At 43.3% G+C, this 71,191-nt stretch overlaps 4 protein-coding genes across 6 annotated transcripts in view; 2 read left to right on the plus strand and 2 right to left on the minus strand.

Annotated features, from left to right (window-relative positions):
• The window catches only part of LOC103054683 (cytochrome P450 2J4-like), a 16,995-nt gene extending 11,979 nt beyond the window's left edge, over positions 1–5,016 (minus strand). Inside the window, exons 1-3 of the mRNA XM_025173094.2 lie at positions 4,857–5,016; positions 4,557–4,717; positions 1,813–1,989 (exon numbers count right to left, since the gene is read on the minus strand). Coding sequence (XP_025028862.2) covers positions 1,813–1,989; positions 4,557–4,717; positions 4,857–5,016 — 498 coding nt within the window. The remainder of the gene's footprint in view (positions 1–1,812; positions 1,990–4,556; positions 4,718–4,856) is intronic.
• Positions 5,017–30,815: 25,799 nt separating this feature from the next.
• On the plus strand, positions 30,816–58,492 carry ABCF3 (ATP binding cassette subfamily F member 3). The gene is made up of 21 exons (XM_007438068.4): positions 30,816–30,945; positions 33,655–33,802; positions 34,112–34,191; positions 35,511–35,563; positions 36,005–36,102; positions 37,309–37,431; positions 37,956–38,222; positions 38,331–38,411; positions 39,125–39,184; positions 39,484–39,540; positions 40,593–40,615; positions 41,477–41,532; positions 41,663–41,863; positions 43,232–43,308; positions 44,228–44,272; positions 46,267–46,399; positions 47,748–47,836; positions 48,790–48,881; positions 49,782–49,914; positions 50,751–50,838; positions 52,131–58,492. Exons 1-21 carry the CDS (start codon positions 30,870–30,872, stop codon positions 52,287–52,289), a joined length of 2,139 nt encoding a protein of 712 aa, XP_007438130.1. The 5' UTR covers positions 30,816–30,869; the 3' UTR covers positions 52,290–58,492.
• Positions 58,493–62,045: 3,553 nt separating this feature from the next.
• On the plus strand, positions 62,046–69,322 carry LOC103054447 (PHD finger protein 13-like). The gene is made up of 6 exons (XM_088132055.1): positions 62,046–62,375; positions 62,522–62,565; positions 65,534–65,626; positions 65,761–66,286; positions 66,856–66,900; positions 67,304–69,322. The coding sequence occupies exons 1-6, from the start codon at positions 62,351–62,353 to the stop codon at positions 67,528–67,530; spliced, it is 960 nt and encodes a 319-aa protein (XP_087988181.1). The 5' UTR covers positions 62,046–62,350; the 3' UTR covers positions 67,531–69,322.
• A 330-nt stretch (positions 69,323–69,652) lies between these two features.
• LOC103053869 (uncharacterized) overlaps positions 69,653–71,191 on the minus strand; it is an 8,597-nt gene continuing 7,058 nt past the window's right edge. For all 3 annotated transcript variants that reach the window (XM_025173091.2, XM_025173093.2, XM_025173092.2), the window contains one exon: positions 69,653–71,191. This exon is cut by the window's right edge and continues 739 nt beyond it. In XM_025173091.2, the coding sequence (XP_025028859.1) occupies positions 70,792–71,191 (400 nt within the window). In that variant the 3' untranslated portion in view covers positions 69,653–70,791.

A 71,191-nucleotide genomic window follows, 5' to 3' on the forward strand; every position in this document is an offset into this window, starting at 1 on the left:
GCTGATACTATGACAGCTACAGATAAAAGGAAGTCCAAGTCTAAGAAGTTGATGCCAGAAAGGGTTTTTCCACTAAGCCTTATCATAAAGTAGTCACTGACTGCATATTTGTACAAGGTTGATATAATAATGATACTGTGTAATTAACCAATTAACCTAAGGTGGAAACATGTAAATGGGGACTGTGAAAGGAGAAGAGGGGAAAAACAACTAAACAAACATAATGACAGTACCACAATTTAGAATAACTTTGACATGGAATGATCTCTAACCCTCAGTATGGAAGCTTGGCACCATATGCATGATCAGTTCCCATACATATATTGTCCCATGCCATGGTTAGCTGTCGTTTCATATAGTCAAGGATAATGAAAAGACCATATTTTTTCCAGCCATCCCTGGCTGATCTTGAAGAAGGTCAACAGGGTGGGACCTGGTTATAATTCAGATGGGAATCCCAAGGTTATCAGTTAGACTGAGAAAGTTGGGAAAACAGCAGAGAAGAAAAAAATGTCAAACCACTTCTGCATTATTGCTGAAAGAGTTCATGGTTCTATTCCATGAATTCACCAGGAGTCAAACTTGACCTGAAGGAGACTTTGAAATCCTGAGGAGATGGAGTGAATTATGTAAGAGATAATTTTCTTAATTATACTTCCCTCCATGCTCACCAAGATAACCTGAACAGGTCCACCTGAATAGCTGTGAGTATAACTCATGGTTCCCTTCTCTATAGCTGTCCCAGATCTTTGCAATGCTCAGTTTATATATGTACTTATTAAAATGATTGTTATTCTGTCTTTTGCAGATAATACTCAATCCATACAATCAATATAAGCAACTAAATAAAAATACAATAAATATTATTTAAAAACAAAGAGCTTTCTAGGGCCCTTCCCATAGGGCAGATGATACCAATGGCCTGGGCTGATGGGAGCAGATGAAAGCTAACCTTTTCTAAAGGCCTTAAGATAGGCTTTAAGTGGGTGGTAATTTCATATCTTTTTAATTGCCTCAGTTTTGATTTAATTATATTTGACTCATAAAAGATTGAGAGCCATCTTGGTGTAGTGGTTAAGACAAAAAAACTACAGGGACTTGTGCAGGCAGTTGCCAGGAATCAAGATTGACTCGAAAGCACACTCACCTAAAAGGTTTAGTTTTTACTGTTTCATCTTTATATCGTGAATCAAGTACTCAGCCATCTACAAGGACAGATAGATCACAGACCATTAAAACCTGAGGCTTAGGAAATCTTATGGTGGCTCTGCCGATGTTATGCTTTAGTCATGGCAGGGAATGCAGTAGTATTTTGGACGCACATCCAAAGTGGCTATTTAACAAGGTTGGGAAGCAGTTTGGATTTGTAAGGAAAAAGGTGGTTCGGGCCCTGCAATTGCACCAACGCAGCATCTGTCTGCAGCTCCTTAAACCAAATGCGTCTTTTTCTGGGGTCAATCAAGAGTCACGTGATTCCAAGAAACAACACAATCTTTAGTTGCAGACAGGGACTTCATGAGCATCCCCTGCATGCTCTGAAGCATCTTTCTGCCTATAAAATATATATTATACATTATATATAATATATATTATACATTATATATAAAAATGTATGGGCTTCATAGCTCTGACAGTTACCTAAGAAGACTGCCACACAGAAGGGAAGCAGCCTTCATCAATACTATGCAGGCAATCTGGGCGGGGGGGGGGGGGAGAAATTAATCTGAATGATGCAGTCACAGTACACTGTTCAAATGTTGCTTAGGTTCCAAAATTAGCAAAGCAAGTATTCCATTGAGAGAAGATACTCACTTTGTTCAGCTGAAGAAGATAGTGATCAATGAAATCCCGGGGTTCGTGCAAGGACTGGTGTTCCTTGTGCTTCTCTATCTCCTCCTTTGCCAATCCATATATAAACTCAACGTAGGACAATGTCTTTTGATGAGGCCCAGGAATATGTCGCATCAGCCAGGGAAGTATTTCATACATCTAAAACAGAGTAGCAGCAGCATCATCTCACTGTTACAGTAACACAACCTATTATCCACTCCTTGGAATAAACAGTTTGGTAACATGGGCTGGATCATTGCTTGTGGACAGTGGCATCTATGAAGGGGGTCAAAACAAGCAAAATGGTGGACATGGCATCCAAGCCCTACCCCTTTTGTACATGCATCATGCACCTACAAAGGGGTAGATCTTGGATCACTCATTTGCCATCTTGCCTGTTTTGACCTTCTGTGGAAGCTGCTGCAGGCTCCTACTCCACGAGGGCAAGGGGTTCTTTATTACATTTGAGAGGTTCACCAGCTTCATCCTATAGTAGATATCCCAGACTCCTAAATTAGAATGATCCTCAGTGTACAAATACACTGTTAGGATCTCTTGCTATGTAGCATTGTAGAAAGAGAGTCATGATAGCCTATGGTGGTAAAAAATCAGGAGACCGGTAGTCCCTTTTCCAACTAACACATTTTCTTAAAAGGCATAGACTTTTGTGAACTAATGTGGGATTTAAATGGGGACAGGGAAGGGAGGGAAAAAGGGTAGTTATACAGATGTGGGTTACCTGTGAAACAGATCAAAAGTACCTTATCAATTAACAATTGCAATGTGCTAAAACCCACTGTCAACAAACACAGTAGATCTTTAACACATAACTGTTTATTAACTAGGTACTTGCAATATGTCTCACACCTAACCTACATCTGCATAACCAAAATGTCATCCCATCCCTCCCCCCTTTCTCTTCCCCCACCTCACGTGAATTGAAATCCTACATCACGCTAGCCACTCATTCAACTGATGAAAGCAGTGCAGCTCACAAAAGTTTATGCCTTGAAATAAAACGTGTTACTGTAAGACTTCTCCTGATTTGGGTCTTTATAGCACTACATTAGAAGGTAATCTAGAACACCTCACAGTGAGCTGCTGACTTTCAACATAGTTGGCCACACACAGGTACGTACACACACAATTCAAAACGCAGACATCTCACTCATACACTGCTATAAATCAAGATGAGGAATGTCTTCTTTCTCCAGTAAACAAAACTGATTAAAGTCTGCCCCAGACAGGATGAGCTTCTAGTCCTGCCACCCCTTAATCTGTCCAGTTGAGGAGTTCTTAGCTCTGCCACCTAGACTCCTCCCTTCGGCCTGGCTCTTAGAAAATAAAACGGAAGGCGCGTTCAATCTTCTATCCCAAAGCCTGAGATTATAGACCTTAAAAACCTTGGGTCAGTCCTGAAAAACAAGGAACAGCTGTCTTACACATGGGAATGTTTTAATAAAAAGTTTCCGATTAACCAATGAAATGAAACCTCTAGATATTAAAAAAGGATATTATTGGGAAAAAAGGAATACTGGAAAAACAAAATAAGGCAACAGTCACTCAGAGGGAATTCCAAATAAAGTCAGTATAGTCAGACTAGCTAAACTATTTGGTTATTACCTACTTAAATAAAATCTGAGTTTCAGAACATATTCAGGCTTCATTGCAGAGAAGATAGATAGATCACCTAGAGCTCCTGCTTGGATGTTGTTCGGCAGACCCTCCTTTCCTCCAGTTTATGTCTTCTTTTTTCCCTTTTTCCAAGGGTTAGGCTCACATTTATTGAATATAGGGATAAGTGAAAGTGAGCTTATCTGGGGTGACTGACTGTTGCTTTGCCCAATTATGAGCAAAAATGATCCATCTCAGATGTCCTGAGTCTAGCCAACAAATAAGACATTTTCTAATGGACAATGATCATAATAGGTTTTGATAAAATTGTTGACTAATGTCCAACAGTTATGCCATTGCATTAAAAAGATTATATGGGATAAGCTTTTTGGGGGAAAGAAAAGATCATTTATTGCTATTCAGGACTTCAATATGAGGTCAATTCTGGCATATCAAAAAGTAGAGTTTTGTCACATAGACATACTCAGTTACAGGTAGTCCTCACTTAACAATAGTTAATGGGACCAGCAACTCATAGCTAAGTGATATGGTCATAAATTGTGACATCACATGACCGTGCTGATTTACGCCAGAGTTCCAGCACTTCCAGCTGCCATCATTAAGTGAATCCTGTGCCGTTGTTAAGCGTGACGACACATGGCCGCCATTTGCAACCTCCTGCTGGTTTCCACATTGACTTTGCTTGTTGGAAGCCGGCAATGAAGGTCACAAATGGTGATCATGTGACCTTGGGACACTACGATCATCGTAATTGCAAGCCAGTCACCAAGTGCCGAAATTGCAATCACATGACCATGGGGGCACTGCAATGGCTGCAACTATGAGGACTGATCATAAGTCCCACTCGTTCAGCACCGTCGTAATTTTGAATGGTTACTGAACAAGTGGTCATTAAGTGAGAACTACCTGTAGTCTCTCTCCTTTCCTTCTGCTCTCCCCTGCACTGCACCATTTACTACATACATTCATTTACACTCTCTCTTGTTAAAATCCAGCACTCTTATTGCTATAATATAGGTTTTTAGATCACCATAACATAGGTTTTTAAAACAGTCTGAATCGATCTGGTAGGAAAACAAAACCTTACTCACAACATGAAAGAAGCTACCTACAAATCTTGAACCAAAATGTATGGCTTCTGTTAGTTTCTGGAAGTTTTCATCTTCAAGAGAGAATCGGTACCCAAACGCCAAGGTGGCTATCAAATTGAAGAAAGCATTAGTGATTGGCAATAAAGGATCCAGGGGCTGACCTGAAAATTAAGAAATTGATTGTCAAATTAATATAATACATGAGGATAGAATGCCTTCTATCCCAGAAATGCAGAAATTGAATTTAAAGATTTATGCAAACTAGCACTCATGCCAATGGCTTTAGCTGGTGTCACCTACCCTTTGAATGGGCAAAGATCTCCACTAGCCGATGGGCCTCTTCTTCTATTTGACTCTCGATGCCTTTCCTCCCCACTCCAAGTTTTCGCATAATAAGTAAACCAAATCTCCTTTGCTGCTTCCATGTGTGACCATTGGAAAGAATAATACCTGAATCCATCAGAAATAAGTGAGAAATTATTACTCACAAAGAGAGATGCTTCAAAGTTATTAAATCATCAGCTTAGAAGAGGCCATGTTCAACAGGTCATACCTGTATTTTTTCAGGAGTAAAGAATTTACAAGAATGATGCAGAATCAGATACAAGCTTAAAGAAATAGTCTTTAACACAAAATGCTAAAATTGGATTTGTTCACATCGGCTTGATTGTCTAAGGCAGGACCAAGTAACAAATGATGGCTTATTTTTTAAGCCATAAATTCTCCTTTAAAGCCACAGTTTGGAGTTGGTTTACATATCCAGGTTTGTTTTAAGCATGGCTCATCATTAGATCTGATCTGGAATCCTTGCTAATTCCTAGTTTGTTTCTATTGTTATTAATGTATTCTTAGCTGCTCAAACTCACATTTGGAAGATCGGCAGCCATATAAATCAGTGTTTTTCAAACTTGGCAACTTTATGATGTGTGGACTTCAATTCCCAGAATTCCCCAGCCAGCACATCTTAAAGTTGCCATATTTGAAAAACACTGATATATAGTACTGTGGAAAAGTTTTAGGCAGGTGTGAAAAAATGCTGTAAAATAAGGATGCTTTCAAAAATATATAGTGTAATTGTTTATGTTTATCAATTTACAAAATGCAAAGTGAGTGAACAGAAGAGAAATCCAAATCAAAATTTGGTGTGACCACCCTTTGCCTTCAAAATAACATCAATTCTTCTAGGTACACTTGCACACAGTTTTTGAAGGAACTCGGCAGGTAGGTTGTTCCAAATATCTTGGAGAACTAACCACAGATCTCCTGTGGATGTAGGCTGCCTCAAATCTTTCTGTCTCTTCATGTAATCCCAGACAGACGATGATGTTGAGATCACAGCTTTGTGGGGGCCAAACCATCACTTCCAGGACTCCTTGTTCCTCTTTACGCTGAAGATAGTTCTTAATGACCTTGGCTGTATGTTTGGGTTCATTGTCCTGCTGCAGAATAAATTTGGGGCCAATCACATGCCTCCCTGATGGTATGGCATGATGGATAAGTATCTGCCTGTATTTCTCAGCATTGAGGACACCATTGATCCTGACCAACTTCATTTGCAGAAGTGCAGCCCCAAACTTGCAAGGAACCTCCACCAAGCTTCACTGTTGCCTGCAGACACTCATTCTTGTACCACTCTCCATCCCTTCAGCAAACAAACTGCCTCCTGCTACAGCCAAATATTTCAAATTTTGACTCATCAGTCCAGAGCACCTGCTGCCATTTTTCTGCATCCCAGTTCCTATGTTTTCGTGCATAGTTGAGTCGCTTAGCCTTGTTTCCAAATCTGAGGTATGGCTTTTTGGCTGCAATTCTTCCATGAAAGCCACTTCTGGACAAACTTCTCCATACAGTAGATGGGTGTACCTGGGTCCCACTGGTTTCCACCAGTTCAGTGCTGATGGCACTGCTGGACATCCTCCAATGTCAAAGGAAGTAAGCATGATGTTCCTTCCATCTGCTGCATTAACTTTCCTTGGCCAACCACTGCATCTATGGTCCTCAACACTGCCCATTCCTTTGTGCTTTTTCAAAACAGCTTGAACAACACATCTTAAAACCCCAGTCTGCTTTGAAATTTTTGCCTGGGAGAGATCTTGTTGATGCAGTATAAGTACCTTGTGTCTTGTTGCTGTGCTCAGTCTTGCCATAGTGTACAGCCTGTTACATGAAACTGTCTTCCACAATCTCACCTTAGTAGCTTGGCTGTTCCTCACCCAGTTTTAAGCCTCCTACACAGCTGTTTCTATTTCAGTTAATGACTGTGTTTCAACCCACATATGAAATTGATGATCATTAGCACCTGCTTGGTATAATTGGTTAATCATACACCTGACTCTAATCCTACAAGATCCCTGACTTTGTGCAAGTGTACAAAGTGTGAAAGTGTAAGAATTGATGCAGGTTTGAAGCCAAAGGATAGTTACACCAAATATTGATTTGATTTGGGTTTTTCTTCTGTTTGCTCACTTTGCATTTTGTAAATTGATAAAAATAAACAATTACAATATATATTTTTGAAAGCATTCTTACTCTACAGCATTTTTTCACACCTGCCTAAAACTTTTGCACAGTACTATAAATCAATCAATGAAATAAATGAATAAACAACTCTCTCATTCTTTGCAAGGGTAAAGGGAGTATTATGGCTTTCTCCTTTCCTCCTAGTAAAGGAAGTGAACATTGATAAATAGTTGGGCATATATGCACTCCCATATACACAGGGCTCAGGAGTAGAAAAATTTGCCTATGTTCTATTAGCACAGTTATACAACTAGCCATTGTTGGCTGATCTTAAAAAGCTAAGCAGTGTTGCATCTGGTTAGTACTGGGATGGGAGACCACCAGAAAACCCCAGGGCTATAGACTAGATTGGAAAATTACAAAAGCACACACACACACCAGAAAGTGGCAAACCATTATTGAACAGCTGCTAAGAAAAAAATAGTGAGATATCCATGGGAATACTAGAAGCGGAGCTTAATTTGTAAGACACTTGATCAGAATTATACACAATCAGTGTAACCATTCAATTTTATACCTATTTAGCTACAACAGTTACACACGGCTTCTTTTTCCTGGCTCTACCCTCAAGATCAGTAACTTTAGCTCAGGGTTTCTCAACCTCAGCCACTTTAAGAAGGGTGGACTTCAACTTCCAGAATTCCCCAGCCAGCAAGGCTGGCTGAGGAATTCTGGGAGTTGAAATCCACCCATCTTAAAGTGGCTGAGGTTGAGAAACACTGCTTTATCCCTTAGAACTCCTAATTCCATTTGTTGACGTTGCATCATAATATGTAGTCTGACATCAGCATCAAGCCTTGGATCTCTACTATATACATCTATTCCGATGCTCAATAGTAGACTGCAATTGCTTGGGCTGCATCTTTTAGTTGTTATTTATTTAGTGAATTTACATCCCCACTGCAATCTCAAGACAGGCAAGGAAAACAATTAAACATCCACGGTGTAAAACAAAAATAAACTCAGTCATGATATGATCAACCACATATCACCTAGCAATGAAGAATAAAAGACTGTGAGCATCACTGGAGTGCTCTCCAGCAAGCTCAGTTTTTAACAGCCTTCTAAAGGCCATTAAGGAAGGGGTAGCTTGATCTCCACATGGAGGCTGTTCCACAGCACCAGTGCTGCCACTGAGAAGCAGAGCCTTCTAGCTTTCATTCCTCCCACCACCCAGAACTGTAGGACCATGAAAAGCTTCTCCCTCAATGCTCTAGTAAGGTCAGTCTGATGCAGGTTGGAGAAGATGGTCTTGCAGGTAAGCCAACTGTCAAGCTCTAAAGGACTTTGAAAGTTACAGGTAGTCCTTGCTATCGGACCACAATAGGGACCGGAATTTAGGTTGCTAAGCGATTTGGTCATTAAGCAAATCAGAGCTGATTTTACAGCCTTTTTATGATGGTCATTAAGCAAATCACTGCGGTTAAGCAAATCACATGGGTGTTAAGTGAATCCAGCTTCCCCAATGGACTTTTTTGCCAGAATTCGCTTAACAACCACATGAGTCGCTTAACGACCATTGTAAAAAAGATCACAAATCATGATCATATGACCATGGGGGTCATAAAACACTTCTCCAAAGGCCATCATAACTGGACTGTCATTGAGCAAATGGTTGTTAAGCGAGCATTACCTATAAATTGTTTAAATTGTACATGGGACTAAACTGGTAACCAGAGCAAGGTTTACAGTATTGGTGTCACATGCTCCTAGTGTCATTAGACTTATCAGATGGGCTGCTATGTTCTGGGCCAGCTGAAATTTCTGAGCAGTCTTTAAAGGCAACCTCTGCAAAGCGCATTGCAGTAGACTATCCAGCTGCATAAAGGCCCCTCTAGCTTTTTAGCATTGCATAGATAACACTTAGCTTAGAGACCCCATCATACTCTGCCATAATTTTGAGTAAACCTGGGGAAGACTCAGCTCCTCAGTTTTGACTGTCCTTCTGAGTACCATGGAAGTACAACTACCCCTCCAGGGGACAGTCAGAATAGTGAACATCTCTCTCTGGGGCTGCGCTGCTCAAGACTCGTACAGGTTTTATTCCAGATCTCACCCAAACTCCAAAATCCAGCCTTCCATTGGCACTTTCCTCAGATGCTTCCCAGAAGACCCAACCATCATAAATCACTTGTGAAAATCCATGGATGACTTTGAGGCCAAGTCCCCATTTGTACCTAACCATTCAGGGGTGTCCACAGAGTGGGTTCAAAAAAATCAAGATGGTGGTTGTGAGTGAAACTCCAGTTTTTATGTGTATCACATACAACTACGGCACAGACCCGCCGTGGCCAAATCTTTTTTTTTTTGCTATGTCCCCACAACGTGGCCTTCAGCAATTCCCCAGCCCATGAATGAGACAGACTTAAATTATCCATAGCTGTTAATGTAGCATTTATCAGAATGGATTGGAAATGAGATGGTATATTTTATGTCAGTATATTTTTTTGGCTCCTTAACAGAGTGCTGCATCTTGGTTACTCAGCTTGTCCAAATTCAAAGCCCTCTATCTGAGGACATCTTCCTCCTTTCACACAAAAGTATCACTTCTTGCTTTCAAGCCCACAAAGCTTTCTCCTTTCAGGACTTTCTAGAAGCTCATGTCTCTCATTTATAATTTCAGAAAGTTAAAATAAACAGCCAGCCTATTGTGGGTTTGAATGTTGGGGCTGTTCCTTAAGGCACTGCTGGGGGGCGGGGGTGGGTTGCACTACACCTTATTATGGTTTTTATTCTGAAGTTGTTGTTTTGAAAGCCACATTGAACCTTGCTGGACTGAACAGCATATATCCTGTAGTAAATAAATGAAAGGAAAATAAGAACATTTCACAACTTACCCTTTCCTTTGGAAAGAGTCTTTAAAAAGGGGGTCTCTACTCGCTCAGAGAAGTCTTCAGAATGGTTGATCAACCCATGTTTTACTACGTGGTATCCAGACAGTACTATTATGGGCAAATTCCAAACCAGTATCATGTAAATATTTCCATAACGTTTTGCGAGCTGCCATTTGGAAAAAGGAAATACTACATTCAGACGAAAAAGAGTATTTGGTTCCTTCTTTCAGAGCAAGTGGGGTGTAAAAATTATCATCATCATTGTCATCGCCATCACTATCATCAACAACACCATGATCATAATTCTGAAGATCTGCTCTTCAGCTTCCCCATCTGACTCATAACCTTCTCTTCTTAGCCTGTTCCCCCTCCTAGTTTTGCTTTTCAGCCAAGGTTCCTGCTTCTTGCTTTCTCGCCATTCCTGTCTTTCCCTGGTTTTCTCTGTCTATCTGTCTAGGCTGGTTTTCTCTGTCTAGACTAGGCTACCAAAGGAAAGAATTGCTTTGGACAAGTGCTATAGGAAAAGTCTCACCTTCTCTCCTAACCCAGGCTAAAAAGCTACCAGGTCAAGTGGCTTCAAGACTGCCCATTTGGAAGACCTTCAACATGAGCCAAGAGAGCTCCAAGCTGGATGCCTTCAGAGGAGGAACCTGAGACTCAGCTGTGGGTGATGATTGTTCTCAGTCTTCTTCTGCAGCATCCAGAAGCAAGAGTTTTGGGTCCTTTCCTGCTGCTGGCCTCTCTTATCACCTGGGGAGCAGTTTGGAGAGCCCGGCAGCCTGAAGGAAAATGTGGGAATAGCTTGGAAGAGGCTTCCCTGCAGCCCAATTTGAAGCCACCTAACCTGGGAGACTCCTTAACTTGTGCCAAGAGGTCTCCAAGCTGGCCTCTCTGGGATGCACACTGGATTCTTCACAGGCTGGGCTGGAGCTGCACAGCCTGGGAATACCTTTGTCACACAAGGGTAGCTCAGCCTCTCTGGCATGTGCTGGAGTCATCCTAATATCAGTTTTCATAATATAACAAATGCTTATTGCTGGAGCTGTAAATAAGGAGAAGAGACTTCTTTCCATATTTCTATATAAATATCATGAATGAATGAATGAATGAATGAATGAATGAATGAATGAATGAATGAATAGAAAACTGGCATTCTTTTGAACTCATAATTGTAGGGACAGCAAGACTTCTTTCCAGAGAGACAGAGAGAGAGACAAGTTTTCCTGATCATATATACAGGTAGTCCTCATTTAGCAACTGCCTCACTTAGCGACTGTTCACAGTTAAGACAGTGATGGAAAAGTAACTTTATGGCCAATCCTCACATTTATGACCTTCACAGGTCTGTATAACACAGTAAAGCTGAAGTAAGATCATGAGCACAGTTGCAGGTTCAATTAGCAACTGCTCTCAGTTGTGGTCGCTAAATGAGGACTACCTGTATAATTATCAATTTCTCCGCTAAACAAATTCTCAACTCCCCTAAATATTATCTATTCATTCTCCATATTTTACAGATATAACATCTTTCTCCATCACTACCACGGAAATCAAATGACTGCAGTGCTCTTCAATATGCTTCATAAGCAAGAAATAAAATATACAGTGAAAAGGTACCTGAATTAGAATATCAGGAGTAAGTCTAAAACCAGTCTGCCAGCTGACTCCAATTAAAGGAAGTGGAAAAGGTCCAGGAGGATATTTTCTGCGCAACCAGAATTGTTTCAGAAAGTACACAACTAAAAGACCCAGCAGCAGAAGCAGAACCATTGGAAATGTCCACAATTGCCCCATTGTTCCACTGTTCCTTTCCCTCTTTCAGTGTCTCCAGGACAGCTGGGTGGGTCAGATCAGTGTTCTCCAATATCTTCCACAGAGAAGCAACTAGCATTGTTGTTTTTCTTAAAGGGCCGTTTATATACTCCACTCAGAAAATGTTTGCAATGTAAATGCTTGTACGACATGTAATTTGTGTAGGAATGCGTTCCTCCTTACAAGAGATGAAATGACATTTGTGGTTAGTTAGAAGGATAGATCTGATAAGTGTTTTGGAAGGAGCTGAAAGCAAGGGCACGTGTCACAGCAGCCGGTGATCAACTGGATTGGGATGCAATGTGGGCTAGTACCATGCAGATCAAATTCTGTTTTCACGCCGCTCAGAAAGCAAAGAGTGGGGGAAACACTCTTCCAAGCAGCAGACAACAGGGGGGAAATGATACCCGGGTCCCCATGGTCATGGCAACATCACTGGTGCCTACCTATCGGGAGCCATTCTGGAAAAATCCCCCAGATCGACACAGCATTCTCTTTCTGCCACAGCAACATTAACTTCCCACCATCTGAGAGAAGAAAAAGTTGGAAGACCCAGTCAGACAGCTGGGTTCTACAAGGGGATGTAACTTAGTGAACCAGCTCTTTTTTCACATCCAGGAAGCTCCAGGAAAGATAAGGGTTCCTTCCATGTGACTGCAGTTGGAAGAGTTTCTCAAAACACAGTGGCATTCAATTACTGCATATTATTATTTATTAGTATTATTCTGGTTGGTTGGTCGCACAGTCAGCCAGATGTTTAGACTGGATTTGGCATGATGATGATGATGATGATGATGATGATGATGATGATGATGATAATGAAGAAGAAGAAGAAGAAGAAGAAGAAGATTATTATTATTATTATTATTATTATTATTATTATTATTATTATTTAAATGCTGTCCAACTCTCAGTGACTCTGGGCAGTTTACAAATGGTTAAAAATCTTTAAAAACAAGGAAACAAACAAGCCAAAAGAATATAGATGGCCAAACTGGATGGGAACAAAGTAAAAAGGAGCGTCATTTGTCCTTACCTAAAGCCTGGGCAAACAGCCAAATCTTCAAGACCCTTTGAAATACCAGTAGGATGGGGGTAGTTTGAATCTCAGAGGGGAGGGGAGGGGAGGGGAACTTTGCATTACCGTGGCCAGGGGGTGGGAAAGCAAAGGGAGCAGGCTTTATTCAGCCTGAGCAGTAACTGAAAGACTGCCTGCTGGGAGACATCCAGGTTGAATGGAGCCATGAGTTTATATACATAGAAACACTGGGCAAGGAAAGTTCATTATGTTCCCTGACTTAATTGGCCATTATTGACTCAACACAAGATAATTAAAAAATGAGAGCTGCCAACCAGCAGAGAACATAGCCGCCCATCACAACATGGCCATCCAGGGAGGGAGCAGTGGCTGGAGGGGAGGGGGCTGATGGAGGCTTTAGCCAATCTGCGCTGCATCCAGCTGTAAGGGTGTGAAAGGGATTAGCAAGGAAAATTGCAGTTGGGAAGTTGAGTGCCAGAACACAGACAGGGATGCATTTGCCACGGCTGGCAGCGGGAGGACAACGCCTCCCCTTCCGGCTCTCAAGGAGCAGCAGGTGGCCCCTACTGGCGAGGGAAAGCACAGAGTGCGGATCTGCCCCAAGTGACCCTAGGACTGCCTACACAGCTGAGCGTATTCAAAACCTTCTTAAAAAGAAAGAAAGGCCTCTGGCATATGCTGAGTGCTATGAAACCACAAGAGCAGTGTTGTCCAAACTTGGCCACTTTGGGAGTTGAAGTCCACTCATCTTAAAGTGGCCAAGTTTGGACAACACTGCACAAGAGGAAGCTCCAGGCTTCAATCGTACAACTAGTGGTTTGTACCAGTTACCTGGGGGGTCCGCCTCTCTCCCATTCTTTCTGCCTGCCTAGTACGTTTGGGCAGAGTGGGTGCGCGCCAGGTCCCTTCTATTAAATATTGCCATCTTGCGGGACCTAGGAAGTGTGTCTCCTCTGTCACGGCCCCCACCCTGTGGAGCAGCATCCCCCCGGAGATATGGGTGGCCCCCACTCTCCTGGAGTTCCTGACTTTGGTCCCAGGCTTGGAGTTAGTGTGTGGGGGGGTCTGTCATGCTTTGTTTTAATGGCTATTTAGTCTGGGCTGTCTTATTTCATTTTAGGTTTTTAATTGTTTTAATTTAGTATTGTATTTTTAAGAGTCCACTGGAGTGGCTGGCTATATTAAATCTAATAAATAACAATAAAAATAATAACTACAGTGGAACCTTGGGTTACGAACGCTTCTGTTCACGAACTTTTCGGGTGACGACCAGCTCCGGCCGCAAAATTTTGCTTCGGTTCGCGAACTCCGCCTCGGGTTACGAACAGGAACTGCAGCCATTTTCCCTCCTGTGACCCGGTCCGCGGCCATTTTCCCGCCCGTGACACGTGGTCCACGGCCATTTTCCGCCCCTGAAACGTGGTCCACGGCCATTTTTCCGCCCGACACGTGGTCCGTGGCCATTTTTCTGCCCCTGACACGTGATCCGCGGCCATTTTCCACCCGACACGTGGTCATAGGGAGGGGGACTCTCCCTCCAAGCAATAGCTGCCTCCCTGTCCTCCACGCCAGAACGGATTAACGGTAATTACATTGAACCTTATGGGAAAATTTGCTTCGGGTCGCGACCAATTTGGGTCGCGACCAGAGTCACGGAACGAATTAAGTTCATAAACCGAGGTTCCACTGTATTGACAAAGCTCCAAGAACTGTTGAACATGAGGCAATTAAGAAAGTTTCCATGGAGGATCTCGGCAGATCGTACAGCGGAAAATGTTATTCAGATAACGGAATCCCAAAGTGTAAGGGCCTCAAATTTTACCCACATTTTGTAAAAGGCCCAAGCATGGTAGGTATCTGTGGGGTAATGAAACATGCACCATGACAAAACTCTCACCTAATGCACTTGGGGGTGACGTTGTGAGGTCACTGTGATATCCTTATGCACTTTTCGTTATTGCACCACATCAGATACCTCTGGGCCCATGCCCCAATTAAATGCTAAGCAAGGAGTTATATGCTGAACAAGCAGCTCCAGCCAAAAGCTTTGCTTCTTCCTTCCATAGAAATTGGAGCTGTGTGATCCATTGCAAATGCTGCCCCACAGAGAGCCAGTTGTGTTCATCGAAATAGAACACATATCATTTAGCTAAGAAGTATCATCAGTTTCATATAACGATGCCATATCAATCTGAGCTGGGAAAAGACACATCCAGCCCCAGCTGTAGTCAAGCATTCTGGGACAATTAAGTTAATTAAGATCAACTCTAAGTATTGACTACGTGCTTGATATCACGTGAGATTTCTTAAGCAGTCTGGGAGAGTTGGGGGGTTGGTACAATTGGAAATAGGCTTTGATTATGTGTTCCTTTATATTTTGCAAGATCAGATATATAAAAGTATGCCTGTTCAGTTTCATAGCTTAACAAGTAGTGGGAAGTTAATTGTCCCAAGAGTCCCGCGTCCTGCTATCAGAGGACTGGTCTGATGACACAGATAATAAGAAAAAAAGATCAAATCTCAGAGGAGTCCTACTGGGCCAGCCTGATGCCCTCACTGGTTCAGCATTCTGTATCATGGAAGGCCCAGCAGATGCCTTCAAGGAGTTCACAAGGACAACCAGAGGGACAATCCCATTTTGCTCCTTGCTGCCTGGAATTCAAAACACGTTTCCTTTGATTTTAGCAATTACCAGTTGGAATTAATAGCCTAACAATCCCTTTCTTTCCTTCTTTTGATTTTTACACCATCCTCTACCAAAGTTTCTGTGTGGGGGGGTGCAAAAGCTGAAATCTCATCATAAAATTAAGTTAGGAATTGCTATGTCAGACATCAAGCATCTGAAGCTTTAAAAAGCTGGCAAGACACTGAATGTCAGCTGAAAAGGATGTGCTTTGAAAGCCTTCTTAAAATACAACATTGTGATGGAATGGAATTATGAAGGCCAGGCTCAGAGAGATAAACATTTTCTTAGCTCACCAGAACAGCGTGGGAGGAACAAGAGGATGAGACTGGCACCTCCCTGAAGAATTCACACTGTTGTGGCTGGAGGACTTTGGGAACTGGGGTTTTAGTCTGGGAAGATTCTTGCTAGAGGTTGTAGCTAATAAACATAGCTGGACTGAATTGGCATTGTCTCTTGGAGTTCTTTGGGCTAGGCCTGACAAACATGGATAAATATCTCTGTATCTCATTGGGGAGTGAGCTGTTGTCTTGGCTTCCTCCTGTTCCTCAAGGTTATCCCTTCTACCCATTACAATTACAGAGCTTTGCACAGAAATCTCAACAACTGAATACTCTCATTTTGGACCCATCACAACATTGCACCCACTTAACTGGTGTAGTGACAGAAACTGGGAAGTGATCCTTGGGATAGTTAGGGGTTGGTATAAGTGAGGATGCCTGATAATGGGGCAGCTTCCCTCATCCTGTAATGGGCTGTGAGAATAACCTCGAGCAACAGGAAAAAGAGCCGCGGCCAAGTCAATGGTCAAATAAGAGAAATCTGAGTCCAAAGCAGAAATGTAATTTGAGAAAGCATCTTAGACAAGACCCTCCCTAGTTCTCTTGAACATAAAGGCAGGGAAGGGGGAGGCGCATTCCAAGTTGCAAGATTCTGTTACTGTAACCCTATAATAAAAAATAGTTTTAGTATTTATGACTTTGATGTTCAAGTCTGGTCTATCTTGAAGAGCTGACCCATCCTCCCACACACACACGGACACCATGGATCAGGCACTGCAGGTGATCCATCAGATGGAAAGGGGATTCCCAGTATAGCAGAAGAGAATATTTACACACAGAGAGATCAGGTTCTGAAAGATGGCTAAACCCAACGCTTTAGCTGTCTGTCAAAATTTGCCTCATCCCCCAGTCCTAGACCCACCAAACATCAGGAAAAACAATGACCAGACATTTTTCCCACCAGGAGAGAAATCCAGCAATCACGGCACTTTTACAAAACTTGCAATAAACTCTTGGGCTAGGAGTACTCATTAACAAGGCAGATTAGCTATCTAAACAGAGCAGATTTATGCTGGCTACTTTATGCCACCTCAGGGACATTAAATTAGCTGGCAAAGTGCTTTCCAACTCAATAATGTGGAAACGTCCAGCTGCCCTTTTTAAAAAAAAATTAATAGTAATGTTATTAAAAATTACGATAAAAAAAACTAATACAGACTAAAAAGAAGAAAAAAATAGAAAAAATAGAAAAGAAAAAAATAAAAATATAGTAAAGAAAAAAAAAGAAATATATAAAGAGGTGACTTCCCCCTTCATCACAAGTATAAGCAATTTTAGTAACTTATCAACTTCTCTTAAAATACAACAAATAATCTTTCCATATCCCATCTCTTATCTATAGACAAATCCTTAAAACGTTGTCATTTGTCATTCTAATCAGCAAAAGTCCATTAAGGGTTACCAGAGATAACATATTTATTTTAACCTTGTTCAAATAAACCAAATTTATATTCCTTCCTTTTACCTTTAACAATCTTGATCTTTAATCTCTTCAAATAATGTCCTAAAACTTGATTTCATTTTTTCTTTGTCCTTCTCATAAAATTCTTTAAAGCTTTAACAAGCCTCTTTTGTAAATTCAGTATAGGAAGATTATCTAGGTCACTCTCTTGGTCTGTGATTTGTATATCCCTTTTCGTTACTAAGACATCAGCGGGTTTCTTTTGTATATCCAATATAGCATCTTTTTCCATATCATTCTTGTAGCTTGTCATTTTTAAATATACTTTCAGATCAGTCTCAGTCTTGTCCAGTAAAACTTGTTCCTCTTAGATAACATCTTTTAAACACAGTCTATCTATAGAGGCAGGCAGTCTTAAAATTAACTTCTGGGTGCATTGTTCAAAAATACCCTTCAATATGTTGAACATTAAAATATTTTGCTCCATTCTGTATTAGTAAATCAAATTGAAATGTTCTTCTCCTTCAATTGTAATCTTTAGTTCCTTTTAGTTCCCTCTAGTGTCCAAACTCCAAAGTCCCATCCTATCTTTTTTTTTTTAAGAATTCAAAATAAAAGCATTTTCTCATGGGAAGGATTCTTATAATTAATTCCAAAATCTTATTTCAAATTTATCTGGACCCTTAGTCCATTTGTAACTTTCTAAAATCAAAATTTTAATCAACCATTTGCTGTTTATTCCAAAACAGAATTTTTTTAAGTCCTTAAACTTGTATTTAAAACTTCTTTCACTAAGGATTGAAGGAAACTGATCCTTAGGCTCCTTATAGCTGAAAAGCAGTTAACAACCAATTTCGGAAAGTAATTAGAAAAGGAAGTAAGCAAGCCCAGTTTCCTTAAAAGCACTGACTGTGGTTTCAGCAAGAGGGCTATTCCCTCGTCTCCCAAGCTCTAAACCTGCCAGAGACCACTGTTTTGTGATCTCCTCACAAGGAGCAACTGTCTGGAGCACTTGTGGGCGATCCCCTTGTCCGAAGAGGAATCCTGAAAAGCCGGTCCACTCGCCGGCTCTTCATTCCATCATGGTAGTCCGCTTCACTATTAGCTGAGCTGTCTTCAGTTCACCATTTCTTCCCCACAAGTTCCCCAGCTGTCCTTAACCATGGCCAGATCCACCCTCACATGATCATGGTGCTCCTTATGTATGGAAGGGCCACATCCTTTCAAGCCCACAAGGTGTTGGGAAGTTTTTGAGAAAGACCCCCCCTGCTGAAGAAGAGGAGTGGCATGATTGTATAAAAGTCCAGGCACAGTGGTGATTCTGGAGCCTCCTTTTCTCCATAAAATCATCCCAGATACCTTTTTTAGATGATACTTTCCAGATTCGTAGGGCAAAGATTTTTAAAAAGGAAGTACATTCATGCAACATACCAAGCCAAAACTACACAAACCACACTGAGGCTTAATACAGGTGTAAAGCCAAGTTATGTAGTGTGTTTTGTGTGGATTCTTCACTTCATATATTCTGGGGTTGATTTATTGAATTGGATGTTCATTTCAGAGGAGAGCTGTTCTCATTCAAGCGTTAGTTTATCAATCATGTTTCATAAATAAAAATTGTTTTCAAAATGTCTACGTTTTCTTGGTTTGATGGTCACTGTATTCAAACATTTGGTGGAGGGAGAGAGAAATACTGAAGTCAGGAGCTAAACCTTTAAAAATTTCATAAATTTCCTTCAATTTGGAACATGGAACAGCAAAATGGAGGGGTCTTCCTAATCTATAAGCTTGTATTGGGACCAGATAAAATAAATCGTTTAAGAAAAACACAGGATAACGTCTTAGGACAGAAATAAGTATACAGAACTGGAATGGGAAAAGTTCCCCTTACGCAACATGTATTACACAGCTTTCCTTAAAGGTATCCGGGATAATATCCTGGCTTCAATCTGTTTTTCCAAAAACAAAAAAAACTCCTCCCAATTGTGTTGGAGAGGAGATCTTCAGTTTTTAAACTTCTTTGAAACTGTGTTTGTTCATGACACTTCCATGTGAGAAATGGCAAGCTAGCACATCTCCAAACGAGCTGAGACGATGTCACAGCCACAACTGAAGGACCAGTGAGTAGACCAGTTCCACGGAATCTCTCCAGATAAGAAGTTGGGAGATTGTCCACTTGTGCTCTGGATGGCTCTTCCTCGTGAAGAGAGTGCAAGATAGCAGTTTCCTGTGAGTTTGAGCACCAGGAGAAGAAGGAAAGCCATCACGCTCACAGCCACAGCAGAGCCTTTTAAAGGACACTGAGTTCACTAACCTCACTTTCTAATCACTTTTGGAAATTATCTATTTAATTAAGGCTATTAGGGATCTTCAAAATGACCAGTTTGCAAAGCCACCTGGTAAGTTTACCTTCATTCCAGGATAAAAGAAAAATTAACCGTAAGCGTAAGAATGTAAAGAATTTGAAATAAACAGCAAAAAGCTAAATAAGATTTCAATCCAAGAAAGTTGTAAACAAATTAAGGAGCAGACAAATTTGGAATACTAGGACTTTCGCTATATGGTTTTGGAAATAATTATATAAATAAACAGCACCTTCATGGAAACTAAATTGTTTAGTCTACCTTAAGTCATAACAGAAATTCGAGACTATGATTTCAGAAATCAGACCCTAAGGGTATTAATTCTAGGCATAAAAGAAAAAAAAGAGAGATAGCTTTGCTTTTTTTCTTTGGTCAGCATTGAAACAAAATGTCAGAAAATATGACATTTGAAATACTTCATGAGATATTTGAAGAATGGGGACTGAAACTAGCAGCTACGATGTCAGCAATGATGTCTGCTTCTATGGATAGACTATGTCCAAAAGATGTTAAAGAAGAAATGACAAATGTGAAAGGGAATACCTTGGAGGATCTACAGGATAAAGAGCTGAAACAAACTTCATCTGATGCAGAAATTGTTGTTGTTTAGTCGTTAAGTCGTGTCTGACTCTTCGTGACCCCATGAACCATATTGCGCCAGGCCTTCCTGTCCTTCACTGCCTCCCTGAGTTTGCTCAGAAATGCAGAAATATTAGAATATAAATATTAGAATATAAAGAAATTGTTGAAATACTAGAAAATTAAAAAAAAGATGGATTATAAGACAGAGATGAGAGTTAAAGTAGAAATACAAATGACAAACCAAGAGAATGACCTGCTTACTGGATTAGCAAAAGAGGTTTGCTAAAGCCTCAAAGAAACCTTTGAGATGGGAAAAAGAAAAACTGAAGAGAGATCAAATTCTGCTGACACTAGGACTGAAATGTTAATGATTTATGGATTTGCAAATGGATAAGGGATGGGCTAGGGGAAGAAGAGATACTTGCATGTAGCCTTATAGGGGATGAAGAATTATAGTCTGTTTGTACTTCCTGTGATGAAGATTGGAAGTCACCTCTTTAAATATTTTTTATTTTTCTTATTTCTTCCTCTTCCTCTTTTTTCCTTTTCGCTCGCACTTTCTATTCTCTTTTTATTTTTATTTTCCTTTCTGAGTTTAGTTTGTACTGTCTTCTAATTCTTTTTTTTTTCCAATAAAAATGATTGGAAAAAAAAGAAACTGGGTTTGTTCATCATGTTAAGCAACAATGTCACTTGGTACTGGCTTAGCCTACTGTCAATCCATCATTTCTGGTTTGCTTACTGAGTTCACAACATATGTGACTTTGCTTGGTTTTGATCTAACATGTCACAGAAACCTGATCTTTATGAATCTTAAGCCCCAGTTTATATATAGCTTACTGATACATAGGCACTACAGTGGGCTAATGAAACAGGAAATGAAATGCACACCCAAAGCAAGCCCACATTGCCATCTAGTGGCTTAATATAAACATGCCAGAACTTTTTCTCTGATTAAAAATTACACCATTATTTAGAGTTTATACTATACCTTTCTCTCGCATTCTTTGCTGAAATGTATCTTTTTATTGAATAAAGAAAATACCATGTACATGGAAAGTGAGACCCCTTGCTCACCATCCGATCTGTCATGTTTGCCATCTTTTATCTTTTATTGGTTTTAATGTAATTTGCTTGATTGTTGTAAGCCACCCAGAGTCACTGGGAGTCAGGTGACACAGAAGTTTAATAAATTATTATTATTGTTATTATTATTTATTATTGAAACATCTTTCTGATTTTCTAATAGCTACTTTCTTTTTTGTGAACAATTTTCATTAAAAGAAATTTTTGCAAAGATTTAAAAAAATACAGAAACATAGAAGAAGAAATGGAAACAGGAAAAGATTATAAAAGGGTAAAACAAGAAGTGAGTAACAAAAAAGCAAGAAAAGGAACGATATCTAAAGAAGCGACTTCCGGTCTTCTTTGCAGCAGTCACAAACATTAGCAGTTACCATCTCCACCCTCCCATATTGCATATCATAGTTCCCTTCTTCCCATAAACAAACCTTTTTAATCAATACATCCCAAAATCAGCAGTTCATTTTCATCCATTTTCAGCAAAAAAGTCTATAAAGGGTTTCCAGTCTTTTATAGAAGTAGTTGTAGTTCCCCCCTCAATCAAACAAGTCAGTTTAGCCATTTCTACAAACTCAGCCATCTTCACAATCCATTCCTCCATTATTGGTGTTTCTGTGGTCTTCCAACTTTGGGCATATAATAGCCTCACTGCAGTTACCATATATAAAACTGATCGTCCATGAGCCTTTTCTAGTTAGGTCCATAAATCCTAATAAGAAAAGTTCTGGTTTCAACTGAATGTTAATTTTTAAAATTCTCTGATCACATATATATTTGTGTTCACTATCTTTTCTCTTTTTCAGAAGTCCACCATGCATGATAAAATGTTCCTTTATGTTTTTCAGATTTCCAACAGTGATTAGAAGTCCCTTTATACATCTTCGACAATTTCTCTGGTGTCATATAATAATGGTACATCGTTTTTAAAGTTTTCTTTTAAATTGTAAGACAATGTGAATTTCACACCTTTTAACCACATTTTCTCCCATTGATCCATTTGAATATTATACCCAAAATTCTTGGACAATTTTACCATACATTATTTAACTTGCTCTTTCTCCACTTCAACTCTCAACAAAAGTTTATAGATTTTAGCGATCACATGTTCATCATTCATACATAATTCATTTATCAAATTCCATTTTATCACATTCTATTCCTGGTACTTTTTTTATCTATATTAATCTTTCTCTTAATTGTACATATAAGAACCATTGAAAACTAAATCCCTCTGCAGTCAATTATTCTGTTGATTTCATCTTCAGCTCACCATTTTCCTGTGCTAGCAAGTCTTTATATGTTAACCATTTGTTTTTACCCACTGTTTCTTTTCTATCAAACACTTCCTCAGCTGAGGCCAACAAAGGCATTTTCAGGCATAGTCTCAGTTTGTATCTATCCCATATTCGTAGTATGGCATTCCTAATATAATGATTTTTAAAAGCTATATTTACTTTAACTTTATCAAGTAACCATGTCACCCAAACCTCAGACCATGATCTTCTAAATCTAAAAGTATCTTATTTCTTAACAACAGCCACACCTTCATCCAAACCAGACAGCAGGCAGTAAAATACTATTTAAAATCAGGTAATCCCAGTCCACCTCTTTCCTTTGTATCTTGGAGGATCTTATTTTTAATTCTTGGGAACAACTGGGGAACAACTAGAGAAGACACATGAAACCATCAACAACATCTTCAAAGGAATAAAAGTCACCAGAGAGGAAGAAAACAGCAACACGCTACCCATCAACAGAGGAAACAACAGTAAATTAGAAACTGTGAACATTTTGCTCCTTGCTGCCTGGAATTCAAAACACGTTTCCTTTGATTTCAGCAATTACCAGTTGGAATTAATAGCCTAACAATCCCTTTCTTTCCTTCTTTCGATTTTCTCTACCAAAGTTGCCGCGGGGATGTGTGTGTGCAAAAGCTGAAATCTCATCATAAAATTAAGTTAGGAACTGCTATGTCAGACATCAACCATCTGAAGCTTTAAAAAGCTGGCAAGACACTGAATGTCAGCTGAAAAGGATGTACTTTGAAAGCCTTCTTAAAAGCCAACGTGATGGAATGGAATTATGAAGGCCAGGCTCAGAGAGATAAACATTTTCTTGGCTCGCCAGAACAGCGTGGGAGGAACAAGAGGATGAGACTGGCACCTCCCTGAGGAATTCACACTGTTGTGGCTGGAGGACTTTGGGAACTGGGGTTTTAGTCTGGGAAGATTCTTGCTAGAGGTTGTAGCTAATAAACATAGCTGGACTGAATCGGCATTGTCTCTTGGAGTTCCTTGGGCTAGGCCTGACAGAAACCCAAGTTTATCAGAAACACCAATCAAGTACTCCATTGCCAAAGTAACAACCCAACTGCCCACAGGAGGAGCTGTGTAAGAACATTATTCAAGCGAGCACAAACACATTGCAGCAGCCCAAAACAGCAGAAAAAAGAAAAATACCACCGGTACATCTTCCAACAAAATGGATATCCACGTAATTTTATCAAAAAGTGCCTGACCACTCAACCTACTACAACACAACCAACACAAGCCATGAAAAGGATCACACTGCTGTACATCAGAAACGTCTCAGACTATTACAACCATATGGCATCTCTGTAGCACATAAACCAACAAAATCACTCCACTATACCCTAACTAAACCAAAAGACCCAGTAGCCCAAGAAGAAAAAACAGGAGTCATCTACAACATACAGCGTAAGGACTGTAACAAACACTATGTAGGACAGACAGGCAGAAGACTGGCAGAGCGCATCCACGAGCACCAGCTAGCAGTCAGAAGACACGATGAGAACTCCTCGATCTCACAACACATGGACAGACTCAACCATAGCTTTAACTGAGAAACTGTCAGCATTTTAGACCAAGCTAAATCCCCAAATGCAAGAGAATTCTTGGAAGCCTGGTATTCAGACAAGGCAGCAGTTAACAGACACATAGAGATTAACAGCATCTACATACTATTCAGAAGAGACAAAAGACCAGAAGATCGCCTCACCAGCAATCATCACCCAGATAAGCAGAGATTACCACCAGGCACACAATCAAGCAGTAAACAATACTCTAATCAAGGAACTACCAGAGGAGCAAAACAAAACCCCCACCCCCAGCAACACTGGCAAGGCATGCCACAGTATATAAACAGAGAGCAAACCCCATCCCATTTTAGCATTGAAGATGTTACCTAGCCAGGTAATGAAACGTTTGCAAGAAAAGAACCAAGCTCAGAGAACCCCAAGGACTCCACGTTCAACCCTGAGCTACACATATTCACCTCTATTGGAATAAAATTAAGAAGGATAATAGCTACTTTCTGACTTCTGATCTTTCTGAAGATCTACTGTACTTCATTCTCATGACCCTAAAGATTTCCTTTGACGTTGCATTTGCAAACACACCCTGATTATCTGCAGGGGCAGCAAAGGGAACATGTATCGTGATTTTATCACACAAATGACATTATGAGGCATACAATGTCACTTATGTAGCCTGTTTTTATAGTATAATCTACCATCTTATCACTTCACTGCACATGGCCCTTTAACCAAATTCAGAGGTTTACCTGCAGCACCCTGTGTGAACTAAGCATAGCTGCCACTCCCCATTTTGTATTAACTGGTTGGTTTCAAATTCTGATTTCTGCAACCAACAAAAGCAGCCATTCCAAGGGCCGTCTAATGTCGTCATCGTCGTCATCATCCCCCAGTGAGGCACTACCTTGGTGTGGTTGTGGGGCTTGCATGCTCCAAGGAGGATGAGAGCTGTGCCAGAGGTTCAACCATACTGGACAGGTCTCTTCAGAGGAGCCAGACAAAGAGTGTCTCTCCCATAAACAACATGGTGAGATGTAATTTATAGAACACCATACCAGATCCGTCGCTGCCCAGGTCAACAAGGACCATGTTAGGTGTTCTAGTTCCTGGACATCTGGTGACAAGTGGCTACAGGACTCAGGACTGTTGGCTGAGCAACCAGGGCCAGCAGCTGCAGGACTACTGGAAGAAAAGTTGCTTACGCATTGCAAATATACAAAGACTGAAAACAAAGAAATAATGATCTGCTATTACAAATCAAGTCCAACAAGAAGAGGATATCTGAAAAGAATGCGTCACTTCTGGAAAGAACAACATCCAGAATCAGAGATAACAGTACAGAGGCTGGCAGATCAGTGTTGATTTATAACACAAAATAAAGTATTCACAGAAGTAGAATTGGAAGAACTGCAAAGGTCTACCCAGGGCAAAGAAATCGAAGGCTCGCCAGAAGTAGCTCAGACTGTAGAGGCAAACCAGGGGGAGTCGGCAGTAGAGGAAGCCAGCATCGCTATTGAATTGTTTTCATTCCCAAACCAGGCATCCTCTCCTCTGCCTTCTCCTCAGAAAGAACAAACCCCTCTAACCAAAAAACAAGAGGAATTGAAACAAAGAATAACTGAGCATCTAGAACAGCACAAAAACAACAGAATAAGGTTGCCTGCATTGAAACTTGTTACAAAGAAACAGCTAGCACAATGATTAAAAGATGCCAATACTGTAATATTAAATATAAGCACCAGCTCACTGCAAAAAACAAACCTATTAACGTACAACACGGCTGCAGTTATAACTGAATATCTTGGATGCAAAATCAACAAACAAGAAAAAAAGCCAAACAGTGCAACACCAAAACGGAAGATCAGGTTGGAGAATAAGATCAGCATGCTAAGATCAGATGCAAGCAAGCTAGAAGAGATGAATGAAAAGAAGCTGAAGAACAAGAAGACCAAAGAATACCTGATCAAGAAATATCACCTAAAAACAAAGAAGATCAAAGCAGCACTGGAAATAATAAAGCAGCAAATAACAGCCATAGCCAAAAAGATCAACAGATCTGAAGCTTAAATAGCACACTGTAGGCAGAATCTCCAAGTTCAGTTGAATCAGAAACATTTCTACCAATCCATCAATGGAGGGTCAGCACCTGACAAAGTAGAAACAGTGCAGTTCTGGGCGCAGCTATGGGACAACCCAAAGAAATACAACAAGAATGCAGCTTGAATAAAGGAGGTGGATTAGAATAAAAAAGAAGCTGAAATGAAAGAACTAGTGATAACAGCAGAAATGGTGGAGAAAAGGGCAAGGAAGATCAAGAATTGGTCAGCACCAGGTGAAGATGAACTGCATGGTTTTTGGTTGAAACATCTGACTGCTCTGCACCCAGTCATTGCCAAGCAGTTTAACAACATGCTGCCAGGAGGTGAAACTGAAGATTGGTTAGCATTTGGCAAAACCTACCTGATAATGAAAGATCCAACAAAAGGGGCAGCACCAGGCAACTACAGGCCAATTGCCTGCTTGCCAACAACTTTCAAATTGCTAACTGGTGTGATAGCTGATACAGTCCAACAGCATCTAGTTGAAAACGAGCTCTTTCCATCTGAGGAGAAAGGAAACCTCCCCAAACAGCAGAGGAATAAAAGATCAGCTCCTGATTGACAAGATGATTCTCTTGAAAACTACAAGAGAAGGAAGACCAACTTGAATGAAGCTTAGATTGATTACAAGAAGGCATTTGACTCCCTGCCACATGCCTGGATAATCAAGTGCCTAAAAATAACAGGAGTCAATAGAAACATCAGAAGTTTTGGGCAAAGATCAATGACACAATGGAAGACACAGTTGCTGGTCAATGGTGATAGACTGTGAGAGGTTAATAACAGATGGTGTTTTTCCATACAGCTTCAGATCATCCATGTAAAGAAGGTGGGATAACCTGGCAGATGTTTTTGATGTTTGATAGTTATGGCCTGACTTGTTCAGTATTGCTGACAGAGGAATCATTGCAACGACAAACAGTAGTGGTGATAGTGAGTCTCCTTGAAAGATTCTTCTTTCAAGAAGAAAGATTCTTCTTCACCCCCAGGATTGGTTATATCTCTTCTTGCCCCACGCGAGTCAGCAGAGCCAGGTCTTCAGTTCTTTCTGGAAGACCAGGAGGGTTTTTCTTCCAATGCCCTTTTTTCCATCTGAGATGGAATCGCCACTCAGCACTGTCGAAATATACAGCCAAGATATTGCAATGGAGTTTGGACTGGATAGATGTGCCACCCTTACCATCAACAGGGGAAAAATAGTGAAACCTGAAGGAATCAAGATGCCCAATGGAAATAACATCAAGAGTCTGGATGAAGAAGATCACTACAAATACCTGGGCATCCTTCAGGCTGACAACATCAAGCACACTGAAGTCAAGAAGATTAATGGCGAATACGCCACAAGAGTGAAGAAGATCTTAAAGTCCAAACTCAGTGGAGGAAATGCCATCAAGGCAATTAACACCTGGGCAATACCAGTCATTAGATAGACAGCTGGAAGAGTGGACTAGACTCAAGCTTAACTGAAAACCCTGGATAGGAAGACCAGAAAAATAATGACAGTGAATCATGCCCTTCATCCACACAGCGATGTTGATAAACTCTTTTTACCAAGGAGCACAGGTGGGCATGGACTGTTGCAAGTACACCAGGCAATTGAAGGAGAAAAAAAGGTATTGGAAGAAAAACCCTCCCAGTTTTCCAGAAAGAACTAAAGACCTGGCTCTGCTGATTCATGTGGGGCAAGAAGAGATATAACCAACCCTGGGGGTGGGTGGCATCTTGAAGATGCTCCCTGAGCCTAATAATGTTTAGTTCACCATCAATATCTTGGAAGATATTTATTATTTGTAGGAATACTATTATATTGTATTTTAATTAATATTTATTCTTTTACTGTAAATTGCCCAGAGTCGCTTCCAGTGAGAGAGAGAGAGAGAGAGAGAGATATTTCATCTTTGTCACCATCTATCTATCTATCTGAAGGACAGTGAAGAAGTTGCACTGAAGCTAGTACACCATGAAGGCTTACTGAATACCAAAGAAACCAAACAGACCTATAAGAAAGACCAAATGAAGAATAGAAAAGAGACATGGCAAGGCAAGGCAAAGTACTACATGGCCAATACACAAAAAACTAGCAGGCAAAGCAGATAAGAACAAGACCTGGCAATGACTAAGAGCAGGAAAGCTGAAGAAAGAGACAGAGGAGCGAATTCTGGCTGCACAAGACCGAGCCTTAAGAACCAATGCATTCAAAGCCAGAATGGAGAAGACAGCAACAGACAGCAAATGCCGCTTCTGCAAAGAACCTGAAGAAACAGTGGACCACCTAATTAGCTGTTGATAAGAAAGACAAAAAAGTCTGGATAGTGGACATTGCAATACCTGGAGACAGCGGAATAGAAGAGAAAGAACTGGAGAAAATTACAAAATACAAAGACCTGCAAATAGAAGTAGAATGACCGTGGCAGAAGAAAGCAAAGATAGTACCAATAGTTATAGGTGCCTTGGGTGCAATCCCAAAACATCTGGAGCAGCCCTTGAGGACCATCGGCATTGACAAAATCACCATCCGTCCATTGCAAAAGGCAGCTTTACTTGGAACAGCCAATTTCCTGCGATGATCCCTTTAACACCATCAAACAACAACATCTGCCTATCCCAGGTCCTGGGGAAGGACTCAATAAGTGGATAAAAATGCCAAATCTAGTCTGAACATCTGGCTGACTGTGCAACCAATCTTCTTCATCATCATCATCATCATCATCATCATATCATCTAAACATTGGAGTAATGCTGGGTAAGAGAGCCGGAGGTACAACCTGCCTCAACACCTGCTGAGGAAAGCTGGTTTCCTTTAGGCTTAGTGAACCCAGCCACTGTGGTTTGTAAACCATGGTTTATGGTTGAGCCATCCAGAGTCTCCCTCTGGGGGAGATGGGCAGCATATAATTGAAAGAAAGAAAGAAAGAAATACTGTTTGAACCCAGCCTGTTGGGATTAATCACTAAACCATGGCTTGTTTCACACTAATTTATCATGTTGTACAACAACAGCTGCAGCCAGAGCAAACTGCTTTGCAATCTGTTTCCTGCTTCCCACAAGAGTCAACCAGGCAACACCTGGTTGATCTTGCCAATCGCACATGTTCATCTCAATTAAGCCACGCATGTCTAAATACGCACCGGCATGACAGTAAAACTGCGGTTGGCTGGTTAAATCAATTACGGTCCCTTTGGTCACCAGAAGGAATATTTTACCATATGTAATGGTTATGCAAAAAGACTCAAAAGCACTGGGAAGAAATAAAGCAAAACACCCAGAAAATTCTGAAAACAAAATTCCAATATAACCACAAATATTTTTATTAGGTATGATCTCAGAGAATATAAATGAAAAGCACCATAATTTATTAAGATATAAGCTGATAGTGGCAAGAATCAATCTGCCGCGACACTAGAAAAGAGAAGCCTTGCCGACAGTATAAGATTGGGAGACTAAAATTGGAGAGTAGGCAGTAATGGGCTGTATATATTCACAGCAGAAGTCTAACCAAATTCAAACAAGAATGGTTCCTGTCTGTACAAGATACTACACAGCAAGGCAAGGCAAGGTAAGGTAGTTAAAATGTTTTTGAAGAGAAAGAAAAACTATTTAAAAAATAATCAGAATGATCCAGATAGGAATAAGCAATAATCACAGATGTCCAAAGCACAGTATAACAATATTTATACTATTTTTAATTTATACTTTAAAATTTTTAATTTTTAATGGTATAAATTCCCAACCGCTAATTTAATTTAACTGCTCGTTAGCAGTTGAGGAAAAAAGAGGGGGAAAGGAGGTCTAGTAGAATGCTTTTTCCTATATTTTTTCTTTTCCCTTTTTTAAATATTTGTATTGCCTTTTAAAATTTTGCTTTATACTCATATTTTCACTTCAACCTTCGCTGTGTAAGGCTTATGTAGGTATATACCCTTTTTTTGTTTTTGCTTTTTTGCTGCTTGTTTGGTAAAGTAATAAAAAATAGAACCAGAAGAAATAGTCCATCAGGTGTTTTTAGGCAAAGCTGAAAGGGCAAAATCTCCAAGTTGACATTAACTGCTGTTTTGGGGCAACAATGTGGAAATGGGTTGCCACTGCCTAATTCTGAGCAGCCTTTTGAATTTCCCAGTCTAGCATAAACCTATGAATTTCCTGGTGGTCTCCCATCCAAGCATTAAGCCTGACCTGGTTAGATAGTTGGAAATCAGCCAAGGTGTTGCCATCAGACAGATGGGCAGCATATAAATGTAATTTATTATTATCTACTATGCCAAAAGCTCTGAGTTACACTCAATTCCTGATGACTTCATGAGCATATTTATTTCATTCTCTTGCCAAGAGATTTCTCATTGTCTTATTCCAGGGTTAATTTCCCAGTTTAGCCAGTAGCCCTGGGCTTTCCTAGTGGTCTCCCATCCAGGCGCTACACCAATCTGACCTTATTTGGCTTTTGCAGATCAACTAGGAATTGCCACCAGCTGCGGCATGAGCAGAGGTCCACAGAGAGGCCTCGCCTCGCTATTAAGGTTGATGTCCACTTAAGCCACTTCTAAAGCAAGCCGTGACTAACGGCCGCCATTCCGCCACAGCTTGAGCCGGCCTCGGTTTCCCAGAAACCTCTGCGCCGGCCTACTGTTGATGTGGAGGACTACATTTCCCAGGAACCACCGCGGCAGCCAACGCTACAGCCGGCGGCTGGCGGCTGAGGGAAGAAGGCCCAGCGGCCGGGCTGCCATGGCGGCCTCCTGTGCGGAGATTTTGCGGAGGGAGTTCCCGGAACTCGACGGAGAGATGTTCGAATACGTGACCGGTGGGTAAGGCTGAGGTGGCGAAAGATTGGGCTCCTGGAGTCGACCTGGACCTCGGCTCCCCGTTCCCGGGGTGGCTGTTCCTGCTTCTGGGGAGGGTCGAAGGCTGCGAGGTCGGTGAAGCCTCCCAAGCGCTGCTGGAAGGGTCGCTTGGGCCCCTGGCGGGAAGGAGGGATCGCTTGAACATCGCACGATGGGCTCGGAGGATCAGGAGATTGCTGGATCCCCCCCCCCCCCGTGCATTGGTACCTCCTCTTAGAAGCATTGCCTCTATTCGAACCCTTGTGGTCAGCGCGTCCCTGGACTCGTCCATGTCTGGAAGGGGGGCGCCTTTTGCCAGGTGAAGCGCTTGCTTTTCAGATCAGCGAAGGTTTGCGCTTCCCAGCGTGTAAGGCTGCTTACAAGCAGAAGCCCTAAATTAGGCAAAGAGAAGAAGCAGCAGCTTTGTCTCCAGGCTCCAATTCTGGTAAAAGCCCTTTCCAGTTGAGTTTGACTGCACGCATCCCTGAGATTTCCTAGTGGTCTCTCATCTAAGGAGTCTTAACAAATTCATCTTCCTGGAACATTTTTCACATTTAGGACTATTGGGTGAAACTCAGGGCCTGAGGAAAAAGCATTGAATCTCAGAGCTGTTTAGATTTAGAGTTTTATCATGATGAGCCAACTTCCCTCTTATTTATAGACTTTCCATACCTATAAAGCAACATTCCCTGTTTCAAAAAGCAGTTCTGGAGTTTGGGCTGGATTCAAATACCCCAGAAGAAGGCAATATCAAACCATTTATCACTTACTTAAAGGAAATACATAGCCATGTCTAGGTAGTCCATGAGAAAGGTAAGCTCAGGTTTGTTTTATACAGGAGCTTGATTCCAGATGATTTCATGGATGTAGCTATGAAGTTTTCTTGTCAGCAGTACAGAAATAGTTTGCTACTGACTTGTTCTGAGATGCTTTTTCAACTTCCCTGTCTACGCTGCAGCTGTCATGTTCCTGCTAGTGTCCCATCCATGTCGGCCTGACCCTGTTTGTTTCCAAGGTCAGGCAGGTTCTGATGTCTGCAGTTTGCTCAACCCAAGAAAATCTGTATCTTAACCTCTGTCAGTTTCCCTCCCAGCATGTCCACAAGGTCCCATATTGGGAAATGCTGCTCAAAAGTGGACGATCTGGTTCAGATTAGAGGCTGCCCTCCTTTCAACAGGTGTATTGGAACTACAACTTCTGTAATCTACCATTCCAGCTATCTTGCTTGGAAATTGGTTTAAAAATATATTTGAGTAATTGCTGGAAGTGTTGTTTGTGGGCAAGGGTCATCTTATGGAAGAGTAAGTTCATTTCTTCTGTTAACTTTTATTTTGCCATCAGGTCTCACAGCTCTTAGCAGGTGCTCTCCAGCCTTCTGCGATATGGAAATAATAGTGCTATCTCATACTGTAGGTCATAAATGTGAAAAGCTTTGTATACTCAAAAGCACTGGATAAACGTAAGCAAATATTAGCTGGATGCTTATAAAGCAAGTCCAATATCTTATTCCAGAGTAGATGCTCTCATATATTTTTAGCCTGTCCCCTCTGTAAGAAAAATGCAAGCACCAATGTGAAAAGCTCATGTGTTTATAAAGGGAGGGAGTGCTATAAAAAACCATGTATCTGTTTTTAAATGAAATTGTTCCTTAATTATTGCTGAGTCTTTGTTTTCATCTGTCACTCTCAGCTAAATATCTGGCATATTGCTTTTCATATTTCATTTTCACCCGTAATTCAATATGTGTTTACATTGAAGTAAGTCTCCTTTATTTCAGTTAGGTTTCTGTTGAGATGAATTCAGCTGTGAGGTGTGCCATTTTGTATTATGGTAGAATACATCACACATAGCTAAACTGTGGCTGAAGTAACAGCATATGTATGGTTGGACTTGTTTAACTCTGGATTTAATAACTGTATTAGCTTCTATTTTATAATCAGTATTGTAGTTTAAATCTGCACTACAAGATGAGGAGAAGAGAAAAAACACTGTTGTTTAACTGTATGAGATATGAACCAGTTAAGCAAAGTGTTGAAAATAATTTCAGAGCCTATGGAAAGGCAAATATATCACTTGTCTGCTGCTCTAAAGCAGGCACATCTTTTCCAGAAGTGTGCAGATTCCTCTCCGCAAGTTTCCATGTGATCCTGGGAAATTTCCTTTTCTGTTCATAGAGCTATGAATGGCTGAGTATGAAATGTGGCAAACATTTCTTGAAAAATTTAAAACAGTACATTTATTGCTTGTGGGTGATGGTTCCCATATATTCATTGAAGCTTGCTTGCCATGCTTTATTGCATTAACTAAGATGATGGGAGTTGTAATCCACTACATCTGGAGGCAGCCGGTTCAGGAAGAGTGGGCTGAGCAGTTACTCCTGGATCTAACTCACCCTCTCTCTCCCTATCATCCCATCCCACTCCATTGCCATTATTCCCAATATCAGAAACAGGATGAACCTATAGATGAGCAGCGTCTGTGGCGGTGAGGACTGGCAAAATGTCATCTCTAGGGAGAATGGGACTCTTTCCCCCTTCCAACCATTTTGCTAGTGAAGCCTCTAAAACTGTGTTTCTCAACCTCAGCAACTTTAAGCTGTGTGGACTTCGACTCCCAGAATTCCCCAGCCAGCATGGGGAAATTGAATGATGTGGGACTCAGCCTTGCATAACAGTTGGTTTCCTTGGCAGGGGTCCTGCATAGTGGCAGCTCAGATTTTGAGTCAGTGGATGATCTATTTGAAGCTGTTGGTGAGCTCTTGCAAGATGTATCCCGAGACTCCAAAGACGATGTGGACATCCGTGCAATCTGTCAGCGTATGTTCAACACCCTTCATCTGTAAGTTGCCTCTGACTAAAATGGGGTGGATGAGAAGGAAAACAGATAAGATTGCATTTGTGGCCATGGTTTAATGCATAAAGCAGCCGCTAGAGATCCAGATTCCACCAAGACCCTTTGGGTACAATTTTAGAGCCCAAGCAACATTTATATGTTGTTTTAATTAAGTACCAGGGAAGTCAGGATACTTCTTGTTGTTGCACTGGCTGCACAGCCATCCCCAAATATGAGAGGGGTTCACAGTAATGGGATGAGGTGATGGGGGAAGAATCTGGAGCTTCTTAACTAACAACTCTTGTACCTGGACAGGGAGAATGAAAACTCTCCGAGCAGCAGGCAGGTGCTCCTGGATGCCCCAATTCAGCTTTCTAAGATCACTGACAATTATGGTGAGTAGTGCAGCAGTGAAGCCTCTTGCACTTATATGGCTCAGAATGTAAGAAGCCTGTGGGATCCACCCATTTCTTTACTGGTACCAACCAGAGGTCATTAAGGGGCATGGAGTTTCCTCCTCTTAGGATTCTGTGCTTTGAAAAGGATTCCCAAAAAAGTGCTTCATGAAAACAGCTCAACCCTTTTCAGACTATCAAATAAATCCGGGGGGGGGGGGGGGGAGATATAGCTGCTTTAAGGAATCCATTCATTGATGTTAATGGGACTCTTAAAGCAGCAGCCCTTTTTTTTTTCAGGTTTGTACAGAAGCCTTAAAGGAGCTTTAATGAATAGCACAGGGAAACTCTGCTCACATGAGATCCAGAGCATTTTTTTCACTATCATGTTCAAAATGTGCATGACTTCATTCCCTCCCAAGCACATCTAATGTTCAGTGGTAGATTGCCTCTGCATCTGGCAATTCTTGTGATAGAATCTTAACTTGCCTTATACTCTTTCAAAGCCGTCTGAACTTAGGACAACCTTTTCTTGTGGTTATGATTTTGTGAGCGTTGAGTTACAGCAACAGCCTGACAATTCTTTGTTCTAGCTCTATATTTCCACCCCTTTGTCCTGTCCTTTCAAACCCAGGGAAGAAAATTATAGCCGTTCAGACAGGGTGTGGAGATCTGGTTTCTTTCTGAAGAAACTTGGGCAACATTTGCTTGGGGAGGGATATTGAAGGAGGAGGGGGAGCCTTGCGCAATATGCAGCCAGGCCCCCTACTCCAAGCCTGGCTTAATTTACAGCCTGTGCACTACCATGTGTGGTACAAATTGGGGGATTTGGGGAGGAAAGATCTTCTACCATTAAAGCAATGGGAGATCTCTCTAGAGCAGATTTAGAGGGCTGCGTGTTAATTATTTTGAGGAAGAGAAAGCCTAGGGGTTACCTTGCACTGGGTGAAAACTTTGTTCCCATCTATACCAGGAGTGGAGCACTGTGGCTCCAGCAAGGCTGGGAAGAGCAAGCTCTGGAAGTGACAAAAATGATAAGTGGTGGGAGAAGTAGGGAAAATCTTTACACAGATTTCTAACACACAAACGCGCGCAGGGTGTTTCTGCCATGTTCCAGCATGCCAAAACTAGAAACATTGGGGTAAGATGGAGTTGGGTGACCAGTTAGCTTAATATCTGATATGCTAAGTGCACCAGTTAATGAATGTTTCCATATTTATTGCATATGCAGCCTGGCACTTCCTTAGAGAGGAAGTGGGAAAAGGGTCTGAATTCATGCTGGGATTCTTGATACAAGAGATTTCTTTTGTTGGTCGCAGATTCTAACTTGGACCTGTTGCCAGGACTCCTATTGAAGAGAGATCAGACCTCGGTAAGGGCACCAGAGCAGCAGTTTTTGTTACTATGGATCCCAAACAATTGAATCCATGTAGGTTTCAAAGCTGAGTCCCTCACGTTCTGGAGCAAAGTGCGAATACTCTTAGTTGAACCAGCTAGTGTGGCTCATACTATGGGACGCTGGGAGCTGTAGTCCAGAACCATTTGGAGCCCCACCAGCTCCCCACACTTGCTTTACAGCTCCGTTAAGCAGCAGCTTTTTGCTGTTGCGCCCTGGCCCTTTTATCCACAGATACAGAATTCAGTTCTGTTGACATTCTTGTCATCACAGTAGAGAGACCCAAAACCTCCCAAATCAAACTCCTTGTTATACGAGCAGACCAGGTACCTGCTCATCCTCTTCTTTTCCCTTCCTCTCACATCTTCTGGCTGGTGGCTATCTCTGAGACTTGCTTGTCCATCTCCTGCATTGCAGATGGTGAATGCCAAGAAGCTGGAGAAAGCAGAGGCCCGCCTTAAAGCAAAGCAATGCAAGAAGCAGGAGCGAGATTCCGTCAAATCTGGGAGCCCATTGTGAGTGAGGGGTGGTCATCTTTGAGTGGGAGACCTGCTTCTCAGCGTTTGGGAGGGTTTGCCAAGGACTAATTGTTAGAACCAGATTCAATTTCCTAATGACATACATAAGTCTTTCCACTGATTATGGGGAAGGAAGTGGAGGAGATCATGGGGTAGCTGACATAAAGTGGAATGGAATGGACCAGACCAGACCCTCTCCTTGTTCACCACCATGTTCCATTCAAATAGAATTGTACAGGACCTTGGCACCCATCTTATCCCAAGGCCTGGGGGAACAGCCAGGTTTTGAAAGACTTCTTGAACCATCACAGCATAAGCCATATGAATCTCTTGGGGGCAGGGGGATCCAAACAGCAGGTACCATATACAGGATAGGCAGAAACTATTGGAGATGAGCAATCCCTCAAATTAGCCAGTCCCTAACCCATAAAGGGCTTTATAGGTGGTAACCAGCACCTTGAATTGCACCTGGGAACCAACTGACAACCTGCGCAGTATACTTGTTTGTATAACAACAGAGCCAGGTCAGCGTACCAAGGCATGCCCATTACTATACGGGCATATAAATATAAATAAGTAAATGCCCACTCTGCCTCCTTCTGGATCATTTGTAACTTCCAAGTACTCTTCAAGGACAGCACCATTGCAATAGTCCACTCAAGAGGTAATCAAGGTATGAATGACCATCTGGAGGGGCTTCCAGTCCAGAAATGGGAGCAGTTGGTGCCCAAGATGAATCTCTGCAAAGGTCTTCTTGGCTACAGCTCCCACCTGCTCTTTGAGCAGGAGCTGCAAGTCCAAAAAAACCTCCAAATTACACACCTGTCTTGAGTGGGGAAGTGCTACCCCATCCAACACTAAAGATGGAAAGTTTCCAGAGATGAGGGGCCCAACTACCCACAACCACTTGTCAGGATTAAGCCAGCATCCAGACCCTCTCAGCTTCCAGATACTGAGACAAGACACTGATGACATCACTTGGGTGGCCCAGGTTCAAGATGTATAATTGAGTATCGTTAGCATACTGGTGATACCTGACCCCAAGCCAACAGATGACCTCACCCAGCAATTTCGTGTAAATGCTAAACAGGGGCGAGAACTACATTATTGCACATGGAAAAACTGACAGTTTCCATATCATGGGAAGAAGCAATTGCTCTCCATTGTCCTAATGGTTGTTCTTGATTTTGTATTGGGTGGCAGGGTTCTTGAAGAAGCATCTGCCAGCCAAGCTGCCAGTAAGAAAGAAAACCGCCTAGAAATGTCGGGCAAGAACAAGTCCTATGATGTACGCATTGAAAACTTTGATGTGTCCTTTGGTGAGCGGTGAGTCTTCACGTTATGGCTATGTAGCATCTTTGAACTGGTGATTTAGACTCGTTTGATATAACACTCTAAGCCAGAGTTTCTCAACCTCAGCAGCTTTAAGATCTGTGGACTTCAACTCCCAGAATTCCCCAGCCAGCATATGCTGGCTGGGGAATTCTGGGAGTTAAAGTCCACACATCTTAAAGTTGATGAGGTTGAGAAAGCCTGCTCTAAGCTAACTCATGGTTAGTCCTAGTGTGATGTCCAACCCAAACTTCATTATAGAAGAAAGATGTTAGTATTTTTGTTGAACGGAGGTGAACATAGAATAGGATTAATGCTGGACTGGTAAAAATTACGGTGAGCATCTAGGTGTCGGGGTGACTTTCTAGACAAATTGCTCCATCTTCCTGCAATTGTAGCTCCACCCACCAGGTCTGGTGAGGTTGTGATCTCACAAGTGAGGTTTCCAAACACCTGTCTCAAAAACTTCCCATCATTTTATGCACAGGTTAAAGTTGTCCTTTATTCTTCTCTTTCAGGGTCCTCCTCACAGGTGCTGATCTGAACTTAGCCTATGGCCGGCGGTATGGCTTGGTAGGCCGAAACGGGTTGGGCAAGACCACGTTGCTGAAGATGATCGCCAGCCGCAATTTGCGCATCCCCTCACATATCAGCATTCTTCACGTGGAGCAAGAAGTGGCCGGGGACGATACACCAGCCCTGCAGAGTGTGCTGGAATGTGACACGGTTCGTGAGGGCCTACTCAAGGAGGAAAAGGAGCTGACTGCCCGGGTTAATTCTGGAAGGTAACCTTGTTCCCAAGGAACGCTCTTAGATGCAGGCATCCTCTGGAACAGAGCCAGTTTTCCTTGGCCGTCTACAAACTACCACACTGCTTTTCTGTCTTCTTTCAGGGGAGTGGGCACAGAAGGTGCTCGACTGTCAGAAATCTATGCCAGGCTGGAAGAGATTGAGGCAGACAAGGCCCCTGCAAGGTAAGGTGAAACTTTTTGTAGGAGTAGATTCAGCTCTGTACTTACCCGCCTGTTACTCTGAGTTCACTCTCTGGTAAAAATGAAACTGAATTGCAAGATTCAGGTCCAAAATAGTGAATCCTGATGCATTTAAGTTTGTGGATAACATTTGCATGGGAAAAAGCAGCCTCTTCATCAACAGAGTAATAAAAGTTCCACTAAGAACTCAAGTCTCCTAAATTCTGACTGAAAATTACCTGCTTCTCTGGTTTGCTAAAGGAAAAAACATTCATCCAGAATCAGCAGAATGGACTTTTGATCTTCCTGAAGTCAGAGGTTTAGAATGCTGTAGAAGGACAACCTGCCTGCCAAAAAACCCCTTTAGTTGCTTTGGTTTTTCCATTTATAGAAACACCAGGATGAGAAAGAAAGAGAGGGACTTAGTGAGGGATCACAAGGCTGTCCAGTCATAGTGCCTTAAGGGGTCATGTTGAGCTGTTCTTTCTACTGTTCGTTAGTTTTTCCTTATCTATTTGAAGGGCTTTGATGAAGGAAGAATTTGTGGCTAGTGCCCCTAGCTGAATACTTATACTTCCAATCGATTCTTACTCCAAGTTCTTATTCCACTGCTTTCCCTAAAGCCTTTCATATTCTCTTTTAGTCATATCCAGAGCTAGCTTCTAGCCCACATTCTGGAATCTAGAAATTACATTTCCTCTCCTTTCCTCCTACAGAGCGTCTGTTATTCTGGCTGGGTTGGGTTTCAGTGCAAAGATGCAGCAACAAACAACCAAGTAAGTGGGCTTTACCCAAGACTGAATTTTTCCCTTCTGTGACTTGAACTGTGGGATCCTAGATTTTTTTTTTCTTTTTGATCTTGCCTACTGCTAGGTGCTGGGACAGAGGGGCGCTTCCAGAGATAGGAAGCCTGGTAGCTGTCCCTTCACATTACAATTGTGATAGAGGGGGAAGTGAACTTGGCCATCTCTGACACCAACCCTTGAGAAATGTAAGGCGACCTTCTGTATCTACAGGCAAACTGGGGTCCACCTGGCCCTGAGAAACTGATCTCTGCTTTATTCCTTCTCCCCAGAGAGTTTTCAGGAGGTTGGAGAATGAGACTGGCTTTAGCTCGTGCCCTTTTTGCCCGGTAAGTCTCGAGGATCTCGGTTCTACCCCAAATCTTTTCCAGAAAATGGGTTGATAATGATGATGATGGAGTGAAACTAAACTTGAATTCTTAATCCTGGCTAGTTGTGTTGAGGAAGGATATAGAACAGTGTTTCTCAATCTTAGCAAGTTTAAGATGAGCGGACTTCAACTCCCAGAATTCCCCACCCAGCCATGCTGGCTGGGGAATTCTGGGAGTTGAAGTCCACTCATCTTAAAGTGGCCAAGTTTGGACAACACTGGCCTAAGGAAATGAAAAGTTGGTCTATAGTCTAGGTCTCAACTGTCAGCCCCGAAAGAATGCTTAAATGCCACACTTTGGGTGGGGGGGCTTTTGCCCAGCTTCATCCCATAGAAACGTTTGATGGAAACAGGCCCTTTGAAAAAAGCCCTCTGATAATGATGCGAAGGAGAAAAATTGGTTAAGTGTTTTTGCACACTAAAAGTACATATCAGTTGGTGATAATTACAGTTTTTAAGTTTTTCCAGAATTTAGAGGAAAAAGGAAAACAATGCTTAAATCATGGACCCCTTTCTCCCGCAAAATTGGAAACTTAAAAAGTCAGCATAATACCAACCCAATGTCTCTTTCTTACCTACCTTTCCAAATTACCCCATTTTAGTTGAATTACAATTCAGTTTTTTATAATGCTTTTGTCATGATGTTTTTCGATTTATAAGTTGGACAGGGTTCTTTTTTTCAACTGTGAAATTTCAGGTTTTCACCTACAGAATTTGGGACTAACTGAGCAGTGAAATCTCTTGGCGAGTCTTGTGCAATGGTATAAAAGTCCAACTTGTATAAAAATTGCCGGCATGAGCAATTTTAAGAATGTTCCCATCAGAAATAACTGAAGTTGAATGGATTAATTATGATTGGCTTTCGGAGGCGATGAAAATATTGATTGTTGCATAGAAAACTTTGTGACAAATATACTATTAAAGCAATGCCAAAGTAGAATTTATGATTGCTGTACTAATAATGTTCACATCTGTCTTCCTTTCCTTTTCTCTTGATTTTAATGTCCTCAGACCTGACCTTCTACTGCTTGATGGTAAGTTTTTTCTGGAAATACGTGGGAGGAAGGGAAGGGGTGGAGCAGAGTACCCCAGCCCACTTCAAAAGATCCTCCAGGGAATGCTTATGTAGTCTTTTTCCCACCCCCTGGTGGACTGCTGATTTCCAGGTTGCTCTGACCCAGTGTTTCCACATGGCCATTACTTAGAATTCTGGGAGGTGAAGTCCACACACTTCCAACATCTGGAAGTTGCTTAGATCAGGAAACATTGCTACAACCATTCCTGCCATATTTATTAATATGACCCACTAGGATGGTGTGGCCAATTTTCTTGCAGCTGAGAGTTGTCTATATGACATCTCTGGCACAAGCAGGCCAGAATTTTAAGCCTATATTGTAAGGGATAACTTTGAAGGCTTAAGCCTTAGGGACAGTTAAGGCACTCATTTAACCCAGTAACCCGCCATCCCAAAATGGGGAAAATCAGCCAAATTTGGAAAAAAGTTTAAGGAGGGGAAATGGATTCCTTTGCAGCATTTTAGGCACCCATTTCATCATGTAAAACCTTACTAATCTCCACCAAAAAAATTTGGCTCTTCCCACTCCTTAAAGTGTTTTGCAAGTGTTGTGAAGGAGCTGGCCATCTCTGTGTTAAATTCACTCATTTCCTTTGTTTGATCATTTTCTTGGGGTATTAGAACTGTTGAGGCATTGTTTCTTCAAGCTGTTTAATTCAAAATTTGGCCATTGCATCATGAGCACTGGGCAGACCCAATAGACATTCTTTCGTTTTAATTTTCCCCTGTGAATTTTGTCCAAAGGGGCTATGTGCTTAACAGTCACCTTTCTATAGAAGTGCCTCTCATGGAAAAACAACCTTTTTCCATTCACTTCCAGAGCCAACCAACATGCTGGACGTGAGAGCGATCATCTGGCTGGAAAACTATTTGCAGGTCTGTCCAAAATTTGAAAGCCAAAGACGTGCCATCCACAATTGGGAGTTAGTTAAAGGGAATTAGCCTGGAACCTTTGGATCTGGCTGAGTCCTTAATCTTGCCACCTTTTGATTCTGGGCCCTTCTAGACTTGGCAGTCCACCATCCTTGTGGTGTCGCACGATCGGAACTTCTTAAATGCCGTGGCCACAGATGTCATCCACCTGCACTCGCAGCGGCTTGACAGTTACCGCGGGGACTTTGAGAACTTTGTCAAGATCAAAGAAGAGCGGCTGAAGAACCAGCAGCGTGAATACGAGGCTCAGCAGCAATATCGGGAGCATATCCAGGTCAGAGAGTGGCGTTGTTAGGGGTGGAGCTGATGCTGATCCAACAGTGCCATATGAGTAGCTCAAGAAACAGATCTTTAAGATAAGGCTTTTTATCCTGGGCACCAGACAATAGAGGGACCACCTTTTCTCAAATGCTTCTCTCTGCATATTATGTAACCATTGTCTGAAGACAAACAAGGATTTTTTTCCTTAAGCATGCAGAGGAATGAAGTCTTGACTGATTTTACTTTGTGCCTGAGTTTACACAATGTGCTTAATGTGGTGCTCAAACCCAAATGCTCCATTTAACCTCAGTTAGATTTCTGAGGTAGGGTGGATGGGTAGTTTAGCATGTTGACTCTTAAAGACTCTTTAGCATGTCAGAGTCTTCATTGACTCTGCTGTTCCAACGAGAGCATCTTGGGAGGGTCTTTTAAAAGTCCCGCTTTATCTGAAGTGGGGGAGACATGGACAAGAAGGTAGACCTTCTCTATGACAGCCCCTGCGCTCCCCTTGGAACTCTGTCATTAGAACTCCATAAAGCTTCCCTCCTCGTGTTTTTTGTAAGATCTTCTAGTTTTACTGGCATCCATCTTGACGGAGGGTTGATTGATTAGTTATTCTTTATCATTTGGATTGCTGTTGTTGCTTTTATCGTTTTAATGTGTCGTAATCTGCCCAGAGTCTTTTGAGTTGGACAGGCTACAAGAGTGTACAATAAATAATAAATGAATTGTGCAGTGCCTCCCCCCACCCCCAATGGGATAATTTGGTGACCAGATTAAATGTGCTATGCCAAAGTAGTCTGCCAGAATCCTGTGTTCAGAATAAGCCATTGAGATAGTACGTGTGTGCATGTGGAGAGAGTGCAACGCATCTTCAATGAACAATTCTTCACCTTGGAAATTTAAGCCTTTATTTATTTATGGTGAGAGCTGATACTGTCACAAATTAAGCTCTAAGTCTCCATAAGATGGGAAAGAGGCTTCTGTAACTCTTTTCCATTCTGTTTCAGCTATATTCCTGTGCCTTCATTAGTATAGACCAAAAGCTTAGAATTTTTTGTGCACCCAGCAATAAGAACGTTATAAATAATGCTTTGCATATTACACCTACATGTATACAGAACATACTTTCTTCAGCCTCCACTATATATCATCCTAAGGCTCTGGTTGGCTATCAGAGAGGGAGGGGAGATCTGACTCATTTCTTATTGTGTTCAGTTCACGTCAGGGTGTGCAGTTTTGAAAATCCTTCTATTCCAACCCCCTGTGGCACATTCACATAAATCGTTTGGATCATTGACTCAGGCTTTATTTGCCAGATTGTGTCTCTGCAGCAGCAGCTGCTTCCTTCTGCATAAGGGAATCAATTCTTCTCCCACAGGTCTTTATTGATCGATTTCGCTATAATGCAAACAGAGCATCTCAAGTTCAGAGCAAACTCAAGCTGTTGGAGAAGCTGTGAGTATCCAAAAAAAAAAAGGAACATCTAGGTAGACTGTCTAATTCTATCTAAGGACTGATAATTGCAGGATCTATAGACCAAGGAGCTGATTTAGAACAATTTCTCAAATGGAGGTACATGCCCTGCTCATGGCATGCAGCATTAGTCTCAAAATTTAGAAACTAAAATAATATTTTACACTAATTAGCTCTCATTATTTGGAGGTATTTCTTGGTTAGGGGAAGGCTGCTCCTGTGACAAATTTCAGCCCCGGTTATGTCTCAATCATTATTTTGCAGTTATAGCAATAAACAAACCTTATCAACAGTATTATTTCAGATGTTTATATCTTTAAACCTTATTGTAACTGACTAATATATTAACAGGATGCTGGTAAACATAGGAGAACACAGGCTTCTTGTTTCTGTTTGAGGAGATCCTGATTTTAAGTTCCACCAGCCACTGTCAAAGAATGCAAAAAGTTGAGAATCTCTGATCCAGAAAGCTAGAAATAGCCAAATGGTTATTTAGCTTGGGTTATTACTGGGTTTAGCCCAGTAATTTCTCTTCATCTCTCTTTCTCTTCTCCCCACAGTTATGCATTGTGAATTTTTTAGAAAATTCTACCCTCCCATAAAAAAAGAACGGCTCAGGTGATAGTCTTAAGCGATTTCCATACTGAGCCAAGGGAAATTGGTGAACTCTTTTTTCTGTCTTTCAGATCTTTTACACTTATAAGACAGAATTAGGGGCAAAAAAACTTGCAGAGGAGAATAAGCTCTTTTCTGTAACAAAATCCACTGAATCTGGGAGTAGTTATGGTGGTTCCCAAGGGCTCAGTCTTGAGAATTTACCTGCTTCTAAATGGCTGCAGTTGGATATTTGATGCCTGTTCTTTATTGCAATAAGGCCGATTGGTCTCTTTCTTTCTATCAGGCCAAAACTGAAGCCAGTGGACAAAGAATCTGAGGTGATAATGAAGTAAGTGGATCTTAATGGGCACGAGGAAGCCCAACATTCTAGTCTCATATAGAAAAGGAATGACAGAAGTCTTCTTACCCACAAGTAAACCTATTCTCCTGTCTACCTTCTCAGACTCAGTACGGGTAGTCCTCACTTAGCGACCACTCATTCAGTGACTGAAGTTGCGACGGCACTGAACGAGTGGTACTTATGACTGGTCCTCAAAGTTCTGGCTGTTGCAGCACCCCCGCAGTCACATGATTGCAATCCAGGCACCTGGCAACCAGCTTGCACTTGCGACAATTGCAGCATCCTGCAGTCACATAGTTGCCATTTGCAACCTTCCTTGCCAGCTTCTCAGAAGCAAAGTCAATGGGGAAGCTGGCAGGGAAGGTTGCAAGTTGCTCCAGTAAGTCTTCCCTGCCCAGCAGCAGCCACCGCTGGGCCCAAAATCACTCACGTGCACTGACACAGCCACCCACGCATCCTCTGTCACCCAGCAGCAGCCACTTACCTGCCTTCCAGTCTGCTTGCGAACTGCCTGTGACTTGCAACTTCCTGCCAGCTTCCCCACCAACTTTGGTTGTTGGAAGCCAGCAGGAAGTTGTGAGGAGGTCCTCGCTTAACAACCCGCGGTCCTCGCTTAATGACGGCAACGGGGACTGCCAGGATTGCCATAACTAGCTAAGCGATGCAGTCATGTGATATCATGTTTTATGACCACATCACTTAGTGATCAAAATTCTGGTTCCAATTACTATCGTTAACCAAGGACTATGTGTAACACTATTTGCTTCCTGAATACCCATTCTCTTGGTCTTGCAAACCCTATATGATCGATAACTTCCAGTTACAGCCAATCAGTCAGTCTATAAATGCACAGTGTGTTGTCAGTAGCCAATGAGTGCATAGACACCTGCATGTTCAGGAGTATTTTGTCAAAGTACCTGCTTCCTGGTTCAGACTGCTGACCCTGGTATCTTCAAGTTAACAGCAAAACTATTTGTACCAGATGCGTCTTTTCTTCTTGGCTATTTCCCTGATCTTATAGGCCTCTGAAGGCTTCACGGCCCAGTAAAATACTTATGGAAAGTTTTGTCAAAGGGCTTTTTTGAATGCAGGATATTTAAATATCTTCTGGATGCATGGAAAGAAAGTAAATTGTCCACATGTTCTTCACTTTGACATTTTCATAGTTACATCTTCCTGGGCCAGTGCTACCAAAAGCTGAAAAGCTCTGCAACTTCTTGTCTTGTGGAGCAGTAATAACTCTTCAGCAGACTGCAACAATGGTCCCTTGCAGTTCTACCACTATCGTGGTGATCTAGTAATGTACTGTAATGTCTAACAAGATGGCGCTAGGAACTGGAAAATCTCTCATTGGAATCTGGCCTCTGCTATGAACTCACCCAGTTCATAGGCAAATCACCCAGCCTCTGAACCTAATTTCCAAGACAGAAATGATAATAGTGTATTGGCCTGCCCTACGTGGGTTTTATAAGGATTGAATCAAGTTAATTCATTATTTGATAAGTTAATATCAAAGCTTTTTTTTCCTGTGGCAATGTCTAGAATTCCCATCCAGTCCCCTCTCTAGGCATTGTCCAGTTGTAGGACTGTTTAGCTTCAACAAAATGGCAGTATTGGGCACCTTAGACCAGTGTTTCTCAACCTTGGCAGCTTTCAGATGCGTGGACTCCAACTCCCAGAATTCCCCAGCCAGCCATGCTGGCTGGGGAATTCTGGGAGTTGGAGTCCACGCATCTGAAAGCTGCCAAGGTTGAGAAACACTGCCTTAGACCATGCCTCTAAATGATTTCTGCCGTGCATACACATATTACATGAAATACAACATTCTCTAAATGCGCTTGCTATGTATTCCTACCACAATATCTTCTGCATAAGGCAAAATTAGTGCAAAGGAGATTCTCCCAATCCAGTAGAGGGGATGAGGAGCCTTTAGATCACTTCCATTTTCGCTCATTTACCCAGCCTTTTTTTTTTCCCTATAGGTTCCCAGATGGCTTTGAGAAGTTTTCTCCTCCCATCTTGCAGCTTGATGAAGTAGACTTTTACTATGAGCCCAATAACTATATCTTCTGCTCCCTCTCTGTCTCTGCTGACCTGGACTCCCGCATTTGTGTGGTAAGATGAAATGTTCAGCAAAAGGTTAATCACGTGGGAGAAATAAAGCATTCACTGGTACAAACAAAAATCCAGCCATTCAGAAATTGTTTTGTATCAGCGGATAGACCAAGAAAAATTAAATGCTGCAAGTGTTTTTAACAGAACAGCCTAATAAGAACTATTGCTATGTTCTCATCAACTCAGTAGAAATATTTATGGTCTGGATTCATACAACATGCTTAACCTGGTTACTGGACTAACCCATTTCTGGAGTAGCACAGTGCTCCATTCAGTGAGCATAAATAAACCAACAGGCAGGTTTACATAATACACTAAGCCGCAAAAAAGTGACCAAGATGGATGCTAACCAAGCTTTGCAGGGTGTGCAAATGCAGCCCTTAGCTCTTTAATGGACTCATGTAAAGACAGCCCTCCTGTTTGAGCTGTGGCACACCCAGATTAAGACATACTAATATAGTGAGAATTCCATTTACAGAACAATATTTCTCAAAAACCCGACAAGTCAGTCAGTCTCAGCATAATCTTAATATCTCAGATTTTAGACCCATTCTTTTTGAGTTGTGAAAGGGCATTGTCTCACATAAACCAAGGCACCAGAGATGACATCAGTGGAAAGACACACTGAGATTCTTGGCTTGTAAAAGCTGATGTTCAACAGATGCTAATTCAAAATTCCAAAAAGGGCTCCAAAATGATTTGAGTTACGTATTAAAAAACATTCTCACAATTAACTTGTAAGGAAGATTCATGCAAAACTAGTAATGTTTGACTTGGATGACAATAAACATCTCAAGAACTTGGCTGGTACGTGGCAGCTTGATCTCCATATTTTTCATAAAAACTGCAGGTCAGGTTGCTTAAAGCTTGGCAGTTCTGCTTGAATTTAACTACCTTATCCTAGATTTTTTAACTGGCAAGTACGTTTAGCTTTACTTCAGCCTACGTGTACCGTTTCTGGCATACTACCCGAAGTCTTGTATTTGGGGACCTTATTTAATTTTAGCTTTTGTTAACCAAAAAGCAAAAAGGAAGGTGTCAGATTGAATAGCACAGTTGCATGGCAGGGTTTACCCACAGCACCACTTCATTTGGCTACAACAAATTCTTTAATGTTAGGAATTAGTACCTGAATTTGCTACTGCTTCCCTCTTCCCTTCCCATCCTTTTCTTCCATTACTTGCAAGTAAGCTACTCTGGGCATTTCCTTGACTAAAAAACAGAGTAAGAAGGCTATAAGTAAATATGCACACATCAGAGTAAGTTTTCTCCCCTTCCTCCAAGTTCTAGAACCCTAAAATAGAGTTTGGGAAGACATTTCTGAAATTTACATATTCTTTACTCCTAGGTTGGAGAAAATGGAGCCGGCAAATCTACCATGCTGAAGATCCTGATGGGAGACCTGGCGCCTGTGCGAGGGATTAGACATGCTCACAGGTAGCTTTTCAATAAGGGAGCCTGGCAGAGATACGGTAGAATGGGAAAGAAAGAACACACTGTAGAAAATTGCTGACTTGTTGCTAAGTAATTCTGGCAGTATCCCAGGTTCCTGAGATGCCTGTGTTTTGTGTTGCATCTCTACTTTGGAGATATGTTTTTAATCTCTCTGCAAAGATAGGAAGTTTTTGCTAAAATCTCAGAACGTTGGACTAGAACAGGGGTCTTGAATTCACAGGCTAAAGGCCACGCACGGCCCATTTGGTGCAACGTATGCTCCGCTTTGAAGCACCATCACAGCTCAGGCCAGGGCCTATCAGCTCGCCACCAGTACAGCTGGACAAAGCTACACCAGGAGCGCATCCTTTTTCCTTCTGCTCCTTCCTTCACTGAGGGAGTTGCGCTACCCTTAATTTGCCAATGTTTGCTGGGAGATACAACACTGCTGCTGCTTCCTACCTCTGCCTTTCTTCACTGCCCTTCTGTCTCACTCTAAGGGCTGCAGGACACAAGGGCCTGAGCAATGCCAGCCTTGTCTCCTCCTATTCCCCCCCATACCTCTACCCCCTCAGCTGGAGTGGGCAGAGGGAAGCCACCAGAGGGCGGATTGACCTTGGAAAAGAGGCAGCCCTTTGCTGCTGTTAAGTGATCCTGGGAGAAAATGTAGCTTCTTCAAAGAGTTATAGATAGATATGATGTCAGCACCCCATGTGCACCAAAGGCCCTTTTTGGAATTGATCCTGAAATGGTCCACAGCCCTAACTGAACAGTAATAAGCAGTAAGTCTCCATAAGCCACAGAAGTGAGGTTCAGTTTGTACTTCTCATTCTCTCCTTGACAGCCAGGGGAACACATTTGACTAGCAAAAGTGTGAGTTATTCCTTCAGCTAGGCATTTTCAGTAATAGGCCATTTCAAACTCTGGTTGTAACAATGGTTTCTCCTACCTGGCAGAAATCTTAAAATTGGCTATTTCAGCCAGCACCACGTGGATCAGCTGGATTTGGACATTAGTGCCACAGAACTACTAGCAAAAAAGTTTCCAGGTAAGCTACCACATGCCCTTTCACAATTTGTTAGATTTCAGCTCCCACAGTCTCATAGTTTACATGGCCAAGTACCTGTTGTGTAATTTGCCAGGAGTTAGTTAACAATCAGAAAACCTTGAAAGCAATTTTCCCCACCCAGCTCTACTTACAGAACACTGGACACTGAAGATTAAAGACAGTGACTTGAGTTTATAACCTCATTCTAAGACATGGATTTTAGCCAGAGTTTATTAAGCTACAGTTGGCAGGGTTCCTGGAACATGTTAAGCCAGCAGCAACTTTTACTGATTCGTGGGCCACACTAGGTTTTGTCCAGCATGTCAGAGGCCATATGCCAAAAGCCACTGATGTTATGGCACTGATCTTAAGGCACTAAATGTTCCTCTTCACATCTCTAAGAAACAGAAAAGTGGGGTGGGGGGGAGGTATTACTCTGTTTTTGGCTCATCTATTCTGAAAAAGCTCTGAGAGGCAGAGAGAGGATGCTGGTGGGCCCAATAGGCCCCTTTGTCTCACTTTTTGCATCTCTCTGAATGAGCCACAAATTATGGTCTACAAACCACAGTGGCTGAATTCATACCATTGTGAATAAATTTGTCCATTTGAGTTTGTAAACCATGGGGTATGGTTTACTGTTAAGCCTTTATGTCTCAGCAAAACATGTTTCAAACAAAATGCATTTTAAGATGTTGTATGAATCCAGCCACAAATTAATGTTCAAAATACTGTTTACTTTAACCCCCGTATTCCCTTATCAGCATGGCCAGTAATGTTCCCCAATATGGCTTCTTCCCAGTCACAGCTGGTTATTGGGATAATGAGACTTGGTTTAGTTATCTTGCCTAATAACTTTTTAGGTGTGAATTTCACACTTCTCTTTCTGCCCACGTGATCCAGGGAAGACAGAGGAGGAGTACCGTCATCAGCTGGGGTGCTACGGAGTCTCTGGAGAGTTGGCCGTCCGCCCTGTCGCCAGCTTATCTGGGGGACAGAAGAGCAGAGTGGCTTTTGCCCAGATGACCATGCCTTGGTAATCCTGCTGGGATTGTTTTTGCATTACTCAGTCTGGGGGTGACTTTGTAGTCCTTAGCATGGAGTGGGAACATCCCTATGGCTTCCTTGTGCCACCAGGTAGGAGCATATTATAAACCTTCTTGTGAATAGGAATGACCGGGTTTTTGGACAAGACCCGCATTTTCCACGTCCAAGGCACTTGGACTCCCGCTCAGCTGTGCCCTATCTGCCCAAGATACAATCTTCCTCCAAACTTCCTTCAAGGAGACAGTCACGGTGTTTTGAGAAGCTCAGTTGATGGCCAGTGGGAGTCTTGCATTCATTGTGTTGGGCAGCCTCTAGGATGTCTTGTCTCCCTAAGGCTGAAGGCTCCAGACAGCAGGGCTGTTCACTGGATAGGGATGTGCAGACCCTACCATTCCAGGAACAGCATGTTCCAAACAATTCTGGAATGCTCCGCTTCTTTCCAGATCTCATGATCTGGCTGGTATCTTGCACTTGGTATCTGGCACTGGCTGGATGGTGATCTGGCACTTTTCTGTAAATTCACCTTCCTAATTTTAAGTAGTTTGTAGTCTTCTGAACATGGTCTGGCCCCAAAAACAGGCCTGTTCCACCCAGAACAACGTTATGTGGAACATTACAAACTGCTTCCAGTCCAGAATATTAATTCCTGAAAAATCACCAGCCCAGAATGAGCAGATCGATTAGGGCAGGAACTGAATATTCCAGATCTCTCTGGAATGTTACATGTCTGGAACAGTATTTTGCCCATGCCTGGTGTTGGATATTTTCTTTGGAACTCTTGCGGAAGAATCGGATTACAGTAATTGCAATTTCTTTTCCTCCCAGCCCCAACTTCTATATACTGGATGAGCCAACAAACCACCTGGACATGGAAACCATTGAAGCTCTAGCAAAAGCACTCAACAAATTCCGGGTAAAGCTTTGTACAGCATGTTAATAGCTGCACATTTAATCCATTCTTTTATTGTAAATGTTTGGCTTTTGGGGGGAGAGAGTTGTGGATTGATAATAGGTCTGTACTTGAGATTAGATCTCCAGAAGATACTTCAGATCGTGTAGCATATGTCTGCAATAGCTTAAAGTAGCCACATCATTTTCCACGACTGTACAACCTGTCACACAAACCCAAGGAAAAACACAGCTGCTTTAAGGTGTTGCACTTAGGTGCTAAGTTCACACTCCAAAGCAACTTTTGAAGGTTGAATACAAAACACTGCATAGCCCTATTTAATCAATTAAATCCCACCATAAATCCCATGCTGTAGTGTTTTTTCTGTAACAAACAGAAGGGCAAGTGGAAAAATGAAGTCATCAGAGCAGGCAGGGCCAAAGGCTACCTTGATTTTTTTGTGCGTTGTCTTGCACAACATTTCCCTTTAAAGCTTTCCCAAAATGGGACTATTAACTCAAGGTTTAACACACTGTAAGTTGTCCCTTAATACTTTGTAGTCCATTGTAGCTAGCGGAGCCTTCCCAGCCTTCCCCAAGATGATGTTCTCCGGACATGCTGGAATTGCAATTGCCGCATTTTCCGAGCAGACCAGAAAACACCAGGCTGGGGGTAGCTAGCTGAGCTTTTATCATTCTTTGCTTTATGTTGAAGATGAAGGTAAAGATCCCAAATCAAGTTCAACACCTGATGACTTCATGGATGCATCCATGTAATGTTCTTCTCAACCATCTGTAAGGGCAATTCAGAGATGATATGTAGCTCTGGGTTGGAGCATTGGACTGTATGAGTTTTCAGCTTGGGTTTTTATTTGCAGGGATGTCATTACAGATGCTGCCTAGGCAAGTGATGAAACATCTGCAAATGAAACACACAAGCTCAGAGAACTCCCACAACCCAACAGTCTGTAGGTGGTTTGCCCTTGCCAACTTCTGGGATGTTTGTCCAATTTACCAGTCCAATCTAGTCTGTAGCCTGGTATTCCTGGAGTTCTCTCATCCAAATCCTAATCCTGCCAAGCCCAGATTAGGTCAACCAGCTGTTGTCACCTGCATAAGAGTTTGGCGATCATAATGCAGAGCAGGCCTTCAAATAGAAATCCAGTTAACCACCAATGGCAGGGAGGATCTTAATTGTCTTAAAAACCAAACAGCAAGAAAGTTGTGATGAGGGAGCAGGAGAGCTTACTAGCTGACATTGGGGTCTAAACCCTTCCCAGTTGTGATGTGAGGCTTCCTTCCTCCCTCTTGTTCTAGGGTGGCTTGATCCTGGTTTCTCACGATGAAAGGTTCATCCGGTTGGTGTGCAAGGAGCTCTGGGTGTGCGGGAACGGCACTGTTCAGCGTATTGAGGGAGGTTTTGATGAGTACAGAGACATCTTGCAGGAGCAGTTCCGGAAGGAAGGTTTTCTATAAAGCCAGGAGTGCCCAGACTGTGTGCGTGAGCTGGTGGGGAGCAGAGCACGCCACGCAGCAGCCCTCCGCTTGCCTGATGGGGTCGCAGGGGATTCCACTGCCATTGGGTGAACGTTGGTTGCGCCATCTGCTGAGCTGACCCTCCCTTCCCCAAGAAACCAGCATCTGCTGGGGACTGCAGAAGAGAGGAAGAAAGTCACCAAGTCGCCAGTTCTGCTGCTGGATCTGTGCCAAGTCTCTGCTGGGCAGGGACCGAAGGACAGCAGAGGGAGAGGTGGGGGCATCCAGAGCTGCTTTAGTGGAGGGGGAGTTGGGGTGGGGAGGAGAAATCGCTGCTCCAAGTAGTCCCTTCTCTCCCCCTGCCCATTTGTAAAACTGAACCCACCGCCGAGGAATGTAAGAAGGCTTCTGGGTGTCAGACGCTGCTAAATGTTGCACGTTGAGTAGCTTCTCCCGGAAATGGGCTGGAGCTCCAAACCGTCCTTTTGAAACTGGCAGGGTGAGGATCGTTCCTTTCCTTCTCCCTGCCTTTTGGGAAGAGGTACGGCCCCTTCAAGCACCACTCAAACACACCAGCCAGGTTCTCTTGAAACAACTTCTCTTGTAATGGCATAGCCTTAAATTTCCCTTTCTTTCCCACTCAGAAGGTGATGCTTTTTGTATGCTGATAGGAGACCCTCTTCCCTTCTGCTCTCAGACGCGTTCTTGGAATGAGGTAGACACAGTACAAACAGTTACACTATGCAGGGTTCAGGGCGGTGGAAATGCAGCAGCTTCTCTTCGGCCAGAAGATGGTAGCCTCGGCTCTTCTGTTTGGGGGCTTATATCTAAAAATGGCCCACATGCCCACTTTAGTCTCCTGAGTCTCCAAAGGTCTAAAGTTCTTGTAGGACTAAGTTCTATCCCAGCTAACGCACCATGTCTTGATAATAAAATTAAGTGGTTTTACATTGCAACGTACACTTTCAGTCCCCTGTTCATCAGCACTGAGATCACTGTGTAAATAAAATGGGATCTCTCTGGTCTTGGATTTCATTTGTTTTCTTTTTAGCAGCATGAGTAGCTTTACACTGGGGGGAAAAAATGTCCCAGAGAGTTGATTGTAGACTCCATTCACAAAGGGCATTTGTATGGTAGACTAATCTGACTGCACAGAATCTGTGTGGTGTTTGCTAAACTCTTCTTGGAAGGAGTCATGAAAAACTTAAAAAAAGAATACTGCAGCACATACTCACTGAGCACAGGGTGGGCATTAAGAGTGTTGAGGTACAGGTCTGAACACCGACTTGAATGTCTGTATTCACACAACATATTGAGCCTGTTTATCAAGGTAAACCATCTTTTGCATGCACAATAATGAACTAATCAGCCTACTAAGCCACAAAAATTAACCATGATTCACTAAACAATCATGTTGAGCTTGGTCTTTACCTAACTTGGTTAAACATGTTGGGTAAAACAGCTATATACAAATGAAACCCAAACAATAAAACAAGCTGCCTTTGCATCAGTACCTATGAATGTCTACTTTCCAGGGGTGCCACTTTTCCCATTTGCCTGGACCAAAAGGCTTTGTGTAGCATGACAAGGGTTTCACTCCTGGACCTATTTTGGAAGAAGATTTCAGGAACTGAAATATATACCTTAAGGCATATATTTGGCCCCTTAAAACTTCCCCAACTACAAAAATAATAAAAGAGGTGCCCAGATGTATAGTCCCACATAACTTGAAAGACCACGAAAGGGTTGCAGGAGGTTCCCCTGCACCATTTTAGGGTTCTGTGTACTTTGTGCTGAGCTCTCATTTAATGTGTCTTGATGTTGCTGCATCATTTTTATAATATTTTGAATTTTCTTTTACAAAAAAATATTTTGTAGCTGCTCAGACTCCAAGATTATGCACTAGAACATTATAAAAACTATAGAAACAACACAATACTAATATGCTACATGTACATCCAAGTTGGTAAAATGCAGCAACAGTATGTTGGCTTGCAAGATAGCCTCTAAATAGAGATCCTAATATGTGGAGAATACAGGTAGTCCTCAGTTAACAAAAGCAATTGGGACCAGAATTGCCATCGCTAAGCAATGTGGTCATAAAATACGACGTCTTATGACTGTGCCACTTAACAATGGCAGTTCTGACACTCCCAGTTGCCTTTGTTAAGCAAATCACCACAGGCCATTAAGCAAGGTTATCTCATGGTCGCCATTTGCAACCTCCTACCAGCTTCCCCATTGGCTTTGTTTGTCAGAAGTCAGCAAAGGTCTCAAATGGCGACCATGGGGATGCTGCAAGGGCCAGAACTCTGAGGACTGGATATAAGTACTGCTCATTCAGTGCAGTCGCAAGTTTGGTCACTGAACAAGTGGGTGTTAACTGACGGCACCTGTAGTGTGAGCATACTTGAAGTAAAACTAGGCTTTTGTTGTGGTGTACTGGCCAAAATGTGTAAAACTGGTGCTGTCTTTGCCATTAGCTCGAATGCTGCATGTGGCATGAATACCACTAACGTCGTAACCTAGTCTGCACCCTTTCTATCTTCCTAAAAAGCATTATCTGAAAGCCTCAATTGACTAAAGCCATGAAGTGTAGCTGAGGTCAGTATCTATGGCTTTGTTTGGTGATTACCATGACGTGCAAGATTACCCCTTGGAATCTAGGAGAGTAAGGGTACAAATTTGTATTTCTCTCCTCTCAGATCATGTTGAGATTGGATGATGTACCATAAAACCATTAGTATAGCAAAGCATTGAAAAATAGCTCCCACAAAACCCACATTAAAATAAGCCATACATGAAAGGAAAAAAATGTGGCCAGATATTGTTATGAGTAGAGTGCTAAGTACCATCTATAATGCCTTCCAAAATGTCAGACGTGAAGGGCTGGTGCACCTCTGGGAGCTGTGCATTCCACCAGATGCATTGCTACCCCTGAGAAGGCCTACCTTCTGGCCCAAACCTACTACCACTTGAATAGACCCTTTCTATATGTCCATATGGGATAGACCAAATCATACTGGGTAATTAAGAATGAAATGAAAGAAAATTATACATACAGGATGTACCAAAAATCAGGCCTCATAGGTCAATCATAATGTTTTATTTTTTTTTCTAGAGAAAGTTATTGTACTTAGGAATGTTCAAAGGTCGTGCATCAAATGAGTAAGGAAGTGTTTAGAAGAAAATGGCAACCAATTTGAATTTAATGTAATTTATATCATTTGCTTATGGGGCCTGACTTTTGATAAACCCTCTGTGTGGGGGGGGGGGGACTTGTGAAGCTAATAGAAAGGGGAAGGGTGGCCTGATCTTACAGAGTTGATGAATACATGCAGGGAAGTAAAGTTCTAGATTTAATTATGAGTGAAAGGGCAAAAGAATAGGTCAGAAAATCTGAACTATTATCACAGATTCAGAGCTGGAAGAGACAGTAGAGACTGTATAGCCCGTCCCCTTTTGGGTGCAGGATCCACTATATATCTCTGATAGATCATTATTCAGACTCTCAAGTTCTCTAGCGAAGGAGAACTCTGGTTACCCTGGTTGACAGCTTGTATAATTAGGAAGGTCCTCTTGATGCCCATCCTGAACTGAACCTCCTTTGTAGGGTTAACTCACTGGTTCTGGCCCTGCTCTCTGGGGTAATAGAGAAGAAATCAACTTCCTCTTCTGTGTGATGACCTTCAGACTGCTATTATATTTCCGGTTACTCATATTTTCTATAAGCTAAACATAGATTCCAAGTGTTCTCATAGAACTTGATTTTGAGATCCTTCACCATATTGATAGCTGTCCTTTGAAGTTGCTCCAATTTGACATAATACTTTTGACTTTTGGTGTCCAGAATTGTACACAGAACTCCACATGAAGTCTGACCAGGACAGAATAGGGTAGAACAAATAATTCCCATGCTCTGGACACTGCTCCTGTTAATGTGCCCTAAGATAGCAGCTACCTTTTTAGCAGCTGCATCACACTACTAACTCATGCTCAACAATGATACCTGGACACCTTTCCCATGTACTGCTGCCAAGCCAAGTGTCTCCCGTTCTATGTTTGTGCCTTTCATTTTTCCTACCCAGATCTAGAACTTGACATTTCAGTTTAAATTCCATTCTACTCATTTCAGCTCACTCAAGCCTGCCTAAATCTTTCTTCCACTCAAAAGTATTAGCCACCCCTATCAGTTTTGTGTCTTCTGCAGATTTTACAAGTGATCCCTCAACTTCCTCATCTAAATCATTGATAAAAATTTCAATTCATTTAAATTAGCTCATTTCTCTCTTATCGTCTCCTTGTCTATCCTAAACTGAAACTCCCCCATTCTCCCGATGGCATAACAATGATCAGCTAGGGCTTCATTTCCCTTCTAAGAAGATAGATACAAAATAGGAGTTCAGAAGTTCTGCCTTACCAATTTACCACTTTCTATAAACAATGGATCTACATCCTCGTTGACTTTCATTTTTAACATATCTAAATCACTGATTGATGGTATCTCACACAAACTCAACTCATTTTGAGTTTTAGTTTTTCTGAAAGAATTCCTGGACTTTCTAGAGCCTCCTTGTATTCTTCTTTGGTGATGTTCTCCTTCCATTTCCTCTACATGTTCCTTTTTCTTTTTAGTATTTCAGAGCTCTCTGTATTCCCACTGGCCTTTTTTCCCCCCATTTCTCCTGCTGATGGGTATTTTTGGCAATCATGCCTTCAGGATCTCATTTTCCCATCTTTCCTGGACACTTCTCCTTCAGGATTTCAAGCCAGTGGATAGATCTGACCTACTTCCCTCAGAGTTCAACAAAATTTGCTCTTCTGAAGTTCTGTATGGTCTGGCTGTTCTCAGTTGCTCATCCTACGGATATCATAAATTTAAAGACAGTATGATCAATTTCCCCCAAAGTGCCAATACCTTTATTGCTTCAACCAATTTGTCCCTCTTGGGGAGGATAAAGTGCCGGATAAGCAGACCCCCCCTTCTTTCTTATGCCTTCTGAGAAATGAAATCAGTGAGACAGGACAAGGATTTGTTGGACCTCTGATCCTTGGCAAAGTTAGATTCTTAGCAGATGTCAGGATACAGGTAGTCCTCACTTAACAACCATTTGTTTAGCGACCGTTTGAAGTTACAACGGTGCTGAACAAAGGGACTTACAACCGGTCCTCGAACTTATAACCATCGCAGCACCCCTGCGGTCATGTGGTCATGATCTGGGTGCTTGCCAACCAGCTCGCACTTATGAGGGTTGCAGCATCCTGTGGTCACGTGATCGCCAATTGTGACCTTCCCAGCCAGTTTCTGGCAAGCAAAATCAATGGGGAACCACATGATTCACTTAACAACCGTGTGATTTGCTTAACAGCTGTGGTGATTTCCTTAATGACCACTGCAAAAAAGATCCTAAAATTGGGCCAGAATCCCTGAACAACCGCCCTGTTTAACAATGCGTTTTCCAGTCCCTATTGTGTTCGTTAAGTGAGGACTACCTGTAATTGAAAACCATCATTACCACTATTGAAATACTGCTCATCTGATGAAGAAAGGCCTCATCCATATCTTCTGCCTGCCCAGGTGGTCTATAATAGATCCCACAATGGTATTTGTTTCCCTCACTTTTTATTCTTATCCAAATATTTTACGTAGAATTTCCATTCTTTGATTCCTCAATTTATGTTATGTTTTTTCTTTATGTGCAATGCAACACCTCTCCTATTTTCTCTTGAGTCTGTTCCTTTTCAATAAATTGTAGCCTTACAGTGCTGTATGCCACAAAGTTTCAGGGATACCTATTACATTATATTATCTTCCTCTCTATTTCCCTAGCTTGTTTTGGGTATCCATGGGTGTAGGAATCCATAGGTTTCAGATATTGCACATTATGCTCCAGTGAATAGTGATAATTGAGACACAAGCTTGGGGAGAAATTATGCAACATCCTGAATGAGTGCAAGTCAAGGGAAGAAATTATTTAGCTGGGGGTCATGAGGACAAGAGAGAACAGAAAACTGGGCTGTTTGGAAACCCAAGAATAAATGAGCATAGTGATTGACGATCATCCACTTAGAATGTTTATTTATTTATTATATTTATAAGTCCACTCAACTCCATAGCAACTCTGGGAAGTGTATAATAATAAAATAATTACTAAACATATTAGTGAAAATACAGACATCCAGATTAAAAACAAATTCTAAAAACCATGCAATACTATAGAGCAGGGTTCCTCAACCTTGGCGACTTGAAGATGTGCGGACTTCAGCTCCCAGAATTCCCCAGCCAACATGGCTGGCTGGGGAATTCTGGGAATTGAAGTCCACACACCTTCAAGTCACCAAGGTTGAGGAACCCTGCTATAGAAAGTAAGGAAGATGACTGTGATGGAGATATGCAAGCTCCGTTATCAAAGCACTGAGGGAGAAAACATGTCTTAAATCCACAACAGGCAGATAGCATATGTAAGCCGCTCAGACAGGCACCTCCCTAATTCACAAGAGTATAAGAAAGGGGAGGAAGTACAGCATAGTCAGACTTGCAAGGTTCTAATAACCAATCTCAGTCCACGTAGTTTTAGCCTTCCTATGGAGTTGATTTCCTGGTCTGGTCTACCTGGTGGGGCTGACATATACACAGGACCTGCCACTCATAGCCTGGAGGACAAGCCAGGTTTTCAAGGCTCTTTTAAACTTAATAAAGGGGAGGCACAAACGGATCTCCAGGGGGGGTGGAATCCAGAGGAGAAGCTTTGTGGCAGAGAAGGCCTGCTTCCTAGATCCCATCAGGTGATGCAGCTTAATGGACGGGAACTGGAGCATGCCAAGTCTGCCTGATCAGACAGGATGCTCACAGGGCAATAGAACAAACACACGTCTAAAAGCATGACTGACTGTGTTATTTGTAATGAAAGACTCAGAGAATTAGTGAAGGAGGGTACAAGGATGAGGACAGGCTCTGAATACAGGACACATCACTTTTGGGAAAGGTCAAGCGTGCACCTTGGGGAAAATGACAGAAAGAAGCAAGAAAAAGTACAGCCTAAGTAGAATGACTATAGGAAGAGAAACGATGAGTCCTTATGAAAAAGTATTAGAAGACAGATCGTTCTCTGAAAAGAATGAATGGACAGTGGACAAGGAAGGAGGATGTGGAAGCTGCTTGGAAGCGAGTCAAAAGAACGTCAAGCCTCAGACGTGTGTGGAGTTAAGCTAATGGGCAGTATGAAAAAGAACGTTTGCTGGGAGGTAAGGGAAGGATGGCTGCACAAAAGATAACAGAAAGATGTGCAGCCTGCATAGAGAGAACCAGACAGTTGCAAATAATGCAGTTAAAGAAAACAGTTGATATTACAAAACGCAGAGCAATTTTGATAAAAACCACACATTGTCTTGGAAGTCAGTGAAAAAAACTAAACAGACAGCTTCTAGCACAGTGTGTGAAACTGAAAATAAAAATGAAGATTTGGATTGAAACTCAGGAAGGAATGGTGCAGAAAACATGTTAGTTTTGTATGAGAAAGATGGTGCAGCTGAAACAGTCACTCTAAACATTAATGTCCAAAAAACGAAACAGATGAAAAGGAAGTCCCAAATGCCACGAACATGCTGTAACATGCTTCAGGGATGGAGAGTGTAACTGAAGAAATGTTAAAATACAGATGTGCCTTGCATATAGAGTGGCTGTGTGAAGACTACATCTATGCCCGAAGAATGCTGTTTTTGTTCCCCTATGCAATGGAAAAGTCATCAGAGAGAGTCCATAAACTGCAGAGGGACTAGTTTAAGTGGGCCAGAGAAGCTGTTTGGCAGAATTCTGACCACAAGGGTACCACTTAAGCAAACTTTGGGAAGTATAATGTGGCTCGATGCTGAGGAGGAGATGTGAAAACCAGGTTTTGCCTTTCAGCACATCATTGGGAAATGTATGAAAGCAAGAGAGTTTACTGTCCATTTTCTGATTTAGACAAAGTGAACTTATTTATTTTATTTATCGGATTTATACGCCACCCATCTCACTATACAAGTGACTCTAGGCGGCTTACACATTAAAAATGATAAAAATAAAAAATCTTTACAATACACACACACACACACACACACAGAGGGTTAAAAGACAAGGAAGTGTAATCAAACTACCAACCACCCCCAGGGCTGCGAGGATAATAGGTTTGAATTATGACATGTTTCACACATTTGAAGGTTGGTTGATGAAAAAAAGATGCCTTTTCTTTCTCTTAGCGTTAGAACTTGAGGTCGTTGGCAAATTAAACACAAGGAGGTTCAGGACTGAGAAAAGGAAGCATTTTAGCAAGTAGTCGTTGATGGAAGTAAAGCCTATATGAGAATAAACTGAATGCTTACTGGATAGTTCAGTGCTGAACAAGAAGCAAAACAAAAATGGGTGATGTTTCTTTGTTTAATGTATTCATGCATTAATGAATAATGCATAAGGAAAATTTGTAACAAAAGGCAAGCTAAGTTTTGAGGGGGATGCAAACATGTGTCCATTTTTTATGCAGACAATAAGGCTGAGAACCTGAATAATTTGCTTGGTTGTTCAATAAACCATATGATGAGGAATTAATGAAAATTAATGTATCAGGCCCAAGGCAATTGTGTTAGACAGGGGAAGTGGAACAATTGCAAGTTACAGGTAAATGCTTAACTTTTTAAAAAACCACTTATTTATATCGATGCTCACCTACAGTCTGAAACAGGATAGCCCAGATTTATTATTCCAGCAAAACTAAGTTTTGGTATGCTCCTTCTTTGAGACCCTCAAGATCACCTGGTAACATCCTGTTTGCAAAATGATCTTGGGCACAGCTTACTCAGATGATCCTCTCAACATGCCTGAAAAAAGCAGCGGTTTTGCAGTTCCGTTGAGCATCAGACCCGTGGCCGGGGCAGTCCCACACAGCACTCGGTCAGATTCCTCTCTAAAGTTTGCAGGGCCGCAAAAGCAGCGCTGGTTCCCTCAGCTTTACCCAGCAGAAGAGTCTTTGTGACTCTAAAGACTGCGGAAAACTCCTTAAGCAGCTAACCAACAGGCTTTTTATCCATGCCCTTGGAAGACGATGCGAAAAGCCGCCTCGCTCCACCCGCGCAAACTAAGAGCGCAATTCAACAGCCAACAGCCAGTCAACAGCCAGTGCGCACCCGGAGTAGGACCCGGCAGGCTTTCTGCGACCTGCAGCCCCGCGAAGGTCCACGGCGGCTGCCACCCGTTTCTTTCACCGCTTCACCAACAGCTATACTGGCTGTGAAGGATGGCAGCTGGAGTCGGGCACATCTGGAAGGCCCCAATGATGACGTGGGAAGGCCTCGCGAGCCGATTCCGGACGCGCTTCGCTTCGGCAGAAGGAGAAGGGGGAAACGGCATCCCCCCGCGTCTCTGGCGGGATGGGGCTCCCCAGCTGGAAAATCCCGCGGTTGTCCCACCGGCAAGGAGGCAGGGAGGGAGGATCTCTGCCAGGCGGCCCTGGCGCAAAGCCGGGCACCTTCCCCTTCTAAAGCGACGCCGCCGCCCACCCCGGCGATGGTGCAGATGTCCGGGGAGGGGACAAGACGGCCAGACCCCCCGCAGCGCTTCAGCTGGCGGGCGAATCCAAGGGAGCGAGCGCGGGGGGGGCGGGAGGAGGCCCCCGCCGAAGCTCTCCCCGCGCCGGCTTCCCCGCGCGCGCCACCGCCCCTTCCCCTTCCTCCGCAGGTGGTACTGCCTCCCGCGCCAGTCCTGGCTGGGCGGAGCTGGGCCGGGGAGGCGGGGTTGGCGCTCAACAGCCGGCGCCGGTTACAGCAGGGGGCTGGGAAGGCGAGCGGCGAGTCCCGCCAGCCCTCGTTGCGTCGCCGCCGGAGAAGAAGGAAGCGCGCCCCGCCGCCGGCCCTCGCCCAGCCCCGCAGCCGCTCACCGCGCGGCGTCGGCGGTCCCGCTGCTCCGCCGCCTGGAGGTCCGCTGGCCTCGCTCCGCCCCGCGCCCCGTTCCTTGCTCGCGCCTGGATTTGGGGAGCCGCGGCCGAGCGGAGGGTCGGCGGGCGAGCGGGTCGGCTCGAGTCGCGGCGGGGATGAGCAGCCCCGAGGAGGACGCAGGTGGGTGAGCCGAGGGTCGGCGGGGGGGGGGCGCCCGGCCTCCGGGGCAGGGGGCGACGGTGCCCGGGCGCGCTGGGTGGGGCGGGCGGGGCGGCTGCTCCGCGGCGCGACCTGACCTGACCGCCCCTTCGCTTTCCCCCCTTCAGGTGCGAGCCCCGTGCCCAGTCCGGGCTTCCCCGCCTTCGACGAGGTGAGTCCGAGCGCGCGTCCGGGTCTCCTGCGGCTGCCCGGCGGCAGCAGCGCGCAGCCCGCGGGGAGGAGAGCGGCGCCGCAGGGAGAAAGGGAGCCGGGCGGCGCGCCGGAGGGAGCCGCTCCGCTGCGCCCACCTTGCCCACAGCGGCCGGCGGGGCGGGGGCCCGTGGAGAGGCCCCCTGCTTTGGAGCGGGGGCGGAGAGCGTGCTCCTCCGGGGGGGCGGGGGCGGCGCTCCCGGCTGTCTTTGGCGCGACGGCGGCTCCGCCCCGGCCCCGGAGCGCGGGGAGGAGTTTGGCGGCGCGGTCCCGCGCTTTCTGGCACGGGAGCCCTGGAGCGGGGAGCCCTGCGGGGCGGCCCTCGCCTCCTTCCCGCCGGTGCCGGGCGGGGGGCGGCGGCGGCGAAGTTCCCCCGTGCGCCCCCGGCCTCTTCCCAGGACAGCGGCGGCGCAGGCGCCATCTTAAGCGCTGCCCGGGTGGGGGCGCGTTTTGGAGCCCGACCCTCCCGGTGCCCTTGGCTCGGGGCGCAGGCGGAAGTCGGCCCAGCATCGCGGGGTGGGGAGGGGGGCAGAAAGTGCGTTTGGCCCCTTTGTGGGGGGGGAGACGAGGGTGTTGCGCGCCCGCTGCCCGCGCTCAGCTTGCCCGGTTTTATTCTTCATTTTTTACGCGGCACGGCCGGGTGGCATTTCGGCGATTTGCCCTCTCCCTGAGTATGTTGCCGCCCTCTCCCCCCTTTTTTGGGGGGGAGGTTTTCTCTCCCTTCGCCTCTGCTCAGGTCCTGATGTGCAGAGAGGCGAATTCTCCTCTCGAAAAAAGGAAATTTCCAGGTTCTGGGTGGATCCGCCCTTTTAGTCTCAGGGCCAGCCTTCTGGCTTGTCTCCTCTCCCTTCCTGAAAAGATGGATGTAGTTGGTGTGTGTTTGTTGTGGTAATCTTATTCCCATTAATACCCATCCCTTCCTGTTTTGAGATTTGGCAGGAAAGCCTGCTTTTCAGGGAACCCGCTCCTGGCCTAGATCCATTCAGACAACCTTCTCTTCCCTAAACGTAACCTCCGTGAGGAACAGCATCCAAGTACTCATAATGGCAACGTGGACACGAGGGTGGGAAGGGACGACCCCCTTTACTCTAATAGAGGGTACTTGCCCTGCCTCCTTCTCAACTTTGGGGGCTGGATCCATTGATTCTGGTTGTCATTTCTTCAGGGTTCTCTCCCTTCCGCTCTGTAAGGACCAGCTTAGGTGTGGGGCAATCCAGCCTTTTGCAAGCTGTCCTGGTGTGCTTCAAAATGGGGAGGGGGGATATTAAGAGTTCTTCCGCCTCCCTTGTTTTGGCTGGAATCTGATCTCCCGCTTTGCTTTGTCTGCAGGGCAAGGCAACTTGTTTGCTTTGACAAGGGGCCTGCAGGGAAATGTCTCCACGCTTCCACCCCCATTATCATTGTTATTATCATCTTCCCCACCAAATAGCAGGAGAGTTCCTTTCCCTGGAGATCCGTCTCTGGCGGCTCTGAAATTTACTGCTGGAATCCCCTCTCTTTCTCTTTGGTTTTGGAACCAAGAAAACCACAGGGCCAACTGCTCTCTCTCGCGATAAGAAATTGAGACTTGGTGACCTATCTTTTTCTCCCTCTTTAGAATATGTGGGGAAGCTTGATGTTCCAACTGTTAAAAACCAATTTTCCCCCAAGTTGTGTTAAGATAAGCTAGGCTCCTGGGGGAAGTCACAGTATGACAGAGGCAGAAAGCATGTTTTGCCTGTAAAATGCCTTGTGGCTGTATACCCCCATCATCCTTAACCTGGTTTTTAAATGAACCTATTTTCTGGGTTTGTAAAACTATACTGAAGAATACAGGTTGGATTTAAAAAACATTTATGGCGTGACAATACTTGGAGTTCAGTGTACAGTTCTGGTCAGCCCACATCTTAAGAACATCATTACAGGATGAGCAAGGGCACTCAAAAGAATTAAGGGGCTGGAGCAGCTCCCTTACAAGGAAAGGCTACAACAGTGGGGGCACGTTAGCTTGGAATGAAGGTTAATAAAGGACGACATGATAGAGGTAGAAGTGTATAAAATCACACATAGCATGAGCATCGGGCAAAAAAAGATGCCTTTTCTTTCTCTCAGCGTTGGAACTTGAGGTCATTGCCAAACTAAACACAAGGAGGTTCAGGACTGAGAAAAGGAGGCATTTTTCACATGATGTGAAATTAAATAATGGAATTATCAGCCAGCCAATTTGGAAGGTTTGAAAAGGAACCAAAGGGGATATGGCTATCTAGATTGAGGGCTGTGGACACCATCCTGCGTTTGTGCCAGAAGGCTTGACATATTGGCTCCTGGGGAACCAAAATGGAGGGGACTGTTGCCTTCCTGTCCAGGCTGGTGAGCTTTCTAAAGGCATTTGGATGTCCACTGGGTGATCTGGAAAGCCAACCTAGATCAGTTGGGCCTGATCCATTAGGGCTCTTCCTGTGTTGGTGTGCTGCCACACCAAAATCTCCCACACAAACCAAGTTTAGTGCTAACTAGGCTTAGCCTGTTGTGTGAGATGCACCCGTCTTTCCCTGACCCAGTGTTGCATGTTGACTGTCAGTAATGCTGAGCTGGGACAATCAGTGGCCTGTCTCTGAGCAAGGGAGGTGCTTATATTTGGACAATAAGCGATCTGCCTTAAAGGTGTTTTACTCACAGTGCTGACCAAGGACATATTGGCAAGATGGTAGTTCTTGGTATGAGTAGGGTGGGCAGTGTATTTACGGAACTGAATGGGACAGATATCAAAGATTGCCTGGGTTTTGTTAACTAGCCTGCACTGGTTGTGTTCTCACAACACCCCACTTATTGGGGCAGTGTCATAGAAACTTACTATTTACGTTCCACTAGTTTGTTCATATCTGAATATTAAAGGACTGTATTGTAAAAGGGTATTGAGATCCAGACTGTAAACCCACGTATCTTTGCAGCCACCTCAGAAAAGACAGAGAACTGTAGAAGACTTCAATCAGTTCTGCACCTTTGTGCTAGCCTATGCAGGCTACATTCCGTATCCGAAGGAGGTAAGAAAAGTTGCAGGTCACGGAGCCAAGTGCTTTGCTCTTTCTCCACTTTCATACCCTGGGTGCTGGGGGTTCCCAACCTCTCCCTTCTGCAGTAAAGCAGATTGCATGGCTTTCTCTCTTTCCACCCCCAGAATGAGCCATGGACGTACCGAGGCAACAGGAGCCCTCAGAACAGCACTGGAAGCACGCAAGACAGTGACGGTTGGGGATCATCCCAGTCCTGTGACTTCCAAGTACTTTCAGATGATGGGGGGAGCAGGAACACAGCGTATAAGGGGACAGGAGAGCTGCTGAACTGCCCTAACGTTACCAGCAGCTTTTGCACCAGTCGGCACCAGCAGACTAAAAAGAGGAAGCAGTCAGCAAAGAAGCTCAGCGTGAACCAGGCAGTGGACAAGGGCTTGATGTCCCTGAAGGACCATACACAGAGAATGCTTGAGACTTGTGAGGAAGCGAAGGAGCTGAAATCCTGTCTCCAAGAGCTCCCATCCAGACCTCTCCTGGAGCAAATGGAGAAAGACTGGATCCCTGGGCTTCACACTGAAGAGAAGCCGGGGGAACAAGGCACGTACAAGGAGGAAAGAACCAGATCTGCCTCTTGGAATATCATGGAGCAAAGCATGGGAGAACTTGAGGGAGGAGGCCCCCAACTTAGCAGTAAGTATGCAAGTAATGGTGCTTTTAGAAGAAATCCAACGAGAGTTAACCTTAACCACTCCGTCAAACCTTAATCCATCTAGTCCACAGGTCTTTAACACAGCAGCTCCCTAGAGTGGTGTTTTTCTACCTCAGCATCTTTAAGATGCGTGGACTTCAACTCCCAGAATTCCCCAGCCAGCACTGCCCTAGAGAATTGTTGGAAATGACTTGCCTTGTGTCCTCTCTGTGCGTGCAAGGAGTGCCAAATGACATTGTATTTCCCTATCATCAGTGGACTTTGTGCATGTAGAGGTTAGGCAACATGGCATTTACAGTCTAACACCAGGATCCAATAAGCTGCAAGAATTTTCAGGAGTCTCTATTGATTTAGAATGGCTGGATTCACACAGCCTCCTTAACCAGTCAATTAAAGGCATAGTGGCTGCTTCACTCAGTTTTCTAGGGCCTACTCTGTTGGGGATGATGGGTGCCGTGCAGACCCAGGCAGTGAGCAATATATCCAATATCCAGATTCCAACACAATGTGGGCACCCTCTTTATCTGACGTTTTTCTCTCCCCCTTGCAGATCTGCCTAAGGAATTTATTGCAGCCTCAGACACCAAAACAGATGGTGAGTTAATCTTGGCTTATGGTAGTATCACCAGCTACCAGTAGGGGAGCAAATGCATTTTGGTTGGGTTCTTTAATAAGCCCATAGAGTAATGTTTCCCAACCTCAGCAACTTTCAGGTGTGTGGACTTCAACTCCAGGATGGGAGTTGAAGTCCACACACCTGAAAGTTGCTGAGGTTGGGAAACATTGCCATAGAGGCATTGCATTTAAAGCTTTTTGCATAAGGTAAATGGGTTGAAAGTGAAGGGAAGTTAAAACGGCTAATTTTAGAGCTATCTCTAAGGAGCCTAAAAGAAAAAAATCTCTTTAATAATCAAGTGTTAGATTGGGGTGTGCTGGCTGAGAAAAACAAGCGAAGGTGCAGCCCTTTGCTTATAACACTTTCTTTTTCTCCTGTGCAGAAGATGATGCTTGGGATTTAATAACTTGTTTCTGCTTAAAGCCCTTTGCTGGGCGGCCGATGATCGAATGCAGCGAGTGCGCTACTTGGATACACCTCTCCTGTGCAAAGATTCGCAAGTCCAATGTGCCTGATATCTTCATCTGCCAACGCTGCCGCGATGCAAAGCAAGAGATCCGCCGGTCAAACAGAGCCCGGACCGTCCCCCGCAAGCGCTTCTGCGACTGAGTGTAGCTTCGATCGGATTTCCGCTGCCAAGACAATCAGAATGCAGGAACTGCCCTCGGGAGAGAAGTGAGGCATCCCTGGACATTTCCAAAACATTGAAATGCGTGTCTTATTCCAAATGTTGAAATGGGGAAGAGGACCGCTGAGGTTCTTTCCTGGAACGGTCTGTCGAGGGTGCTGTTGAGATCTCAGGGTTATGCTAGAGCAGCAAATGCACAGATGCCTGGCAGACACAAGTGACTGTTTGGGGGGAGGTTTGGGGAGGGTGGAATTGCAGCAGGCAATGCACTAAGTCAGCCAGTAGCCTCTCTGCCCTTGCGCAGAGGTGCCTTTTCTCAGCAGCCTAAGGGGAGTAGGCCCAAACAGAGTTTTTCTGTGGTACGCTAGCTGCTCGGACTTAAAATGGGTAAGATGATGCACCCCGGTTTTGTGGTTCTTTGCCCCTTAGAACAGTGGGTTGCAGAGCCCCTCAACCTCTTTCCCAGAAGCCACCTCAAGGGACAGTCCCCTCTTTGTGCACACAGAGCTTAGGGAGGGATCTTTGTGCTGTCCCCAGGACAGCTGGCGTCAAACTTCAGAGCTGTGGGTCCTGCTCCCCAGTCTTTCAGCGTTCGAGTACAATGCCATGCTATAGCCAGGCTAGTCACTAGTGGACCAGGAAAGGGGTGGTAATGTTCCCTTACTGTACATATTTGGTATGCAGAGGCTTAGGAAATATCTAGCTGTACCTTTACTCCACTCACTTACCCAGCCTAGACTTCCAGTTGCACTACTGTCTTATTTGAAGGGAACGTGGGGTTTGCAGGAAGGAAGCAAACTGGGAAAGGCAACGGGCAACCTTTGCGGAGCCCTCTTCGGATCTAAAAGCGGGGAGCCATTCTTGAGCAAGGTAGTTGGATGGCAAGCCACCTGGCAGAAGCAGATTGGGTCCTGCTTGTCTCCAGGCTGCTCTTGGAAGAGCAAGCTGGGGATTGCTGACAGACAGACAAGATCTGTGTACTATGCAAACTACTGGTTGTTCCTGGGAAAACGTGCCAGCAAGCAAATGCTTGTTTCGGAGAGACCATCACTCTACCCAGTCCACAAAGCCTCTTCCAATTTGACCCGTGTGCCTTCTTTATTTCATCTCATCCACACATTGCACCTTCAGCCACACGTAGATCTAAAGCTCTGTTCTGATGGCCCACGGAATATGCAGTTGCTTAATGTGGGCTTTGTCTTCTTCGGGATAGGCTACTTAGTCACCCTACTAAAGAACAAAAATCCAGACCTAACCTATGATTCAGAGCACCTCTGCCCACCCGCCCCTTGAGTGTTTACATTTTTACAGTTAGTCTCTTTAAAAATGTAAGGTAGCACAATACATGCTGTATACTGGGTGTCTGAGTGATACATATAGATTAAAACACTTTTAAGCAGCTGTTATTGCTTCATTTCCGTGCAAATCAAACCACCGTTCTATTAGCAGACCACATTTCCAGACAAGGCACTCTTACCCTGATTTTTGGGCTTGTCCAGTATCCCTGGGTTGGAAACATCTTCTTTCTCATCCACTACTATTATCAGAGTTTGTTCTGGTTTCCTCTTCCTTGCTACCCCACAAGACAAGATTGCACCGGAACCAAGGCTTGCTTAATTGTATGCTCTGCATAGTTGTGTAACTGAAAGTAAATTGTGTAATTGAAAGTAAACTTGGAAATTAGGGTGCTACATCTGCCTCTTAGGCTGATTTTCCTACAAGATCAGCGGTGCAGTCATGGTAGTTTGGTTTTTTTAATCTCATGGCATATTAACATTTCTAATCCCAATAATAATAATAGTTAATCTTTAAAGGTAGGTTTTGGAATCTTTGGCTCAACAGTTCAGCTTTAGGGTTGGAATGGAGATGGCAACATCATTGTTCCTATTCCAAATCAACTCCTTTTGCTTTTTCTTCTGCATGGTTTCCTGGATTTAAGCCTCATTTCTAGCCATCCCATGGACTCCTGAGCAGAAAGGCACAGGATAAATTCTCAATTCCCTGCCTTAACGAAAAGGCATTAGAATACTGCCATAGGGCATTATAACATATTTTTTTGCTCTATTTGTTTGTACTAAAGACCACAGACCACAGGACAATATCCAGCATGAATTATTTTTATTTTCATAACTAAAGCCAGGGGGCAAACAGAAGCAATTGTGTTTTACTGTGCAACATTCTTCTCTGGTAATAGAGCAAACAAGCCTTCTTTTCAAAACTCGGTTGCAATTCCCGAATATTTGCTTTTTTTAATTACAGAGATTTTTTTTTTAACTTCCTAAGCAAAGATGCTCTTTTGCCTATGCTGCATGTTGATCCTCCTGCCTAAATGATATATAATTTTTCCCCCATTGGATAACATTCCAGATACAAAACGTAGAACATGCTGTTCTACACTATTTACAACTCAAAGAGGAAATGAAAGAGCTTAATTTGGTTTTGATCCATGCTCAAAAGCTACAACTCTTAATTAACCAGGTGACCACCTTATTCCATGCAACTTGTGGCTTTTGCTATCACATAGGATATTTCTTGGACAATGCTGGCCCCAGGAAATACTGTCAAGGCATTAGATGAGAAGAATTTAGCTCTGCCGTGAATCGAAACATTAAAGTACCTGGTTTTTAGCATATTCATGTTCCAGGTCCTCTTACTGCTTCTGGAAGTTAGTACATCTCAAGGAAAAACCATTTCAATTTCACACAGCATCTACATGGAAGTTACATGTAAACAGATCTGGAATTAGGGGAACAGCAAGGCAGGTTTTCTTCCTCCTTATCTACTACAAATGCAATTCCTGCTGCCTGGTCAGAAAAAAGGATAAGCAATGATCTTCATGACCTGCAGCAGGAAAAAAAGTGGGGCTGCTCTAGACATTGGTCTGGTCTGATAGCAAGATGAGGGTGCTTCACGTGCTTCCAGGATGAACGCAGCTAGAGCCCTGTGCTAGCAGACAGGCACACAAAGAGAGGATGGCTATGCTCTAGGCCAGTGTTTCTCAACCTTGGCAACTTTAAAACATGGACTTCAACTCCCAGAATTCCCCAGCCAGAATGGCTAGCTGGGGAACTCTGGGAGTTGAAGTCCACATGTCTTACTACTAGGCTACTCTATTTACAAAGCCGTGTTCAGATGCAAAGGCAACAGCTCCTTCTGTCCTCTTGGAGAAGAAACCGTAAAGAAGGACAGGTAACCTGTTGAAGGCCCATCTCTGAAGAAAGAACGTTAGAAACTCCCCAGCTTCATTCTTCATTGGCCCAGGCTGCAGATCTGCTCTTCTCATCCAGATAAGGGACCACAGCATCTGTGTAGAATTTCTCCAGCTTGCGTTCTGTCTTCTCCCAAAAAACAGGATCAAAATCCACCGGGGCGACTGCTGTTTCTTTGTTGGTGTGAACAACAAAATCGGCTTTCTTTAGGCCAGTGACTTCCATCTGGCACTGAACTTGGGTGTAGTACGGATGGTTTTTCTTCAGTGAGTAGGAACTACCCTCCTTTTCCAGGCAGAAAGTTTTGTCTTTGCACGCTTCGGTCACTGTCTTATTTCTGTGTTTATAGGGACACTTGACCTCCAAGACACCAAGCTCCTTGCCAGTGTCCGCTTCTCGGACAATGCCATCGGGGCTGGCAGCCAGCCACGAC

Source organism: Python bivittatus, unplaced genomic scaffold (genome assembly GCF_059951505.1).
Source record: "Python bivittatus isolate LINGU-HERP-01145 unplaced genomic scaffold, Pbiv_v1 ctg000980_np1212, whole genome shotgun sequence".
Taxonomy (NCBI): domain Eukaryota; kingdom Metazoa; phylum Chordata; class Lepidosauria; order Squamata; family Pythonidae; genus Python; species Python bivittatus.

Bases quoted from the DNA above. Each gene is read 5' to 3' on its own strand.
- ABCF3 (XM_007438068.4), top strand. From the start codon at position 30,870: ATGGCGGCCTCCTGTGCGGAGATTTTGCGGAGGGAGTTCCCGGAACTC. The intron at 34,192-35,510 runs GTGAGTAGTGCA...TGTTGGTCGCAG, and splicing joins TAAGATCACTGACAATTATG to ATTCTAACTTGGACCTGTTG. The intron at 49,915-50,750 runs GTAATCCTGCTG...TTTTCCTCCCAG, and splicing joins GCCCAGATGACCATGCCTTG to CCCCAACTTCTATATACTGG.
- LOC103054447 (XM_088132055.1), top strand. From the start codon at position 62,351: ATGAGCAGCCCCGAGGAGGACGCAG. The intron at 62,566-65,533 runs GTGAGTCCGAGC...GTATCTTTGCAG, and splicing joins GCTTCCCCGCCTTCGACGAG to CCACCTCAGAAAAGACAGAG. The intron at 65,627-65,760 runs GTAAGAAAAGTT...TTCCACCCCCAG, and splicing joins ACATTCCGTATCCGAAGGAG to AATGAGCCATGGACGTACCG.